At 54.5% G+C, this 67,773-nt stretch overlaps 4 protein-coding genes across 27 annotated transcripts in view; all 4 read left to right on the top strand.

The window, feature by feature from the left end:
- The first annotated feature begins 6,628 nt into the window (after positions 1-6,628).
- LOC140594974 (SLAM family member 9-like) lies at positions 6,629-18,527 on the top strand. Of its 8 annotated transcripts, XR_011996290.1 has the most exons (7): positions 6,664-6,940; positions 10,228-10,620; positions 12,149-12,445; positions 13,919-14,053; positions 14,246-14,337; positions 14,611-14,795; positions 16,825-18,527. XR_011996290.1 is itself a non-coding variant. In XM_072732621.1 (6 exons), the coding sequence occupies exons 1-6, from the start codon at positions 6,717-6,719 to the stop codon at positions 14,659-14,661; spliced, it is 1,065 nt and encodes a 354-aa protein (XP_072588722.1). In that variant the 5' UTR covers positions 6,629-6,716; the 3' UTR covers positions 14,662-14,920. The 8 variants fall into 8 exon arrangements, 7 of the variants coding, with proteins under 7 accessions (XP_072588722.1, XP_072588721.1, XP_072588719.1 ...); XM_072732621.1 differs by lacking the exon at positions 16,825-18,527 and having other exon boundaries at positions 6,629-6,816; positions 13,922-14,053; positions 14,611-14,920; XM_072732620.1 differs by lacking the exon at positions 16,825-18,527 and having other exon boundaries at positions 6,629-6,816; positions 13,922-14,053; positions 14,606-14,920.
- Positions 18,528-22,524: 3,997 nt separating this feature from the next.
- LOC112912670 (SLAM family member 8-like) lies at positions 22,525-35,403 on the top strand. 4 transcript variants are annotated; one of them, XM_072732626.1, is made up of 7 exons: positions 22,580-22,932; positions 26,340-26,732; positions 28,265-28,561; positions 30,055-30,190; positions 30,390-30,465; positions 30,713-32,735; positions 34,109-35,403. In XM_072732626.1, exons 1-5 carry the CDS (start codon positions 22,806-22,808, stop codon positions 30,406-30,408), a joined length of 972 nt encoding a protein of 323 aa, XP_072588727.1. In that variant the 5' UTR covers positions 22,580-22,805; the 3' UTR covers positions 30,409-30,465; positions 30,713-32,735; positions 34,109-35,403. The 4 variants fall into 4 exon arrangements, with proteins under 4 accessions (XP_072588729.1, XP_072588727.1, XP_072588726.1 ...); XM_072732628.1 differs by lacking the exon at positions 30,390-30,465 and having other exon boundaries at positions 22,525-23,642; positions 30,055-30,186; XM_072732625.1 differs by lacking the exon at positions 30,390-30,465 and having other exon boundaries at positions 22,740-22,932; positions 30,055-30,186.
- Positions 35,404-35,544: 141 nt separating this feature from the next.
- On the top strand, positions 35,545-54,190 carry LOC140594973 (SLAM family member 9-like). 13 transcript variants are annotated; one of them, XM_072732614.1, is made up of 7 exons: positions 35,545-35,747; positions 48,171-48,299; positions 49,865-50,257; positions 51,407-51,703; positions 53,192-53,323; positions 53,516-53,607; positions 53,875-54,190. In XM_072732614.1, the coding sequence occupies exons 2-7, from the start codon at positions 48,200-48,202 to the stop codon at positions 53,965-53,967; spliced, it is 1,107 nt and encodes a 368-aa protein (XP_072588715.1). In that variant the 5' UTR covers positions 35,545-35,747; positions 48,171-48,199; the 3' UTR covers positions 53,968-54,190. The 13 variants fall into 13 exon arrangements, 12 of the variants coding, with proteins under 12 accessions (XP_072588715.1, XP_072588706.1, XP_072588710.1 ...); XR_011996289.1 differs by lacking the exon at positions 35,545-35,747 and adding an exon at positions 47,338-47,496 and having other exon boundaries at positions 53,184-53,323; XM_072732605.1 differs by lacking the exon at positions 35,545-35,747 and adding an exon at positions 47,338-47,496.
- Positions 54,191-67,528: 13,338 nt separating this feature from the next.
- The window catches only part of LOC140594972 (SLAM family member 9-like), an 11,374-nt gene continuing 11,129 nt past the window's right edge, over positions 67,529-67,773 (top strand). The window contains exon 1 of one of the 2 annotated variants that reach the window (XM_072732603.1): positions 67,529-67,773. This exon is cut by the window's right edge and continues 35 nt beyond it. In XM_072732603.1, coding sequence (XP_072588704.1) covers positions 67,682-67,773 — 92 coding nt within the window. In that variant the 5' untranslated portion in view covers positions 67,529-67,681. The other variant, XM_072732602.1, reaches the window with a different exon arrangement.

Below are 67,773 nucleotides of genomic sequence, written 5' to 3'. Positions count from 1 at the left end.
AGACACACCCAGGAAACCACAGTGCTTAGAACACGTGTACAGTCACCTGTCAACGCCCAGAAAAGGAAAGGGAGTCTGGTCACTGTGAGGATGAGGAGCTCTGGCGGGGAGGTGGGGAGGGTCAGTCTAGGAGTCCTTCCTGGAGAAAGAGGGGCAGGAGGAGGAGGAGGAGGAAGGGGAGGAGGATGCTCAACTTTGGCCAGGAGGGGACAGTGGGCTGCAAAGGAGGAGGAGGGAATCAGGGGGTGATCATCTTTGAGGAAAGATGAGGCTTCCTGCCTGTGGCTGGGGTGCTGGGCATGATCCCCTAGCCCAACTGCAGGAGTTGGGGGGAAGGGACCATCACAGCTGTCCTGAGGGGGCCCAGAACAAGATCTCCTGGGAAACAGGACAAGAATAACCATTGTAATGCACCCTTCCAGCTCAGCTGCCTTCTCTCCCTGCGGGGGCTTTGCTTTCTGCCTGGAGGACACCCTGCGCTCCCACTGCCTCCTTCCTCCCTTCCCCGACTCTCCACCGGGCAGACTGTTGGGGAGGAGGGTTGGTCACCTCCCAGTGGGGGGGGGGGATGCCCGCTTGCCAGCTGTCTGCGCATTCCCCTTAGCCCATCAGGATCCCTTCCTCCCATCTCTTCCTCTGGGGCAAGCAGCACCATCTCTGGGCTCCCACCCACCCCAGCTCTGACCCTCTCCCCTGAGCCGACCGAGAGCCATATCCACCTGGTGTCCATGAAGTGAAGGGCTGGGGGAGGCCACCTCTCTCCCTCCTGGGCTGCTGGCCCTCGCCTGTCCCCGGGTATCTCCCAGGGTCCTCTCCAGCCTTGCACCTCCACCTCCCTGGTGTACCTCAGCCCCATCCTCTGCCCCAAACCCCTCTGCTCTGCCCTCAGGGGCAGACAGCAGCTCCCTGCCCTGACCAGGTGGCCTGTGAGTCCTGGGGGGCCAGGGCAGTTCTGCTTCTGGGATTTCCCCAGCCCACACCAGCAGGAAGTCTGCATGGACAGGGAAACCTGATTCTTAGCGTCAGGCCGGGGACTCAGCCAGACCAAAGTTCAGGCCAGGACCTGTTTCCCTGGTCAGCAGGGGACTCCCACGGACCTCTACTCTCAGGTCTGGGGGTGAGGCCTCAGAGGCCAGGGAGCAAGGTCTCCTGTGGGGCAGGAGCTAACATGAGGTGCAGGGGCTCTGGCTGGAGAGAACTCATGCTGACCCCACCCTGCTCATCCTATCCTGGCTGACCCTGCCCTCCCATCAGGCTCGGGTGCCAGGCGGGTGTGGCCAGGGCCCAGGGAGCTGATAAGGGGTGTGTGGCAGCCCCACCCTCCACCCTCCTGAGAACCCCCATGTGTCCCTAGAGCAGAGCGGGTAGGTGGGCATTCTGCATCGGGTCCCATCCTGAGACACCCCGGAATGAGGGGCAGGAAAGGAGGGTGACTGGTAGCCGGCCTGAGCTCTGCTGCCTCAGTTTCCCCTCCCTGGGCCGTTGCTGTTGGAGAGGGACAAACCCTGGGGTCGGGGTGGGGCATGGTCTCCTTTCCCAGTGGCTCTGGTGGGGGGAGGGCGGCCAGTCACCCCCTCTCCTCCCTGCTTGTGCTCTGCCCTCACCACCTCCCTGCCCAGTTCTCGCTTCCAAATGAGCCCCCGGGGACCCAGAGCAGCAAACACAAGAGGGACAGGCAGGGGCCAGCCCCAGGGAGGGAGGCAGACACGGTGACTGCACACTGCACCTGCCCAGGCGGCCCTCGGGGGCCTTCCTCCCACCTCCCTGCAGACCCTGCAAACCAGGCTGGCCGCCCTCAGGGCTCTTCCCGGGGCCCAGGCCACAGGGACACCCCGGACCCGGCAGCGAGGCTGGGACGGGCCGCGCCCATGGGCGGGGCTGCAGGCAGGGCGCGGGGTCCGGGGCTCCCAGGAGCCACAGCCCCGGGCAGGGGCCGGGCCTGCGGGGGAGGCTGTGCCGGCAGCGCCCCCTGGTGGACGGAGCAGCAGCGGCAGCCGCCCGCAGCCAGGGGTCCCAGCCCCGCCTTCCTGCACCTCAGGGAGCAGGTGTTTCCTGGACACTTGGAGGGAGGACAGCGCGGCCCGGCCCCGGGCCTGCCCGGGACAGCTCTGCTGCGGCCACAGTCAGGTCTGAGAGAGGCTGTTCAGGGGCCAGGTTCCATCCTGGGGCCCCAGGGCATATCTCACACCTGTCCCCTGGTTTTCTCACTTATCCAGCAGGGGGTGGGTTATGGGATAGAGTCTGAGGCCCTTCTGGCTCTGGCATCCTGGGATCTAGGTCAGGATGGACCTGAACTGGCTCCCTGTTACCTTTCTGACCTCAGTCTCCTACCTGCCTTTCCTGGGCTCACATGTGCATCAGCCACAGGACCCCTTGCTCCTGGAACAAGCCAGGCAGGGTACCACCTGAAGGCCATGACAGGGGTTGTCACCTGTGCCAGGAAAGTGAATACTCCAGATGCCCAGGGCTACTCCTTATCTCTTTCCAGTCCATTCTAGAAGTCTACTTCCTGATGAAGCCTGTCCTGACCTCCAGGTGTAACCTGGAAACACACTCCCAGGTCCTGACCCCCCACCCTCTCATCCAGAGCCCTGCTCACCTCACTTACTGTGGTTACTGTGCACTGCCTTTCCCCTCCTAATACAGGGGGAGTTTGCTGGGTGCATTGGTGCATGTATGTAAGCACCGGGAGCAGGGGCTGGTACATAGTAGGAGCTCATAGTAGGCCTGCATACAGTAGGGCTGGCACATAGGAGGAGCTCGTGGCCTGTTTGTGGGAGGAATGCATCTACCATCAGGGAGGGTCCGGGATAGAGGCTGAAGGGTCTACCTAAACAGCTCACACTCAATGCATGGATGTGGTTGTGCTGCTGTGACCACATAGGGATTCAGGAAAGGAGCCTGTGGCCCATGAACCACCCTGTGGGGAGAGGGAGAAGGGATCAAGGGCTCCTGGGGAGAACCCAGCCCAGGTCGGCTGCTGTCACTCACCGAGTCCACACTGGCACCTGATTTCCCTGCATCAGTGATTCTCAGTGGGATCCATGGAGCATCTGCTGTGAGAGAAGCTCCTCAATATAGGGGGTGGGAGCAAAGATCAGATAAACATGGAAATGCTACAGAAAAGATCCCTTCTGAGATATTCACAGTCCATACTCTAGGGGGACCATCACTTTAATGCTATACTCTGCTTTTCACAGCTTGTATGACCAGGGGATTCATTTTCCTTCTTTTGTTTTTCAGAGAAAGGCCCTATGGAGCTCCTGCTAACTTAGCATCTGAATCACCCCCCAATCTGGGAAATGCCCACTTAGAAGATGAAGCTGAACTCTGAGCCCAGTACCCAGGACTGGAGATCCCTTCCAGCCTGCAGTGGGTCCCAGAACTGGGCATGTTGGGCAGGAGGAAAGCTGGTGCTCACTGGATTAGGGCAGAGGTGGCAGGAGCAGGAGGCCTTCTTTGGCAGGACATCTGGGAGCTGGGCAGGGGGAGACTGGAGAGCAGAGTCCAACAGGCAGGGCTCCTGAGCCAGGCCTGGAGTCTAGAACACCTGACAGAGAAATGACTGGGCAAAGGCCCTTCATCTCTGGTGATGCCTGTGGAGGAATCCCAGGGTGTTCCGGGTGCGGTGAGGTTCCCACATCTAGCTGAGTGTCCAGAGGAGGATTGTCTCAATCCTACCCCAAAGCTTGTGGAAGCAGAATGGGCCTCACATCCAGCACACGTGTATCTGCACCCACTGCCTGGAGGCCCATGTGGAGCCTGAGGACACAGGATGGAAAGTCTGTCCTTGGGATCAGGGGCCTGGATTTCCTGGGGAGGCCCCTGATGTCACCCCCAGGCAGTCAGAGACCCACAGTCTGGGAGGAGGGAGGTCGTGGTCCTGCTGCTGGTGTGTGTGTTCATGATGCCCACGTCCCTCCGTTGTCCCCTATTTCTTCTAATGCTCTTGGGCAGCAGGTGCATTCTGATTTCTCCCCCACCCCCACCCATCCAATGGCCTCACAGGGATCATTCACTCCAGGGTTTCATGTCCTTTCTCTCTGATGGGTGAAGACCCAGGGCCCCTGTGGGGGAGGATTTTCTGATTCACCCTGATGTCTCCTCCCTGGACAAGGGCTTCAGGCTCCTGTGGGGAAAGGCAGAGGGGAGCTGGCTGAGGGAGGGAGTTTCTACCCTCGGGGCTGCCTGTCCCCAGGTCAGGCCTGTTTCTCTGAGGGGACAGTAGGAAATAGAGAGGCAGGAGGGGGCTCCTGGGAACCTGGTCTAGTAGCGATGTCAGCAGGTTCCTGAGGCGGGAGGGCTCTCCTCCAAGGGCACTGTGGGTCAAATAGGAGTCTCCCGGGCCCTGGGATGCGCTGGCCCCGCACAGGCCCCGTGACTCCCCCAGCGAGTCCTGAAGCAGCTCCACGTCCCCACTGTGTGGAGAGCTCGGGGGCTCAGGGCCGTGCAGCCATGTGTCCAGGGGACACGCAGGGAAGGGGTGGGAGGGTGAGACGCAGCCTCACTGTGTCTGGTCCTAGAGCCCGGGCTCCCCTGGGGGCGGACTGTGGCACCTGCTCCTCCAGAGAGTTTCTGGTCGTAAACCAGTGTCAGCACAAAAGCCATGCTGCCCAGTGTATGTCTTCTGGATCATGTCCCTCAGCTCTCTGCCACTAGGGAGCTGTATCCAGGCAGGTTAGGAAGCCTCTGGAAGAACCTAAGTGTGGGACGAGCAACCCCCACCCTGAGTTGGGGGAAGGTGTGACCCATGTGTGATTCAGCCAGTGCAGGGGACCCCTATGGTCAGCAAAGTGACGCCCTGGACCTCAGAGACTGCGAGATTCACCACAGGCTTGTTTCCTCTGCCTGTGGGTGTGAGAATGAGAGGCTGTCCTGGGTCTGGCCTGGCCTCCTTCCCCTCAGTGTGGCTTCTCAAGGTCTGCAGGGACGTTGGTCAGGAAAGACCAGTGGCCTAAGAGGCCTGACCTGGACCTGGCTCAGGTGTGCCAGCATCCAGAACGTGGGCTCGTCAGACCACCTCAATGGTCCTGACATCCCTCATATGTGAAAGGAGCCCCGCTGCCCCACACAGGAAACGTGCTTGTGAACCAGAGAGATCTAGACACATGGAGGCCTGGTGACATTAGCCCTCATGCTGCACAGGATGGAGGAAGAGACAGGATTAGTATCTGGAGTTGTAAGTGTCCCTGTGCTAGGCCAGCATGGACGGTAGCTGGCTGATTCTCAGGGTCCCTGGCCAGCAGGTCCTCGGGGCTCCCTCAGGGACCCCATCCCCACCCCAAGCTGTGGTTTCCATAAGCAAACAGTCCTCACCCAGGAGGGCTTGGCCAGGGCTGTGGGGACGGGGACGGGGATGGGGACGGGGGCAGAGCCACTTGCTGCCCCTCCCCCTGAAGTGACCAGGGACTGAACTGCCCAGGTCTGGACTCCATCCCAGGGGTTTGTACCCACAAGGCTCAGGAACGCTTTGGGAAGGGATCTCCCAACAGTGGGTGGGAGTGGGGACAAGCCTGAGGGCTCTCTGGTCTGATGGGGATCAGAGCGGGTCGGGGGAGCCCAGACTGGATGTGGGGACTTCAGGAAGCCACTCGGTGGGACAGGACAGGGGCTTTAAGGCTGGATTTTTCAGACTTCCTTGTTAGGAGTCCAGACCCTGACTCTGGATCCACTGTATGACCTCTGGCAGGTGGGACTAACCCTCAGGGCTCAGGGCTCACATCCGTAAAATGGGTGTTAGTCAACACGCTGACACCAAAAGTGCATGGTCCCCCAAACAGCCCTGGGATCCTCCCTTAGGATGTGAGGGTCTGAGCAGCTAAGGGGAGCCTCAGGGTGGGTTAGTGATGGAGCTGCTCCCCTGGGGTCCACGGAAGACCAGGGTCCTCAGAGGTTGCAGGGAACCCATCTGGGAAGAAGAGGCTGTGCCTGATCCTCAGTAGGCGGCTGGGGTCTGAGGATGCTGAGCCTGTGGCCAGAGGAGCCCATCCCTCTGCACCCCTGCCTGTGTCGGAGGTGGGCCCATGGTGAGCAGAGCCTCCCAGGGAAATGCTGGCTGGGGTGCTGCTCCTGGGGGACTGTGCCCTGTGCGTGGGGACAGGGGAGGCCCTAGGGTGCAGATAGGAGGGACACGCCCATAGGGGCTGCGGGTGGAGAGGGGTTGACCCTTCCCAGGAGAGCTTGGTTCTCGTGCTCACAGCTTCTTCCTTAGACACCCGAAAGTGATGCTCATAGAAACTCAGAAAGGAAATCCGACTGGTTAAATGGTGTAAAGACAGGACAGGCCCAAAGCAGGAGAGGTGCCCTGTCCTTGGCTCTAGGATGTGCCTCTGTGCCTGGCCATCGGCTGGTGCTGGCGAGCAGGGCGCGAGGCTGTTGGGGAGCCCAGGGACACAGGTCAGGGCCCCAGGGGTGCAGACTGGGGAGGTGAGACCATCAGGCTGCTTGTGAGCACAGGGTTGGGGCCTCCCATGCACCGGGGCTCCTAGAGGGGCTGTTCCTACATTTCCTCTGCAATGATCTCCTGAGCCCACTGCAGGAGCTGAGGTAACAGGAGAGACCTGAATGGGCTAATCTCGACTGGACAGAGAGGTCCCAGGGCTAACAGTTAGCCCCGCCCTAGGGGTGCGAAGAGCTTAAGTTTCTTTGAGTGAAGAAGTTTTCATCCTCTCTTCCTCTGTGTTCTAGATGCTTCCCCTGCCCAACTGTAGGCCCAGATGCATCCAGCAGGGAGGCAGCCTGCCATGGGCCCCTGCACAGGGGACCCCCACCTGGGCGGGGCCTCCTGGCTCCTGGGACTCACCAGCCTCCTCCTCAGTGAGTGGCCCCGGCTCCCGGGGAGGGAGGACCACCGGGCTGGCAGGGAGGCAGGAGCTGCGGGGCTGTCTGGTGTCTTTGCGGAGGAGCAGAGGAAGCAGCCCTGAGATATGGAGCACACGCGGTGCGTCTGGTTTCCAGCCCTGGGTGGGGGGAGAGGAATGAACACAGGAGCTCTGGTGGAGGCCAGGCTGGGAGCCCTGAACCTGGCTGCCTGGCTGCAGGATGGAACCCCCAGCAGGGGTGAGGCCAGGGGAGCCCGCAGCCTCCTGGGGAGAGGGATGGAGGAGACCAAGCAGGGGCTGCAGGGACCCAGGATGGGGACAGACAACCCCTGGTCTGCGATGCTCAGGGGACCAGGCAGCCCCTGCAGCTGCCGTGCCCAGGCGGAGCCGACCCAGAGACCAGGGCTGAGCTGGAGAAGAAAGCAGGTGTCCTCTAGCTCCTGGGGCGACATGACCCCTGACTATGGTGACATTCTGTTGGCAAAGGAAGGAAAGGCGGCCTCCAGAATTCAAGGGGTCTGTGCCCCTGCTGCATGTGAGACTGTGCCTGGAACAGGAGACTGAGGACAGCTCCGGGTGGGAGTGCACTGAGGGGTCAGGAGGGAAGCAGAGGGGGCCCCCAAAAGGGGACTGAAATAAGGTCTGTGCTAACCAGAGTGGGATTTTCCAGTTCTTACTTCATCTGATCATCTGCTTCTGTGTTACAAAGTAAGTAAGAGCAAAGGAGAAAACACTAAGCTATGGAGGATTTCTGAAATCACTGGGCCTCTGTCACAGGGCGATGACTCTTTAGAAAATGAGTTTTGCAGCACATTTAGACCCTTTTAATGAGTCAACTTCCTGTCAACAAAATGTGGAGTTTCTCTTATTTTCCATTTTATTGAACTGGACACATAAGGGAATTACATAGTTTCCTCCATCAAGGTCTGGTTTGGAGGATAAAGAAAGTTTAAAAGAAAGAAAGAGAGAGAAAGAGAAGGAAGGAAGATGGAAGAAAGGAAGGTGGAATGGGAGAAGGAGAGAAGTAGAAATGGACTAAAATTTATGCTGATTGTACAAAGTTAAATTCCATCTTACTGAAATGAACTCTGACCCTCGAGCGCACAGCCACCCGCCCCGGCCTCTGTCCTCTCTGGGATCAGCACCTGTTGCAGGTCTGAGAGCTCTGGAGCCTCCTCCCGTCCTGAGTGGGCTTCCAGCTTCCTCAAGATGAGGCTCCCCGTCCAGGTTCTGGGCAGCCCCTCCCCTGAGCCTGAGGGCTGATCTCCTCTCTCCCGGGAGACCCCAGAATTGCTCAGATCCTGCTGACCAGACAGCAGAGGTGGGAGAGAGAAGCGGCTGGGCAGGGGAGGGGAGGGTGCAGGGGAGGGGACGGGTGCAAGGCAGCTCCCTGTGGGGAAGAACAGGGCTGGGGATGGGGAATCCAGCTCCAGGTCTGCTCTGCCCTGTGTGACCTGCACAGGTTCACCCCGAGGGAGCCCCTCCTCGGGGAAATGCCCCCTGGAAGCCCCTCCAGCTCTGATGTCCCAGGACTGGGTGTCTCCTGCTGGTTGGGACTGTCCTGAACCTTCTCCGAGGCTTCTGCTCTGTGTCGTCCTCCTGTCCTGTCCTAGTCCTGGTCCTGACAGGGGCTGATACCCGGGGACGCTGTTTGGGGCCCTTCAGAACCAAGACCCAGGACTTTCTGTGATCACATGCTCAGCCCTTCAAGGAGGGAGGGGTGATGTCTCCCAGGCCCCCTGACGATCCCCTGGCCCTCTGCTGTCCCTGCCTCTGCTCCTCAGTGGGCTGTGCGGACACCTGCTGAAGGAGTCTGACTGCTCCCCATAATGGGGACCCAGAGGTACAGGGCATGCTCAAGACGGAGTCACAGGGGAGCCACGATAGGCCCCCAATGAAGATAATGCCCTGAGCAGGTCAGCCCTTGCCCAGATTCCCTAGTAAACACCAGCTTCTTACTCCATGCGCCCTTGGACTGACCCCTCTGACCAACCCTGGGGGCTCAGAGAGGGACATTCTGTACTCAGGAGTCCCTGGGAACTGCCCTGGGGCAGGTGCCAACCTGGAGACTGACCTGCTGCCCCTCAGGAGCCCACTGCTCAGGGCTCTGCAGGAGTGTGACCGAGGAAGGACATTCTAGGCCTCCTGGGGTCCGGCTGGGGACACCCTGTCCTGGTGACAGGCACAGCAGAGCTCACGCAAAGATCACTGGCAACCCCACATTCTCTGGTCCCTGGCACTTAGCTGGGTCAGGGGACGAGTGCTGGCCAAAAAGCAGGAGCAGAGACCCCGCTACTCCTGGACAGATGCAGACACCCATGGGTGACTCCACTGTCTGCCTTTCCTGCTGGATCCCCAAGGGTGCAGCTCCCAGGGGATGGAGCCTCCCCCAGGGGGACAGATTCCTCCCTCTGTGGGGTGAAACCCCTGGTCCTTAGACCCTGAGCTCCTGGAGTGTGTGTGACAGCAAGGCAGCCCAGCTCAGCCTGACTGTGGGCGTGCCCCGTGGTGGGGGCGTGGGACAGGGACCAGCTTCTTCAGAGTCTCTGCTCCATTTCTTTTTCCTGTCCCCCCTTCTGGTGGCTGTCACCGGCTAGGGTGGGACCAGCCCTCCCTTGGCCCCTTGACACAGGGCAGATGCAGGTTCCCATTTGGTGCAGGTCATAATCTAGGGGGGCTTGGCTGGTCATCAGATTCAGGGACAGAAGTTCAGGTCCAGGCTGGAGCTTCAGGGGTCAGGGTCACAGGGAGGGGTGTTTCCAGGCTCCCATGAGCATGAGCTGACTGGGTGCACTTCCTATGGTCTCTGGAGAGAGGCCTCACTCCTGCCTCCTGTTACCAGGGGCGGCCCTCACCCCTCTCCATGTGGGCCTCTCCCCAGGGCAGCCCCTAACATGGCAGAGGCCTTCGTCCCAGCGAGCAGGACACAGGGTGACAGCGAGATGGAGTCCACCTCTGTGTGATCCAATATGCCTAAGGGCTGTCCACCCCCTTAGCAGCTCACAGCTCCCCAGGGGGGCTCACTAGCTACAGCTCCCACCCCACGGGAGGGCTCCAAGGCCTGTGGGCAGGAGGGGTCTCTGCAGCCCAGTGAGCAGCTGCCTCCTGCAGAAATGCTCTCGATAGGGACGGAAAATGTGCCAGAGAAGTTGGTCCGAGTCCCCTGCACTTCATCCTCTCCCTGTTGGGGTCAGGACCCTGCAGGTGAGCGAGGTCACATGACCTGGTCAAGGGGACGCTGCCCTGGGACAGGAGTGATTCCAGCATCGCTTCACACTCATGCACTCTCCTGCCTTCCAGGAGTCATGGAGCACATGGGAGGGATTTCATGGCAAGATGGGTTCTGGGCTTTTCTCCTGCATTCCTCCTGGAAAACCACCCTCATTTCCTGTGCCCTCTGCCCAAGGCGTCTGCAGCCCTGGCACCCAGGATTCTGCAGCCCATGGATCTGGAGTTGAGGATTCGGGAAACCCTGTTTCTCTGAAGGGGATGCAAGGAGCTTCTGTGTTGTTTCAAGTGCTCAGAAACCCAGACTTGCCTGCAGGAGTCCAGCTGGAGAAGATGACCTGGGGGATGTTCTCCGGGGCAAACTACACAATCCTGCTGCAGGTCTCCCCTGGGTCACGCGATCCAGAATGGGTCAACTGCCAGGACAAGTTCCAGAAGAGGGTCCGTGTGCTCAACATTACGACCCTGAGGATGAACAACCTGTCCCTGGAGGACACTGGGCTGTACCGGGCTCGGGGCTTCTACACGAGAGGAAGACAATCTGACCAGGATTTCCACCTGACTGTGTATGGTGTGTAGGCCCCTCCCCCAGCCCCAGAGCTCACCTCCTTCCTCTGTCCCTGGAGGGTCCCCACGCCCCGCTCACAGGGCTCCCCCCAGACCCCAGCCTTCAGACTCTCTCTTCTCCCCTGGAATCAGATGCAGGGTGTTCACCACAAATGCAGGCAGAGCTGAGAGACACCCCAGGGATGGAATCACTTTGGTGCTTCGGGAGGGGAACCTCTATGCGGGGAAGTGGGGATTTTGCCTTAACTCTACTGTCCCCACAGGACTCAGGGTTCTCAGGTGTCCCTGAGCTGTCTGTGCTGCTGGGACAGGCAAGGACACCTCGGGGGCTCACCACACTCCACCTGAGGGTCCTACTGTGCTGTCAGGCACGAGTCAGACCCCAGAGCCGGTGCCTTGAGGTCCGGGTGTGGGCAGGGCTGTGCTGGTCTCTGGAGGCTCCGGGGAGAATCCATTTCTTTTCCTGTCCCCCCTCCTGGTGGCACCTGCATTCCCTGGGTCGAGGCCCTTTCCTCCACCTTCACAGCCAGCACTGCTGGGATGAGTGCCTCTGGCACTGGGTCCCTCGGACCTCCTCTCCTGCCTCCTACTTGGGAGGACCCTGTGATCACATGGGGCCCATCAAGACATCCAGACCATCTCTGGTTTAGGCTCAGCTGGTTAGCAGCCTCAGCCCACCATTGACTTGGAATCTCAGACACCTTCAGGTTCTGAGGGTCAGCACTTCAGCATAGCTGGGGTCACTCGTCACGAAGTAGGACCCAGACTCCCACGTGTGGTTCTCCACCCTTTCCGCCGATCCTCTTTCAGCCTCAGCCCCAGCAGCTCACTCACAGACTCCACTGGCCCAGCTCTAACCCTCCACAGATATAGGAGTTCACATGGAAGTCCTTGCTCAGGATCTCAGGGAGCATCCTGCTCTCTCCCTGCACCCCCCTCTGCCCAGGGAGCTGTCTGCTCCAGAGAGAGTGGCCTTGGCAGCCTCAGGTCCGACAGATTCTAAGCATCTGTGTTAGCCTGTTAGCCTGTCCCTTGTCTTCATGGGTGGAACCAACGTTCAGTGCATCTTCCAACCACACAGAGGGTGGTCTTTCCTAGGGGGCACCAAGGTGCCCCCCATAACAGTCTTTCCTGGTGGGAACATGGGGCCAATTTCAGGGCTTGGGCATCATCTGAGCATAAGCACAGGCAGGCTCTAGATCCTGATAAATCAGGCCCTAGACTTCTCTTTCTTCTAGGGGACACCTCACTTCTTTAACTAATTAGTTGTGGGTCAGTGGGCTCCAGCATTTATTTCTTCACGTGATAGTTTTAGTCTTTCTCAATCTACAGAAGTCACATAGAGCTGAACTCACTGGCTCCAACCTTATGCACCTGCTGTATAATTGGTCACTTCTGTGTCATCTATAAAATGCTTTCACCATCCTGAGGGGGAGGAGGCCAGAGCTTCAGGGAGATTCCACAGGACAAAGCCTGAGGTGTGATATTTTCCACTCACATGACCCTCTGTCCTCTTGTCCTTCCTGCCGCAGAGCCCCTGCCCCTTCCCCAGATCAGGACCACGAATCTGTCCATCACCGCAGGCTGGTGCAACGTCACTGTGCAGTGTGACACCCCGGGAACCAGGGAGGACCTGATCATGTCCTGGGAGAGCAGGGGACTCCCCTGGGAGCTGGAACAACGAGAGGCCGCAGGACCAGCCCACAGCCCCTGGACCCTGGCTCTGAGCCTGCCCCTGAGCCAGCCCAACGCCAGCCTCACCTGTGTGCTCAGGAACCAGGTGGACCAGAAAACTGCAACCTTGGACCTTGGGGACATCTGTGGCCACGGTGAGTGCATCCTCCAGAGGGGAGGGGCTCCTGATGCTCAAGCAGCCCTGGGTGAGGGTTCTCGGGTCTCTCCCCTTGTTTATGGCACCACCTGCCACCTGGGCACCCCATCCAGAGGATGGCAGGCACTTCACCTGGTATGTCCTTGGGTGTTGGTCCCGGGATCCTCTCTCCCACCATCCTCACCCCTGCTGGTCCAGGCAGCACCACCCAGCAGGGACCTCTGCCCACCCTCATCCATCATTCCCTGTGTCCAGGGTAGTTTTCAGGAGGGGAGTTGGGGGGTGTCAGGGGTCTCTGCCACTAGACGGGGTATAGGCCAGGGACTCCATCAGGATTGAGGGCCGGGGGCTCGTGGACACAGGTCACCCTACCTGCTTTCCTGAGTCCTGGATGTGCCCTGCTGTCCTCAGCCTCCAGCCTCTGGTCAGGCTCCTCCCTCTGCCCTCAGCCCTTCCAGGTCAGGATCCTCACTCCCCCTACCCCTGTCAGGGACCCCTTGGCTCCAGCTGGCTCTGGGCCCTGACACCCGAGCAGGCCCCGGGTCCAACATTGGTGGAAGGTCCAGCATGAAGAGAGTTTGACCCCGGGGTCTGGGCCTCAGGGGCTCAGGTCCCGTAGGAGCTGCTGCCGTCCTGCCCTCACACCTGCCTCCTCTCAGGAGCCCCCACGGGCCCCTACACTGAGAGTGAGGCTCTGGGCCACAATGAGCCTCCTCTGCAGCCCCAATCCCTGGATGGCAGTGGCCACGTCTGCTTCTCCTGTAAATACCTGTCCCTGCTCGGCCCGGGCTGTTTGCTCACAGTCCGTGTTTCCCTGAGTGAATGAGTGACCCGGTGCCCCGTGTGCCCCCTCGGCCCTTCCCCTTCCTCCACCAGCAGCTGGGACCCTGCTGCCTCAGTATCCCAATCCCAGGGGAGTTCATCACTCAGGGACCCAGTGGACTTTCTGGAACGAGGACCCTGCCTCCGTCTCACCCTCCTACCTGGATCCTCCCTGCTTGGTCCCCCTCCCACCTGCCCCAGTGGGTGCTGGAGCTCAAGGGCTAGCAAGGTGCCCCCCTCCCTGTTCATGGCCCTCCTTCCTGGAAGGCCGCACCCACCCTGCCTGTCTGCTCCCTGCACTCCTCCCTCAGGACGAGGTTTCCCATCACCTCCTCCAGGAGGCCCTCCGTGACCACGTGTGTACAGGCTGGGAGCTCCTGTGCCCTGGGATGGCTCTGGCTGGCTCCCTGTGGCGCCTTCTCACCCTCCTCCCACAGAGGTGTCCTCAGGGGTGGGCACCGTGTCCTGTTCCTCTCAGCAGCCGGGCCTCAAGCAGGAGCTCGGGAAGTGTTGAGTGAAAGCACCTGCCATGCTGCTCCCTCCTCAGCTTCTGAGCAGGTGCCTTCAGACATGTCCACGTACGAGCTGGGCAATGGGCGTCTGTCCTTCTCTCGGTCCTTAACCTTCTCCATCTCTCTGTGGAGGGAAGCAGATCCACAGGGACAGGCTGATGCCTCCCAACTACCCAGCATCCTGGGGACTGTTGTGGTCCTGCTGCTGATCCTGGGAGCTGGACTGTTCCTCTGGAGGACACGAGTGAAGAAGAGCCTGGAGCCTGGGAGAGGCAGGTTGCACTTCTCCTCCCCGGGCCCACACACCTCCCTCCCCTGGACCCTGGACTCCCTTCCTCCTGCCTTTACTGCTCAGGGGATGTCCCTGCAGGAGGCTGGTGGGGGCGGCCATGGCCTTGGGGTCATGGAGGGGAGGGTACAGGTTTCCAGGGCTCAGACTCCAGCTCCTTCTGTGTATGACACAGGTGTAGGGTCACTGGAGGAGCACAGGGACCCTGATTTTGGCATCCACTATGCAGAGCTTAGCCAGCAGGAGTCTGGATACACCAGGGACCAGGTGAGGCTGGAAGAGGGGGCAACTGGGTCTTCCCCTTTCTCTCCGTGCCCGGGTGTGTGCTTGTCAATCCCCGTCATCCATAGGGTCTGACAACTGTACCCCTGGAACCCTTTCCAGACAACACAGTATTATCTACGAAACTCACCTCAGGGCCCATGCAGTGCTGTGCATGACTAGGGGAGGACATGTCAGCAGCACTGGGTCTGTGGGGGTCCTGTTGGGGCTTTCTGTCTGTCTGCTGTTGCAGGACCCTCTGTCTGCATTCCAGGGTAGAGGTGCAACACGTCTGGAAGGGGACAAGCCTCTCACTACTGTCTACAGTGAGGTCCGCAGGGCAGGCGTGGCCCTGATGAGGATTTAATTGGAAGAAGCCAGAGAATCCCGCCCTCCGGGGACAGCTGTCTTGGGAGCATGATGCCTGCAGCTCTGGTCCCACCTCTTCCTCTTCGACTCCTCTGGTGAGGGACTGGCTGGTCCAAGCATCAGTTAGCGTCTATGCTAAATGGTTCTGCACATGTTTGCGATGAGACATCTGTAGGTCTTTCAAGAGGGGAAACTGAGTAAATAAATTGACAGAAACATGTGTCATGACTGCTCAGGCCCAGCCACCTGGCACCCCTTGAGAGAACCCTCCTCTTCACCCTTTATACATCAAACTGCCTTTCAGACCCTCACCCCTGGGACAACCTTTGTGACTCACAACATCCCACCTCCAGCCGAGTCTTGAACTCAGTCCGCACTCAGTTATGTGCCGAGAGCTATTCGGGGGCGCCATGAATCCGTCATGGTCAGCCCTTCCCTGGGGACGTGCCGTCTGCGCATGCCTCTCCGTGGTTCGTCCCCCTGACCTGTTGCCCCTTCCCTGCTGCCCTCACCCCGTCTCTCTGCCCCCTGCCCAACACTTGAGCCCACCGTGGGCCTCACCTCACAGGGACCCCTAGAGCACCAGCAGGTGACCCAAATGTGACCCTGGTGACAATGTTTCCTGCTCCCACTCCTGGGCCAGTAGGGTCCCTGCTGGCCACTCCCTGGACCCCTCACCCCCTGCCGACTTCCCAGACTTCTCTGGGGCCCCTCTAGCGCCCCTCCTCCCTCACCTGCTATGCTCCTGAAGGTTTGGGCAGGGCCTCTTCCTATCTCCGGTGCCCTTCTCTCTCTCTGGTGCCCCTGTCCCGGGACTCACTGTCCCGTCCCAGCGGTGATGCCCGGACCTCCGTCCCCATGCCCCATGCCCTGTGTTCAGCCCACGCCCTGGCCTGCAGCCCCTGGCCCCCCCTCAGCCCTAACAGGGTCCTGCCCAGCCCCTGACGGGCACTTGGCACCTGCCTCCTCTGCCCTGTGGGGCTTCCCTCCACACCATGGCCCCTTCCTCCAGCTCAGGACCAGTGATCCAGCGCTCCCAACCTCAGGCCCTGCGCCGAGCACCTTGTGTGCAAGGACTTTATTCTACTGTCACAATCCTCAGAGTGAAGACAGAAATACAGAAGCCTGGTGCTTCTCGCTCTTACTGAATAGGAACCAGGCCGAGTGCCCCAGGCCGGCCCCATGGTCCCAGCTGGCCTTCCTGCCCATTGGGGCTGTGGGGACAGAATCCGCCATCCTCACCCCTGCCCCGGTGCCCTCTACACCCCTCCAGGCTTCCTCTTTGACCCTTTGGTTGCTTACAAGTGTTTGCTTTGATTTCTAATTATTTGGTAGTTTTCTTTCTGTTATTCAGTTCTACTCTAATTCTGAGCAGAGAAAATACGTGATTTCACATCTTTAAAAACAGTCGAGGTTTGATTATGATCCAGGAGAGGGTATCTCTCAGGGGGGTTCCTGAGTGCAGCTGAGGAATGTGTCGTCTGCTGTTGGGGTTGAATGTTCAGCAAGTAAATGAGGTTGAGTTGGGTCCTGGTCATGATTATTGTGTGTTCTTGGTGATTTTCCATCCCCTCAGGCCACTCTGGCGGGAGGATGCTCTGCTCTCTGACTGTGACAGTGGATTCATGTGCTTCTCCTTCAGATCTGTCAGCTTTGCTTCATGTGTTCCGTGCTCCCCTGTTAGGTGCTTACACATGTGGGATTCTTCTCACTTCTCGCACAGTTGACCATGCCTTATTATGTCGTGTTCTTTTATAACCCTGGAATGTTCCTTGCTCTGAAGTCTGTTTTCTCTGATGTTAATTGGTCCATCTAGTTTTCTTTGGGTTAGTGATTGTGTAATGTGATCATTCATTGCCTATCAACATGCCTGGACCCCGGTGCCCATGGTCAAGGTCATGCTCAAGCATTATTCTGGACGTTTGTGTGAGGAGATTTTGGATGAGATACACTTACAGGGATGAACACTGAGTTCAGACTGCCCTCCACAGTGTGGGTGGGCCTCATCCAATCAGTGGAAGGCCTGAGCAGGCCAGTGGTTTTTCCCGTTGGGTGATTTTCATGAGATCCTCTCTCACCCACTTCTCTCCCTACCTTCTCCCCCACTCTCACTGACTCTCCCAGGGAGTCTCCTGCTCCCTTTGGTCACAGGGGACCGGCCAGCCTGATGGGGATCCCAGGAGACCTTCTGTCCAGTGAGACCACAGCCGGGGCATGAACATCACCCCCAGAACTGGATGCAGAGGGAGGACAGATGTGAGGGAGGAACCGGGCAGTGATGCCTGGACACACTTGTCCTTCCTGCTCCTGCTGAGGTTCTCAGGACAAGAAGAAGGTAACACATGCAGGCACCTGGGTGCTCAGTGTTGAGAATCTGCCTTTGGTTGGGGAAAGTGATTCAGGGCTCCGGGGATCAAGTCCCGCATTAGGCTCCCTACATCTCCCCTGCCTCTTTCTCCGTGTCTCTCATGAATGAATATATAAAAATTATTTTTTTTAAAAAAGGTAACAAATGATCTCAGTACTGCTCACCAGAGCAGTTTCCTTTTTTTTTTTTTTTAAGATTTGATTTATTCGTGAGAGACAAACAGAGAGGGACAGAGGCAGAGACACAGGCAGAGGGAGAAGCAGGCTCCATGCAGGGAGCCCGATGTGGGACTCGATCCCAGGTCTCCATGATCACGCCCACGGCGGAAGTTGGCCCTAAACCGCTGAGCCACCTGGGCTGCCCGAGCACTTTATTTCCATAAGTATTTTAGTAAAATGCTGTTTACAATAACAGAAGGGCCAGTTGTGAAAGCAGAGAAAGGATGACAGACAGGGACACACGTGTGCCCTGTAGCCGGGGCCCAGCCACAGCCTGGCTCTTCACTTGCCCCACACCCAGAGGCAGGGGACGGAGACTGGAGGACACGAGAGGAGCCGAGTCCCCGGGAGGGCCAGGACCCATGGTCCCCGAGAGCTGCGGCCCTGACCGTCCACCTTAGAGGGCTGCAAGAAGGGAACCTCAATGGCTCCACGATGCAGACAAACCCAGGGGATGAGACCTGAGGCTCCATAAATCTCTCAGTGGATCAGGCCTCCAAAGCGCCCCTATCCAGGTGCAGTGGGGGGACCCAGGAGCCTCGGGCACCTCCACTCCCTCTGCCAGGTCGCTCCCTTCTGAACCTCCACGTTCCAGGGCATCAGTGGGATGGACCGACGCTGGGTCCTGGTCGACTCTCCTCCAGCAGAGACTCTCTGAGCCTGTAAAGTTCCTGCTTCCTGACTTGGTTTGCAGAAGTGAACAGATGGAGCGTGTGTGAGGATGCACCTGTCCTCTGCTTGCTTCCCCGTGTCAGCTGCGCCGGTGCTGCTCACCAATGCTGCTCGCGCCCAGGGGCGGCCTTAGTCTCAGCGCTTCTCCCACAGGAGCCTGCGGGCAGCCTGAGGGCGGAGGGCGGCCCGGAGCCCCGAGCTGGGGGCGGACAGAGGCCTGCCTGGGCCCGCTGGCTCTGGGCCCGATGGCCTTTCTGTCCCTCAACACTGACACACGAGACTCTTTCCGGAACACGACTTGGTGTCAAGCAGAATATGGCAGTGCTGGCTTCATGATTAACTCTTATTTTAAAGATTTTATTTATTTGCGGGAGAGAGAGAACAGGCATGGGGCGGGGAGGAAGAGGGAGAAGCCGACTTCCCCTGAGGGGAGAGCCCAACACAGGGGGCTGCATCCCAGGACCCTGGGATCATGACCTGAGCTGTAAGCAGATGCTGAACCGACTGAGCCACCCAAGCGCCCCCATGATGAACTCACTTTTATTAAAAATCAAAGTTGACTGAACTGAGGTACTGTGGTTTATTTCAAAGGATAAATTCTAGGACTTTCAGCTGGATCAGTCTGTAGAGCACCTCACCCTTGATCTCAGGGTTGGGGTTCAAGTCCATGTTTGGTCTGGAGGCTGTCATAATTAATTAATCAATAAACCTAATCATTAGGTTAAGCAACTGACATCGTCTCCTGTCATCATCTCAGGAATCTGGAATTGAGCCCCGCTCTGGGCTCCCCACTCAGGGAGAGTCTGCTCGACCCTTCCCTCCACCCCTCCCCCTATTGTGCTCTCTCTCCCACTCCCTGAAATAAATAAATAAATAAATATTTTTAAAATATGAAAAAATGCTTTTTAAAACAATCAAAGTTTATTACATCACATCATTGTATTAAAGTGTAGGTCCTTAAGGGTCTGTGAGGAAGCAGCCCTGGACATACGTGTGCTCGTGTCCTCCAGGCAGGACCCAGGATTGCTGGCAGAAGCCTCCAGAATGCAAGCTCTCCCCCAGCCTTTCATGGGATTGGACTGGGTCCTCCTCCTGTATGTTTCATGTGTCCAGAAGTGCACGTGGAGCGTGAACACCACGAGCCTGGATCCTACAAGGACTGTGGAGCCAACACCTTCTCTCTAGTGGCTGTTCTCAGTTTTCCTGAGAGCTGGAACTCATCCCTGTTCAGAGTGAAGAGTCTCTTCTGTAGTCTGTGTGTCCTCGCCTCATAAATTACTTCATATGAGAGAGACAGACGGACCCGCAGGTGCACCTGTCACCTGCCTGCTGGGGGAGCTCCTGCCTGCGCCTTCACTACCTCTTTGGTCTCTGGAAATTCCCTCAGTCCCATCTTGTCCTGACCCCCGGCCACCTGCCTCTTCTTTGATCATGCAGTTCCCTGCTCAGCACCCAACATCGCTGTGGGGACCCTACTGTCTCCTGCATCAGGGGGTTTTGTCTGGAGGATGAAATCCTGCCTCGGTGGCACCAGGGCAAGTGCAGGTTCTGGTCTCTGCAATCTTTCATCCCTCAGCCCCGAAATCGTAAGTGCCCGAAAAATGAAATTAAAACTGAGGAAATAACCATAAATACAAAGAACAGAAACAAAATGATTTTGCTATACTTTTTACAATATGTGTCCTGCAACCTTGCTATCATCACTCATCAGATCTAGGACTCCTTCTCACACTCTTCTTCCTCCTTTCTTTTCCTCCTGATCCTTCTCCTCCTCCTTCTTCTTCCCCCCACTTTTTGTCAGTTTCTCATGGATTTTCTAAGTAGAAAACCATGTCACCTAAGCATAAAGATAGATTTAATTAATCCTCCAAATCTGTATGCTTCTAACTGAATTGTCTAGTCTTCCATATTAGCTGAGATTTCCAGTCCAACCCTGAAAAGGATGGTAATAGGGGTCATCAGGCTTCATTTCTCTTCTTTGAAGGAGAGGTTTCCATATCTCACCACTAAGTATGCTGTCAGCAGTGGTATTTCTGGGGATGATCTTATCAAGGAGATAAAGTTGATAAACAACTCCTAGTTAACTTGAGTTTATTATCACGAGTTGGTGTTGGGGCTCAGTCACTTTGGGAGTCAAGGAAACTAATTAAGAAATGAATTTTGTAGAGAACACCAATTAGGCAACTAATACTCATCTACACAGGTGCGCTGGTCCTCCTGGCATCCTAGAGCACAGAGTAGAGACCACACTCTATCCTACCCACACAGATACCATGTATACCATCCAAGCAACCAAGAACAATTTAAACCAACTAGTTTATGGCCAATGGATTCGTATCTCTTTTCTACACATATGGGAGGCAGAGCAGACCCAGTGTAGTCCACGTCTCATAGTCAGGGCAAAGGAATGGCTGCCAAAATGACAGGCCACAGAGTTTCAGGAGGAAACCACTAGGCTTCGAATATGGTGCTGCCACCTCCCGGTTCCATGGCTCTGGAGTGTGTAGCAACAAATGCTCCAGCTTCTTCACGGGTAGAATGGAGACACGTGGAAGTGATAGGAAGGGGGACTCCACAAATACTTTGGAGTCAACAGGACTCACAGACGGGCAGATGTGGGGTACTCAAGGAGGAAAGGTCTGATGTGGCCCCTCAGGATCATAAACTAAGCATAGTTTATGCTATGAGGGCATTCTGGGGATCAATAGGAGTCTCCTGAAGCCCTGGGGGTCACTGGCCCCATATTGGCCCCGTGACTCCCCAGCAAGTTCTGAGCAGTTCCACATCCCCACTGTGCTGACAGCTCGAGCTCAGGGCCATCCAGCCCTGTGTCCAGGGGACACCCAGGGATGGGTGGGGACAATGACATTCAGCCTCACTGCATCTGGTCCTAGAGCCCATGCTCCCTGGCAGCAGACTGTGGCACCTGCTCCTCCAGGGGGGTTTCCAGCCCGAAGCCAGTCAGCACGGAAGTCATGTTGCCCAGTGTGTGTCTTCGGAATCAGGGCCCTGAGTTCTCTGCACACCAGAGACCACACTCCGGGCCAGTCGCATGTTTCCGGAAGTGTCTGAGTGTGGGAGAAGCGAGCTCCACCGTGAGCTGGCCTGGAGATGCAGGCCTATGTGCGACATAGCCAGTGCAGGGGAGGCTGTGGTCTGCAGACAGCTGCTGTGGACCTCACAGGCTGCACACATGCAACCACAGGCCTTGTATCCTCAGCCTGGGGGTGTGAGAGAGACTGAGCTGGGTCAGGCCTGGCCTCCCTCCCCCTCTATGTGGCTTCTCAAGGTCTGGGAGGAACTTGGGTCTAGAAAGAGCAGTGGTCTAGGAGGCGTGAGATGTGAGCCTGGCTGTGCCCCATGCTGGGGCTGTTCAAACTGTGGGCTCTTCAGATAACGTCAATGGTCTTGACTTCCTCATCTGTAAAACAGGTAGTATTTCAGAGCACCGCCGCCCCTCACAGTAAACAGGCTTGTTAACCAGAGGGACCAAGACACATGGAGGCCAGGTGACATTAGCCCTCATGCTGCACAGGACATAGGAAGAGACAGGATTAGTATCTGGAGTCATCAGAGTCCCTGTGCTGGGCTAGCATGGAAGGTCGCTGGCTGGCCCTTGGGGTCCAAAGCCAGCGGGTCCTCGGAGCTCCCTCCTGGGCCCCCCACCCGAGCCCAAGCTGTGGTTTCCACAAGCAAATAGTCCTTATCCAGGAGGGCTTGCTCAGGGTTGTGGGGACAGGGAAGTGAGAAGAGCCACTCGCTCCCATCCCCCTGAAGAGACCAGGGGCTGAGATGCCCAGAACTGGACTCCACCCCAGGAGTTCCTTCCCACAAGGCTCAGGCATATCCTGGGAAGGGATCTCCCATCAGTGGGTGGGAGCAGGCAGGACAGTGCTGAGGGCTCTCTGGTCAAGGGGCACAGAGAGGGTGAGGAGAACCGGGAGTGGATGTGGGGACTTGCAGGAGGCCACACCATGGGACAGGACAGGGGCTATGAGGCTGGATTTTTCAGACTCCTCGTTAGGAGTCCAGACCCTGGTTCAGGATCTGTTGTGTTTGCACACAAACCCTCAGTGCTCAGGGCTCACACCCATACAATGGATTGTATAGTCAATAAGCTGACACCAAATGTGCTGGCCCCCAGCCAAGTCTGAGGATCCTGCCTTAGAAAGTGAGGGTCTGAGCAGCCAAGGAGAGCCTCTATGGGTGGGTTAGTGATGGAGCTGCTCCCCTGGGGTCCACGTGAGGGCAAGGTCCTCACAGTTTGTGGAGAACCCTTCTTCGAAAAATAGGCTGGGCCCGATACTCAGTAGGTGGCCGGGGTCTGAGGCTGCTGAACTGTAGCCAGAGGACCACATCCCTCTGCACCCCTGCCTGGGTCGGAGCAGGGGCCCATGTCGGGAAGAGCCTCCCAGGGATGTGCTGGCTGGGGTGCTGCTCCTGGGGAGCTATGCCCTGTGTATGGGGGCAGGGCGGGCCCTAGGGGCAGACAGAGACCTTGGATGCCAAGGAGGGACAGCAGGTCCAGATTCTGAGGGGGAACACGAAGACACAGGTCAGGGGCCCGAGGGGTGCAGGCTGGGGAGGTGAGACCACCAGGCTGCTTGTGAGCACAGGGTTAGGGCCTCCCCTGCACTGGGGCTCCTAGAGGGGGCTGTTCCTACATTTGCTCTGCAATGATCTCCTGATCCCACTGCAGGAGCTGAGAAAACAGGAGAGACCTGAATGAGCTAATCTACTGGACAGTGAGGTCCCAGGGCTAACAGTTAGCCCCGCCCTAAGGGTGCAGAGTAGCTTAAGGGCTCTTCTGAGACCAGCTTTTCAACTTCTCTTGCATTTGAGTGCTGATGATTCCTCTGCAACCTCATAGACCCTGGTGGAGTCAGCGGGAGGCACCTGCCATGGGCCCCTGCTCAGGGGACCCCCACCTGGGCGGGGCTTCCTGGCGCCTGGGACTCACCAGCCTCCTCCTCAGTGAGTGGCCCGGGCTACCGGGGAGGGAGGACCCCCGGGTGGGCAGGGAGGCAGGAGCTGCGGGGCTGTCTGGTGTCTCTGCAGAGGAGCAGAGGAAGCAGCCCTGTGATATGGAGCACACGCGGTGCGTCTGGTTTCCAGCCCCAGTGGGGGGAGCGGAATGAACACAGGAGTTTCTGGCGGAGGCCAGGCTGGGAGCCCCGACCTGGCTGCCTGGCTGCAGGACTGAACCTCCAGCAGGGGTGAGGCCAGGGGGGCCGACAGCCTTCTGGGGAGAGGGATGGAGGAGACCAAGCAGGGGCTGCTGGGACCCCGGGTGGGGACGGGCACCCCCTGGCTGCGATGCTCAGGGGACCAGGCAGCCCCTGCAGCTGCCATGCCCGGGCAGGGCCGACCCAGAGCCCAAGGGCTGAGCTGGAGAAGAAAGCAGGTGTCCTCTAGCTCCTGGGGCGACATGACCCCTGACTGTGGTGACATTCTGTTGGAAAAGGAAGGAAAGCGGCCTCCATATTCAAGGGGTCTGTGCCCCTGCTGCTTGTGAGGCTGTGCCTGGAACAGGAGACTGAGGACAGCTCCGGGTGGGGGTGCCCTGGGAGGTCAGGAGGGAAGCAGAGGGGGCCCCCGAAAGGGGACTGAAAGAAGGTCTGTGCTAACCAGAGTGGGATTTTCCAGTTCTTACTTCATCTGATCATCTGCTTCTGTGTTACAAAGTAAGTAAGAGCAAAGGAGAAAACACTAAGCTATGGAGGATTTCTGAAATCACTGGGCCTCTGTCACAGGGCGATGACTCTTTAGAAAATGAGTTTTGCAGCACATTTAGACCCTTTTAATGAGTCAACTTCCTGTCAACAATATGTGGAGTTTCTCTTATTTTCCATTTTATTGAACTGGACACATAAGGGAATTACACAGTTTCCTCCATCAAGGTCTGGTTTGGAGGATAAAGAAAGTTTAAAAGAAAGAAAGAAAGAGAAAGAGAAGGAAGGAAGATGGAGGAAAGGAAGGTGGAATGGGAGAAGGAGAGAAGTAGAAATGGACTAAATTTTATGCTGATTGTTCAAAGTTAAATTCCATCTTACTGAAATGAACTCTGACCCTCGAGCGCACAGCCACCCGCCCCGGCCTCTGTCCTCTCTGGGATCAGCACCTGTTGCAGGTCTGAGAGCTCTGGAGCCTCCTCCCGTCCTGAGTGGGCTTCCAGCTTCCTCAAGATGAGGCTCCCCGTCCAGGTTCTGGGCAGCCCCTCCCCTGAGCCTGAGGGCTGATCTCCTCTCTCCCGGGAGACCCCAGAATTGCTCAGATCCTGCTGACCAGACAGCAGAGGTGGGAGAGAGAAGCGGCTGGGCAGGGGAGGGGAGGGTGCAGGGGAGGGGACGGGTGCATGGCAGCTCCCTGTGGGGAAGAACAGGGCTGGGGATGGGGAATCCAGCTCCAGGTCTGCTCTGCCCTGTGTGACCTGCACAGGTTCACCCCAAGGGAGCCCCTCCTCAGGGAAAGGCCCCCTGGAAGCCCCTCCAGCTCTGATGTCTGGGGACTGGCTGTCTCCTCCTCGTTGGGACTGTCCTGGAGCTTCTCAGAGGCCTCTGCTCTGTGTCGTCCTCCTGTCCTGTCCTAGTCCTGGTCCTAACAAGGGCTGATACCCGGGGACACTGTTTGGGGCCCTTCAGAACCAAGACTCAGGACTTTCTGTGGTCACATCCTCAGCCCTCCAAAGAGGGAGGGGTGATGTCTCCCAGGCCCCCTGACGATACGCTGGCCCTCTGCTGTCCCTGCCTCTGCTCCTCAGTGGGCTGTGCCGACACCTGCTGAAGGAGTCTGACTGCTCCCCATAATGGGGATCCAGATGTACAGGGCATGCTCAAGACGGAGTCACAGGGGAGCCACGATCGGCCCCCGATGAAGATCCTGGCCAGAGCAGGTCAGGCCTTCCCTGATTTTCTAGTAAACACCAGCTTCTTTCTCCATGCGCCCTTGGACTGACCCCTCTGACCAACCCTGGGGGCTCAGAGAGGGACATTCTGTGCTCAGGAGACCCTGGGAACTGCCCTGGGGCAGGTGCCAACCTGGAGACTGACCTGCTGCCGCTCAGGAGCCCACTACTCAGGGCTCTGCAGGAGTGTGACTGAGGAAGGACATTCTAGGCCTCCTGGGGTCCGGCTAGGGACACCCTGTCCTGGTGGCAGGCACAGCAGAGCTCACGCAAAGATCATTGGCAACCCCATATTCTCTGGTCCCGGGCAGTTAGCTGGGTCAGGGGACGAATGCTGGCCAACAAGCAGGAGCAGAGACCCTGCTACTCCTAGACAGATGCAGACACCCCAGGGGTGACTCCACTGTCTGCCTTTCCTGCTGGAACGCCAAGGGTGCAGCTCCCAGGGGATGGAGCCTCCCCCAGGGGGACAGATTCCTCCCTCTGTGGGGTGAAACCCCTGGTCCTTAGACCCTGAGCTCCTGGAGTGTGTGTGACAGCAAGGCAGCCCAGCTCAGCCTGACTGTGGGAGTGCCCCGTGGTGGGGGCGTGGGACAGGGACCAGCTTCTTCAGAGTCTCTGCTCCATTTCTTTTTCCTGTCCCCCCTTCTGGTGGCTGTCACCGGCTAGGGTGGGACCAGCCCTCCCTTGGCCCCTTGACACAGGGCTGATGCAGGTTCCCATCTGGTGCAGGTCATAATCTAGGGGGGCTCGACTGGTCATCAGGTTCAGGGACAGAAGTTCAGGTCCAGACTGGAGCTTCAGGGGTCAGGGTCACCGGGAGGGGTGTTTCCAGGCTCCCATGAGCATGAGCTGACTGGGTGCACTTCCTATGGTCTCTGGAGAGAGGCCTCACTCCTGCCTCCTGTTACCAGGGGCGGCCCTCACCCCTCTCCATGTGGGCCTCTCCCCAGGGCAGCCCCTAACATGGCAGAGGCCTTCGTCCCAGCGAGCAGGACACAGGGTGACAGCGAGATGGAGTCCACCTCTGTGTGATCCAATATGCCTAAGGGCTGTCCAACCCTTAGCAGGTCCCAGCTCCCCAGGGGGGCTCACTGGCTATGGCTCCCACCCCAGGGGAGAGCTCCAAGGCCTGTGGGCAGGAGGGGTCTCTGCAGCCCCGTGAGCAACTGCCTCCTACAGAAATGCTCTCGGTAGGGACGGAAAATGTGCCAGAGCTGTTGGTCCGAGTCCCAAGCATTTCACCCTCTCCTTGTGAGGGATCAGGACCCTGCAAGTGAGCAAGTTCATGTGACCTGGTCAAGGGGACGCTGCCCTGGGACAGGAGTGACTCCAGCATCGCTTCACACTCATGCACTCTCCTGCCTTCCAGGAGTCACAGAGCACGTGGGAGGGATTTCATGGCAAGATGGGTTCTGGGCTTTTCTCCTTCATTCCTCCTGGAAAACCACCCTCATTTCCGTGCCCTCTACCCTAGGCGTATGCAGCACTGGCACCCAGGGTTCTGCAGCCCATGGTTCTGGAGGTGACGATTCTGGAAACCCTGTTTCTCTGAAGCAGATGCAAGGAGCTTCTGTGTTGTTTCAAGTGCTCAGAAACCCAGACTTGCCTGCAGGAGTTGAGCTGGAGAAGATGACCTGGGGGATCCTCTCCGGGGCAAAGTATACAGCCGTGCTGCGGGTCTCCCCTGGGGCACGCGATCCAGAATGGGTCAACTTCCAGGAAAAGTTCCAGAAGAGGGTCCGTGTGCTCAACATGACGACGCTGAGGATGAACAACCTGACCCTGGATGACACTGGGCTGTACCGGGTTTGGGGCTCCTACACCAGAGGAATAATGTATGACCAGGATTTCCACCTGACTGTGTATGGTGTGTAGGCCCTTCCCCCAGCCCCAGAGCTCACCTCCTTCCTCTGTCCCTAGAGGGTCCTCACACCCCACTCATGGGGTTCCCCCCAGACCCCAGCCTTCAGACTCTCTCTTCTTCCCTGGAATCAGATGCAGGGTGTTCACCACAAATGCAGGCAGAGCTGAGAGTCACCCCAGGGTTATTCCACTTTGGTGCTTCGGGAGGGGAACCCCTGTGGGGGGAAGTGGGGATTTTGCCTTAACACTACTGTCCCCACAGGACTGAGGGTCCTCAGGCTGTCCCTGAGCTGTCTGTGCTGCTGTGACAGGTGAGGACACCTAAGCGGCTCACCAAACCCCACCTGAGGGTCCTACTGTGCTGTTGGGCAGGAGTCAGACCCCAGAGCCTGTGCCCTGAGGTCCGGGTGTGGACAGGGCTGTGCTCCTCTCTGGAGGCTCCGGGGAGAATCCATTTCTTTTCCTGTCCCCCCTCCTGGTGGCACCTGCATTCCCTGGGTCGCGGCCCTTTCCTCCACCTTCACAGCCAGCACTGCTGGGATGAGTGCCTCTGGCACTGGGTCCCTCGGACCTCCTCTCCTGCCTCCTTCTACTTGGGAGGACCCTGTGATCACATGGGGCCCATCAAGACATCCAGACCATCTCTGGTTTAGGCTCAGCTGGTTAGCAGCCTCAGCCCACCATTGACTTGGAATCTCAGACACCTTCAGGTTCTGAGGGTCAGCACTTCAGCATAGCTGGGGTCACTCGTCACGAAGTAGGACCTAGACTCCCACGTGTCGGTCTCCACCCTTTCCCCCCATCCCCTTTCAACCTCAGCCCCAGCAGCTCACTCACAGACTCCACTGGCCCAGCTCTAACCCTCCACAGATATAGGAGTTCACATGGAAGTCCTTGCTCAGGATCTCAGGGAGCATCCTGCTCTCTCCCTGCACCCCCCTCTGCCCAGGGAGCTGTCTGCTCCAGAGAGAGTGGCCTTGGCAGCCTCAGGTCCGACAGATTCTAAGCATCTGTGTTAGCCTGTTAGCCTGTCCCTTGTCTTCATGGGTGGAACCAAAGTTCAGTGCATCTTCCAACCACACAGAGGGTGGTCTTTCCTAGGGGGCACCAAGGTGCCCCCCATAACAGTCTTTCCTGGTGGGAACATGGGGCCAATTTCAGGGCTTGGGCATCATCTGAGCATAAGCACAGGCAGGCTCTAGATCCTGATAAATCAGGCCCTAGACTTCTCTTTCTTCTAGGGGACACCTCACTTTCTTTAACTAATTAGTTGTGGGTCAGTGGGCTCCAGCATTTATTTCTTCACGTGATAGTTTTAGTCTTTCTCAATCTACAGAAGTCACATAGAGCTGAACTCACTGGCTCCAACCTTATGCACCTGCTGTATAATTGGTCACTTCTGTGTCATCTATAAAATGCTTCCACCATCCTGAGGGGGAGGAGGCCAGAGCTTCAGGGAGATTCCACAGGACAAAGCCTGAGGTGTGATATTTTCCACTCACATGACCCTCTGTCCTCTTGTCCTTCCTGCCGCAGAGCCCCTGCCCCTTCTCCAGATCAGGACCACGAATCTGTCCATCACCCCAGGCTGGTGCAACGTCACTGTGCAGTGTGACGCCCCGGAAACCAGGGAGGACCTGATCATGTCCTGGGAGAGCAGGGGACTCCCCTGGGAGCTGGAACAACGAGAGGCCGCAGGACCAGCCCACAGCCCCTGGACCCTGGCTCTGAGCCTGCCCCTGAGCCAGACCAACGCCAGCCTCACCTGTGTGCTCAGGAACCAGGTGGACCAGAAAACTGCAACCTTGGACCTTGGGGACATCTGTGGCCACGGTGAGTGCATCCTCCAGAGGGGAAGGGCTCCTGATGCTCAAGCAGCCCTGGGTGAGGGTTCTCGGGTCTGTCCCCTTGTTTATGGCACCACCTGCCACCTGGGCACCCCATCCAGAGGCTGGCAGGCACTTCACCTGGTATGTCCTTGGGTGTTGGTCCCGGGATCCTCTCTCCCACCATCCTCACCCCTGCTGGTCCAGGCAGCACCACCCAGCAGGGACCTCTGCCCACCCTCATCCATCATTCCCTGTGTCCAGGGTAGTTTTCAGGAGGGGAGTTGTGGGGTGTCAGGGGTCTGTGCCACCAGACAGGGTATGAGCCAGCGACTCCTTCAGGATTGAGGGCCGGGGACTCCTCTGCCTGATTCTGGGCCCGTGGACACAGGTCACCCCACCTGGTGGCCTGGGTCCCGGATGTGCCCTGCTCTCCTCAGCCCCCAGCCTCTGGTCAGGCTCCTCACTCTGCCCTCAGCCCTTCCAGGTCAGGATCCTCACTCCCCTTACTCCCGTCAAAGGACTCCTTGGCTCCAGCTGGCTCTGGGCCCTGACACCCCAGCAGTCCCCAGGGCCGCCGCTGGAGGCAGGTCCAGCATGAAGAGAGTTTGACCTGGGTCTGGGCCTCAGGGGCTCAGGCCCTGCAGGAGCTGCTGCCGTCCTGCCCTCACACCTGCCTCCTCTCAGGAGCCCCCAGGGGCCCCCACACTGAGAGTGAGGCTCTGGGCCAGGATGAGCCTCCTCTGCAGCCCCACGCCCTGGATGGCAGTGGCCACGTCTCCTTCTGCTGTGAATTCCTGTCCCTGCTCAGCCCCGGGCTGTTTGCTCACAGTCCGTGTTTCCCTGAGTGAATGAGTGACCCGGTGCCCTGGGTACGCCCTCGGCCTCCCGCCTCTTACATCAGCTTCTGGGGCCCTGCTGCCTCAGTATCCCTGATCCCAGGGGAGCTCATCGCTCAGGGACCCAGTGGACCTTCTGGAACGAGGCCGTGCTTCCCTCACCCTCCTACCTGGCTGGCTCCTCCCTGCTTGGTCCCCCTCCCACCTGCCCCAGTGGGTGCTGGAGCTCCAGGGCTAGCAAGGTGCCCCCCTCTCTGTTCATGGCCCTCCTTCCTGGAAGGCCGCACCCACCCTGCCTTTCTGCTCCCTGCACTCCTCCCTCAGGTCCAGGTTTTCCATCACCTCCTCCTGGAGGCGCTCCCTGACCAGGTGTGTACAGGCTGGGAGCTCCTGTGCCCTGGGATGGCTCTGGCTGACTCCTTCTGGCACCTTCTCACCCTCCTTCCACTGAGGTATCCTCAGAGGTGGGCACCAAGTCCTGTTCCTCTCAGCAGCCGGGCCTCAAGCAGGAGCTCGGGAAGTGTTGAGTGAAAGCACCTGCCATGCTGCTCCCTCCTCAGCCTCTGAGCAGGTTTCTTCAGACATGTCCACGTGCTGGGCAATGGGCTTCTGTCCTTCTCTCTGTCCTTAAACTTCTCCATCTCTCTGTGGAGGGAAGTAGATCCACAGGGACAGGCTGATTTCTCCCAACTACCCACCATCCTGCGGGTTGTTGTGGTCCTGCTGCTGATCCTGGGAGCTGGACTGTTCCTCTGGAGGACACGAGTGAAGAAGAGCCTGGAGCCTGGGAGAGGCAGGTTGCACTTCTCCTCCCCGGGCCCACACACCTCCCTCCCCTGGACCCTTGGCTACCTTCCTCCTGCAGTTACTGCTCAGGGGATGTCCTTGCAGGAGACGGGTGGGGGCGACCGTGGCCTTGGGGTCATGGAGGGGAGGGTACAGGTCCAGGGCTCAGACTCCTGCTGCTTCTGTGTATGACCCTGTGCATGGTCGCAGGAGCATCACAGGGAACTGATAGTGGCATCCACTCTGGAGAGCTAGCCAGCAGGGGTCTGGAGAAAGCAGGAACCAGGTGAGACTGGGAGAGGATGCAACCTGAGTCCTTCCAGGTCCCTCATTGCCTGGTGTGTGTTTGTCAATCCCCGTCATCCACAGGGTCTCACCTCGATGCCCCTGGAACCCTTTGCAGACAACACAGTATTAGCTACGAAATTCATCTCGGGGCCCATGCAGTGCTGGGTGATTAGGGGAGGTCATCTCAGCAACACTGGGTCTGGGGGGGGATCCCTCTGAGCCTCTCTGTCTCTCTGCTATTGCAGGAATCACTGTCTGCATTCCAGGGTAGGGGTGCAGCACATCTAGAAGGGAAGAAGCCTCTCACTACTGTCTACAGTGAGGTCCGCAGGCCAGGCGTGGCCATGATGAGGATTTAATTGGAAGAAGCAGGAGAATCCGGCCCTCTGGGGACACCTGTCTTGGGAGCATGATGCCTGAGGCTCAGGTCTCACCTCTTCCTCCTCTGACTGCTCTGGTGAGGGACTGGATGGTCCAAGCATCAGTTAGTGTCTATGCTAAGTGGTTCTGCACACGTTCACCATGAGACACACACAGTGGTAGAGCAAGCAGGAAACTGAGTCAATGTATTGGTACCAACATGTTCCAGGTCGGCTCAGCCTCAGCCCGGACACCCCTGGATGGACTCTGCCCTCCTCCTCATCTATAGGACAGCAAACTACCTTCAGACCCTCGCCCCCTGGACACACCACTGTGACTCACAGCCTCCCACCTGGACAGTCTGAACAGCAGCCCGCGGTCAGGCTGGGCCGAGAGCTATTCAGAGACGCGATGCCTCCGCGGCGGTCAGCGCCGGCCGAGTGCTGCTCTGTGGCCCGCTCTGCTCTGACCTCGTGCAGGCTGGGACCTCCCGGGCCTCGTGCACACGCCGTGACGTGGGGGTCTTGTGCGCAGGGTCGGGTCAGTAGAAGGAGGCCTTGGAGGCTGACTCTGGAGGCCGCGCAGCTGGGAGCGCTGGGCCGGGACCCAGCCCGGGGATCGGGGCTCCAGGGCACGGCTCCCCAGCCCTCGGCTGTCTGTCCCGAGTCCTGGCAAAGCTCCCTTCTGTCCTGTCCTGCTGCAAATGGCAGAGCCTCCTACTATTCAGGAAGAAGTGGAAGTTTCTGGGTCCTACCAGTTAGCTTTTAACAGGCTGTGTTGATTGACACCTGCCTCCCTCGTTCTTCTGCCTCCGGAAGGATGTCCTGGGGTCTCAGTAGGACTTTCCCCTGCACTCTAGAGGCCTTCCCTGGGGACGAGCCACCCATGCACTCTTCCTCAGAGCAGAGTAACTTTTTGCTTTTTTTAAATGCTGTTTACAATAGTAAAACAGCCAGTGGAGAAAGAGGAAACCGATGACAGACAGGGACACACGTGTGCCCTGTAGCCGGGGCCCAGCCACAGCCTGGCTCTTCACTTGCCCCACACCCAGAGGCAGGGGACGGAGGCTTGAGGACACGGGAAGGCCAGGACCCATGGTCCCCGAGAGCTGTGGCCCTGACCGTCCACCATAGAGGGCTACAGGAAGGGAACCTCAATGGCTCCACGATGCAGACAAACCCAGGGGATGAGACCTGAGGCTCCATAAATCTCTCAGTGGATCAGTCCTTCCACTGCGCCCCCATCCAGGTGCAGTGGGGGGACCCAGGAGCCTCGGGCACCTCCACTCCCTCTGCCAGGTCGCTCCCTTCTGAACCTCCACGTTCCAGGGCATCAGTGGGATGGACCGACGCTGGGTCCTGGTCGACTCTCCTCCAGCAGAGACTCTCTGAGCCTGTAAAGTTCCTGCTTCCTGACTTGGTTTGCAGAAGTGAACAGATGGAGCGTGTGTGAGGATGCACCTGTCCTCTGCTTGCTTCCCCGTGTCAGCTGGTGCTGCTCACCAATGCTGCTCGCGCCCAGGGGCGGCCTTAGTCTCAGCGCTTCTCCCACAGGAGCCTGCGGGCAGCCTGAGGGCGGAGGGCGGCCCGGAGCCCCGAGCTGGGGGCGGACAGAGGCCTGCCTGGGCCCGCTGGCTCTGGGCCCGATGGCCTTTCTGTCCCTCAACACTGACACACGAGACTCTTTCCGGAACACGACTTGGTGTCAAGCAGAATATGGCAGTGCTGGCTTCATGATTAACTCTTATTTTAAAGATTTTATTTATTTGCGGGAGAGAGAGAACAGGCATGGGGCGGGGAGGAAGAGGGAGAAGCCGACTTCCCCTGAGGGGAGAGCCCAACACAGGGGGCTGCATCCCAGGACCCTGGGATCATGACCTGAGCTGAAGGTAGATGCTGAACCGACTGAGCCACCCAAGTGCCTCCACGTTGAACTCACGTTTATTAAAAATCAAAGTTGAGGGATCCCTGGGTGGTGCAGCGGTTTGGCGTCTGCCTTTGGCCCAGGGCGTGATCCTGGAGACCCAGGATGGAATCCCGCGTTGGGCTCCCAGTGCGTGGAGCCTGCTTCTCCCTCTGCCCATGTCTCTGTCTCTCTCTCTCTCTCACTGTGTGACTATCATAAGTAAATAAAATAAAATAAAATAAAATAAAAAATACAAAAAAATAGATTTAAAAAAAAAATCAAAGTTGACTGAACTGAGGTACTGTGGTTTATTTCAAAGGATAAATTCTAGGACATTCAGCTGGCTCAGTTTGTAGATCCCCTCACCCTTGATCTTAGGGTTGGGGTTCAAGTCCATGTTTGGTCTGGAGGCTGTCATAATTAATTAATCAATAAAAGGATTCGGCGCCCAGTGGTTCATTAGGTTAAGCAACTGACATCGTCTCCTGTCATCATCTCAGGAATCTGGAATTGAGCCCCGCACTGGGCTCCCCACTCAGGGAGAATCTACTTGTCCCTTCCCTCCACCCCTCCCCCTATTGTGCTCTCTCTCCCACTCCCTGAATTAAATAAATAAATAAATAAATATTTTTAAAAATATGAAAAGATGGTTTTTAAAACAATCGAAGTTTATTACATCACATCATTGTATTAAAGTGTAGGTCCTCAAGGGTCTGTGAGGAAGCAGCCCTGGACATATGTGTGCTCCTGTCCTCCAGGCAGGACCCAAGATTGCTGGCAGAAGCCTCCAGAATGCAAGCTTTCCCCCAGCCTTTCATGGGATTGGACTGGGTCCTCCTCCTGTATGTTTCGTGTGTCCAGAAGTGCACGTGGAGCATGAACGCCAGGAGCCTGGATCCTACAAGGACTGTGGAGCCAACACCTTCCCTCTAGTGGCTGTTCTCAGTTTTCCTGAGAGCTGGAACTCATCCCTGTTCAGAGTGAAGAGTCTCTTCTGTAGTCAGTGTGTCCTCGCCTCATAAATTACTTCATATGAGAGAGACAGACAGACACAGACAGACCCGCAGGTGCACCTGTCACCTGCCTGCTGGGGGAGCTCCTGCCTGCGCCTTCACTACCTTGTTGGTCTCTGGAAATTCCCTCAGTCCCATCTTGTCCTGACCCCCGGCCACCTGCCTCTTCTTTGATCATGCAGTTCCCTGCTCAGCACCCAACATCGCTGTGGGGACCCTACCGTCTCCTGCCTCAGGGGGTTTTGTCTGGAGGATGAAATCCTGCTTCGGTGGCACCTGGGCAAGTGCAGGTTCTGGTCTCTGCAATCTTTCATCCCTCTGCCCCGAAATCGTAAGTGCCCGAAAAATGAAATTAAAACTGAGGAAATAACCATAAATACAAAAGAACAGAAACAAAATGATTTTGCTATACTTTTTACAATATATTGAAAATTCAGATAAAATGGGTAAATATCGAGGAACTGTTTTGGCGATAGGACTGCAGAGGAGAAAGAGTGTCAGGGCTGGTACGGTGCCTGCCGGGTGAACAAGCACTGCCCGCGTTTCCCCGTCACCCGCAGACCCCCCACCACACCCTGGCTGACCCTGGATGGGGTTGTTCCCCCACACTGAGCCCCTTTGTGATTTTTGGGTCCCCAGCTGGGTGTCCTAGGATCTGAGGCAGTCCTGACACTGTCTACCTTCAGCTCAGGTCAGACCCCACTGGGGAGGGTACAGGCCACCCCACCTGTGCCTCCATTCGGACTCCAGGCAGCTCTGGTCTGTGCCTCTGAGCACCTGGCTGTGCCTCAGGTTCCCATGAGCGGCCTGTCAGGCTGTTGATTTCCTGGGGCAGGTCACCCAGCAATGGGACCCCGAGTCCTTCCTAGCTTATGGGTTGGTTATACAGGGTATAAGTCACAAGCAGCCGGGGGCAGAGGGGCCGGGACAAAGCATGTGGGGAGGGGTGCGGAGCTGCCATCCCTCTAGGTGAGCCCTCCCCAACACCTGTGGGTGCTCCCACGCGAAGACCTCCTGACCCTGTCCTTCTGGGGTTTTAGAGTCCTCATTACACGAACACCCTGATAAACCCATAACCACTGGGGTCGGGGGAACTCACACTCCAGGCCTCCTCCCTCCTTGTCTGATGTGCGTGTTAAAGCTGAAATATACACTCGTGACCTGAGAGACCTTCTGCCTTTTTCTACGCTGGAACACTGTCTGTAACACAGGAATGTTATTTTCCTTGGCCAGTTGGCAGTGCTCACCCCACAATCGTGTGCCCCTCACGCCCTTAATGACGACAGATCTTTGGCCACCTCCCTGATTTCTTCCAAGTATATCCATGTTTCCTACCTCTTTTATGAGAAGCTTGATCATTTTCTAGAAGGGCATTGTTTCGCCGACATTTTGTAAATGTATTAATGTGTATTCATATGTACTATTTTCTTATAATTTGTCGTCACATTAATTTTTTAAATTTAAATTTGATTTAAAAACACCTAATAAACTATTGGTTTCAGAGGTAGAGGTCAGTGATCAGTCTTATAGAACACCCAGTGCTCATCACTCACATGCTCTCTTTAAGGTCCATCACTCAGTGACCCCATCCCCCCTCTACCCTCCCCTCCGGAAACCTACAGTTTGTTCCTTTAATTAAAGGTCTCTTATGCTATGTCTCCCTCTTTGATTTCAACTTCTTTCTTTTTTTCTCTCTTCCTCTGTGATTTTCTGTTTTGTTTCTTAACTTCCACATAAGAGTAAGATCACATGACAATTGTCTTTCTCTGATGGACTTATTTCACTGAGTAATACCCTCTAGTTCAATCCTCGTAATTGCAAATGACAAGTATTAATTTTTATGCCAGAGTAATATTCATATATATGTGTGTGTGTATATATATGTATATATCTCCACCTCTTCTTTATCCATTCATCCTCCCTTGGACATCTGGGCTCTTTCCATCATTTGACTACTGAGGACATTGCTGCTATAAACACTGGGGTGTAGATGCCCTTTCAGGTCAGTATCTTTGTTTCCTTGGAGTAAATACCTAGTAGTGCAATTTCTGGGTCATAGGGCGAGGTTGATGTGTCTGTTGCCAATTTGTATGTCTTCTTTGGAGAAATGGCTGTTCACATGTTCTGCCCTTTTCTTGATTGGATTTTTTATGCTTTGTGTGTTGAGCTTGATAAGTTCTTTATAGATGTTTGATACTAACCTTTATATCTTCTGCATATATCTGCATATATCTTCTACTTTCTGTCGGTTGTCTTTTGGTTCTGCAGACTCTTTCCTCTGCTGTTCAAAAGCAGTTTATCTTGATGAAGTCGCAATAGTTCATTTTTGCCTTTGTTTCCTTCGCATTCGAGACGCGTCTAGCAAGAAGTTGCTGCGGCCACTTCGCAGAGGTGCTGCCTGTGTTCTTCTCTAGGATTTTGATGGATTCTGTTCTGACATTTAGGTCTTTCATCCATCTGATCTATTTTTGTGTATGGTGTGAAGAAATGGTCCAGTGTCATTCTTCTGCATGTGGCTGTCCAATTCTCAGCACTGCTCTTGAGGAGACTGTCTTTTATCCATTGTGTGGTCCTTCTTGCTTTGTTGAGGATTTAGTTGATCATAGAGTTGGGAGTCCATTTCTGGGTTCTCTATTCTGTTCCGTTGATGTGCACGTCTGTTTTTGTGCCAGCGCCATACTCTCTTGGTGATTACAACTCTGTCATAGAGCTTGAAGTCTGGAATTGAGATGCCACCAGATTTGGCTTGCTTTTTCAACACTCCTTTGGCTATTCTGGACCTTTTCTGGTTCCACACAAATTTTAGGATTATTTGTTCCAAGTCTGTGAAATAAGTTGATGGTATTTTGATCGAGATTGCATTAAATGTGTAGATTGCTTTGGGTAGCATGGACATTTCAACAATGTTTGTTCTTCCGATCCATGAGCATGGAATGCTTTTCCATTTCTTTGTGGCTTCCTCAATTCTTTTCATGAGTGTTCTGTAGTTTTCTTGAGTACAGAAAAGTTTGCCTCTTTGGTTCGTTTATTCCTAGGTATCTTATGGTTTGGGGCACAACTGTAAATGGGAAAGACTCTTTCATTTCTTTTTCTCCTGTCTCATTGGTAATGTACAGAAATGTGATGCATTTCTTGCGTTGATTATATATCCTTCAAATTTGCTGAATTCTTGTATGAGTTCAGCAATGTGAGGTGGAGTCTTTTGGGTTTTCCATATAGAGTATCATGTCATCTACAAAGCTGGAGAATATGACTTCTTTGCCAATTCAAATGCCTTTTATTTCTTTGTGTTGTTTGACTGCTGAGGTTAGGACTTCTAGTACTGGTCGAACAGCAGTGATGACAGTGGACATACCACAGTGCTCAGGGCCATAGGAGGAAAGATTTCTGTTTCTTTCAGTGGAGAATGATGTTCACTATGTCCTTTTCATATATGGCTTTTATGAAATTGAGGTATGTTCCCTCTCCTCCTGCACTGTGAAAAGGTTTAATCAAAAAAGGATGCTGTACTTTGTCAAATGCTTTTTCCGCATCTATGGAGAGCATCATATGGTTCTTGTCCTTTCTTTTTTTAATGTAGTGTATCCTATTGATTGCTTCACAGCTGATGAACCACCCTTGCAGCCCAGGAATAAAACCCACTTAGCTGTGGTGAATAAATCTTTTAATGTATTGTGGGATCCTATTGAGTAATATTTTGGGGAGAACTTTGGCATCCATTTTCATCATGAATATTGGTCTGTATTTCCCGTTTTTGGTGGGGTCATTGTCTGATTTTGGGATCAGGTGAAGCTGGCCTCATGAAAGGTTTTGGAAATTTTCCTGCCATTTCTGTTCTTTGAAACAGCTTCAGAAGAATAGGTAGTAATTCTTCTTCCAACATTTGGTAGAATTCCCCTGGGAAGCCATCCGTCCCTGGACTCTTGTTTGTTGGGAGATTTTTGATGACTGCTTCAATTTCCTTGCCAGCAGTGGGTCTGTTCGGGTTCTCTCTTTCTTCCTGTTACAGTTTTGGTATTTTATACATCTCTAGGAGTGCATCCATTTCTTCCAGGTTGCCTAATGTGTTGGCACATAGTTGCTCATAATATATTCTTAAACTTGTTTCTATTGCTTTGGTTTTGGTGGTGATCTCTCCTCTTTCATTCATGATTGTATTTATGTGAGTCTTTTCCTTATTCTTTTAGAGAAGCCTGCCTAGGGGTTTACCAATCTTACTAACACTTTCAAAGAACCAGCTCCTAGTACATTGATTTGTTCTGCTGTTTGTTTGTTTCTATTTCATTGATTTCTGCTCTAATATATATACCATTTCTCTTCTCCTGCTGGTTTAGGCTTCATTTAGGGTTCTTCCTGCAGCACCTTTGGATGCAAGGTTAGGTTGTGTATTTGAGACTTTCTTGTTTTGGGAATGGTTCGTAGTACTACCCACTGCCCTCTTAGGACTGCCTTTGCTGCATCTCACAGGTTTTTTGACAGTTGTATTTTCATCTTCATTTGTAGATACGAATTTTGTAATTCTTCCCTAATTCTGTGGTGACCCATTCATTCTTTAGAAGGTTGCTCTTTAGTCTCCATATATTTGAATTCTTCCAAATGTCCTCTTGTGGTTGAGTTCCAGTTTCAAAGCATGGTGGTCTGAAAATATGCTGGGAAAGATCCCAATCTTTTGGTACTGATTGAGACCTAATTTGTCATCTATTCTGGAGAATGTTCCATGTGCATCACAGAAGAATGTGTACTCTGTTGCTTTAGGGTGAAATGTTCTGAATATGTCTTTGAAGTCCGTGTGGCCCAGTGTGTCATCAGAGCCCTTATCTCCTTGTTGATCTTCTGCTTAGATACTCTATCCATTGCAGTGAGTGGGGCTCACTTATTGTATTATTATGGATTTATTTCTTTAATTTTGGTTTTAATTGGTTGCTCCCATGTGAGGGGTAAAAATATTTATAAAGTTTAGATCCTCTTGTAGGGCATCCTTTAATTATGATATAGTCCTTCCTCATCTCTTATTACAGTCTTCAGTTTAAAATCTAATTTATCTGGTATGAGGATCTCCACCCCTGCTTTCTTCTGACATCCATTAGCATGATAAATGGTTTTCCACCCCTCACTATCAATCTGGAGGTGTCCTTGGGTCTAAAATGAGTCTCTTGCAGACAGCATATGGATGGGTCTTGCTTTTTGTTAATGCAGTCTGATACCCAGTGTCTTTTGGGGGGCGGGGGGGCATTTAATACATTTATATTCAGAAGAACTATGGAAAGACAGGAATTGAGTGCCATTGTATCACCTGTAAAGTCACTGTTTCTGTATATCATCTCTATTCCTTTCGGGTCTATGTTACTTCTGGACTCTCTTTTTGCTTAAAGGATTCATTTGCATATTCCTTGTCGGGCTGGTTTGGTGATCATAAATTCTTACAGTTTGTTTGTCCTGGAAACTCTTTGTCTCTCCTTCAATTTTGAATTACATGCTGGCTTCATAAAGAATTCTTGGCTGCATGCTTTTCTGGTTTAGCACCCAGAATATATCAGGTGGCTTTTGTTCTCTGAAAGCTTTCCAGGTCCCTTTGAGGATGAGAGTGAAAATGGTGGCCTCCCTGTCCTCAGGCCCAGAGCCTAAAGCTCAGATCCCTGCTCCTCAGTGCGTCCTCAGGGAAAAGCAGTCCATCACTCCTGTCTGCCTGGTCCCTCTCTGCACCACATGCTCCCCCAGCATTTCTAAGTCATGAATGTGACCCCATTTGGAGCCCCAAACCCTGCAGAACCCTGAGTTGGGTGCCTGTGCTGTTCTTCCAGAGGGGGGAAGGAGGCTCTCGCAGGTTTGCTACATGCTGGGCCCCTGCTCAGAGCAAGGTCATGCTGACTGTGCCCCACTTCAGGGTTCATGACCACCCCAAGCTGAGAGCCCAGTCCTGGACTCGCTGATTGCAGCCGGCTTCTTGGCTCCAATGCCTGGGAACTCTGCTGCACTCAGGCACCTCTGTCTTCCTGTGACCCTGGGGATCCTGAGACCACATGTCCTACCCAGGATTCACCCACCCGCATCCCGCTTTGCCACCTGAGCACCTTTCAGGCAGGGACATCCCTCACCTGAGCAGAAATCTAAATGTTCCAATGTTCCCTCTGCTGCTCCGTCACTCCTGAGGCCCCTGCACGAGGCTCCCTCCCTTCACGTCTAGCTTCCCATGTAGCACCTCGGATTCCCTTCCCTGAGCCTCCTACCTTGCAGAACGTGGTCACTTTTCTATTTGTAGAGTTGCAGCTATTCTCTTCTTGGATCTCCATTTGACTTTGCAAGTGTACAGAATGATTTCATGGTGATCTCGCTGGATCCCCGGGACCAGAGGAAACTAAGGTCTCCTACTTCTCCAATGTCTCAGACTTCCCCCATAATTTTTCATGTTCTTTCTTCTCTGTATTATGCCTGGCTCCACATTCCTTTTTTTTTTTAAGATATTATTTATTTAGTCAGAGCGACACAAAGAAAGAGATCAGAGCCAGGCAGAGAGAGAAGCAGGCTCCATTCAGGGGGCCTGATGTGGGACTCGATCCCAAGACTCCAGGTTCATACCCTGGGCCAAAGGCAGATGCTCAACCGCTGAGCCACCTAGGCACCCCTTGCTCCTCATTCCTAATGACAATTATGGAGAAGGTCAACTTGGTCAGATATCAGAATTTTGCATTGGATCGGTGTCTTCTTTAAACCAGCGTTTGATTTTATGAATAAATCTTCTTTCTTGTTGTCTGAGTATAGAAGTTAGGAGGAGGTCTGAGGGCAGCAAGGCTACAGCTTGGCTCTGGAGGCCGAAGCAGGGGAGTTTCTCCTCTAAAAGGAAGGCAGGCAATGGCGGTGGCTGGGCTGCACGGAGGGCTCAGCATGGTCCCGGGGCTCCCAGGCTCTCCACGTTTCTACTCCATCCTGGGCACAGGGGCTTGTCCTGTTGCTTGTTCCTCATGGTCCAAGTTGGCAGCGGCTGCAGACACCGGGTGCCTAAAACCATCACCAAAGAGAGAATGCTGAGCAGCAAACGCTTGTCTGGACACTCTGTCGTTCCAGGCCTGAGGACACTCCCTCTCGTCCAGCACAGGTCGCCAAGCTCAGAGGTTAGCACCAGGGCAGCTGGAAGGAAGACTGGACCTATCCCTGAGCTCTGTAAGTGGCCTTGTGCAAAACTGTGTGGACAGCGCCCCCTGGTGGACGGAGCAGCAGCAGCGGCAGCCGCCCGCCCCCAGGGGTCCCAGCCCCGCCTTCCTGCACCTCAGGGAGCAGGTGTTTCCTGGACACTTGGAGGGAGGACAGCACGGCCCGGCCCCGGGCCCGCCCGGAACAGCTCTGCTGCGGCCACAGTCAGGGCTGAGAGAGGCTGTTCAGGATCCTGCTTACATTCCGAGGTCTCAGGGCGTATCACACACATCTGTCCCCTGATTTCTCTCACCTGTCCAGCAAGTTATGAGACAGGCTGAGGCCCTTCTGGCTCTGGCAACCTGGGATCTAGGTCAGGATGGACCTGAACTGGCTCCCTCTTACCTCTCTGACCTCAGTCTCCTACCTGTATCTCCTGGGCTCCCATGTGCATCAGCCACAGGACCTCTTGCTCCTGGACAGGCCAGACAGGGTCCCACCTGAGGGCCATGACAGGAGCCGTCACCTGTGCCAGTTAAGCCATTACCCCAAATGCCCGGGGCTACTCCTCATCTCCTTTGGGTAATTTTTCAGGAGTCAGCTTCCTGATGAAGCCTGTCCTGACTTCCCGTTGTAACCTGGGAACCACACTCCCAGGTGGACTCCTGCGCCCCCCAACCTGCTCTCTCATCCAGAGCCCTACTCACCTCACTTCCTGCAGTTACCGAGCACTGCCTTTCCCCTCCTAATACCGTGGGGAAGGCAGAGTTTGCTGGGTGCATTGGGGCATGTATGTAAGCACCAGGAACAGGGGCTAGTACACAGTAGGAGCTCAAAGTAGGGCTGACACACAGTAGGAGCTTAAGAATTGTTTGTGGGTTGGTTGACTCTACCATAGGGAAGGGTCTAGGTTGGAGGCTGATAGGTTCACAGCTCACACTCAGTGAGCAGGGAATAGTGAATAGTGGTTGTGCTACTGTGACCAGGTAGGTTTTTAGGAAAGGAGCCCATGGCCCATGAGCTGCCTTGTGGGGAGAGGGAGAAGGGGTCAAGAGCTTATTGGGAGCACAGCTCATCTCTGCACATACTTAGTTCCCATTTGAGGTTTTTCTTTGGTGAAGTGTCCGTGAATGCCTTTGGCTTTTTTTTTTTTTTAAGATTTTATTTATTCATGAGAGACACACACAGAGAGAGGCAGAGACACAGGCAGAGGGAGAGGCAGGCTGGGCTCAATCCCGGGTCTCCAGGATCACACCCTGGGCTGAGCCATCTGGGCTGACCCCCTTTGGCCTACTTTTTAATTGGGTTTTTCTTTTCTTCTTCTTGAGTCTTCAGAGTTCTTTGTGTATGGTAAATAACAGTTCTTTATTATTATTTTATTATTTTTTTTATAACAGTTCTTTAACAGATAACTCTTTTGCAGATATTTTCTCCCAGTCTGTGGCTGGTCTTTTCTTCTTGTGATATTGTCTTTTATAAAGCACGTATTTCATCTTACTGAAGTCCAGCTCATCTTATCTTTCATCAGTTGTGCCTCTGGTGCCTTTTCTGAAATATCATCACTGAACGCAAGGAAACCTGGATTTCTGCGCTGTGTCTTGTGAGAGTTTCATAATTCTTCATTTTATATGGAGGGTATTGATTCACTGACTTAATTTTTGTGAAGGGTGTAAGGTCTGTGTCTTGGTTCTTTTTTCTTTTTTTTTTCCCACATAGATGTCAGGTTATTCCATCACCATTTGTTGGAGAGATGGTCTTTCTTCCATGGTGTTGCCTTTGCTCCTTTGTCAAAGATCAGTTGACTGTCTCCATGTGGGTCTATGTCTGGACTCCCATTCTGTCCATCCCTCTATTGGCTCTTCTTTCACTGAGACCATACTGTCTGGATTACTGTAGGTTTTTAACAGGTCTTGCCATTCAGTGGTGTCAGTTGCCCACCTTCGTTCTTCTGCAATATGGTGTGAGCCACGCTGGGCCTTTTTCTCACCATACAAACTTTAGAATCACTTTCTCCATATCTACAAAATAATTTGCTGGGATTCAGATGGTGATTGCCCTGAATCTCTGGATCAAGTTGAGAAGAATTGATATCTGGACAATATTGAGTCTTGTTATCCATGAACGTGGACTATCTCTGCATATATTTAGTTCTTCTCTAGTTATGTAGTTTTCCTCATGAAGTCTTCTGGGTGTTTTGATAGGTTTCTACTTACATAGTTCATTTTTGGGGTGTCAGTGTAAACGGTACTGTGTATTCAGATTCCAATTCCTTTTCTTCATTGCTACTGTGTGAGCAGATGAATTTGTGCAGTGACCTCATGTGTCCTGCAAACTTGCTATCATCACTCATCAGATCTAAGACTCCTTCTCCCCTTATCCTCCTTCTTCTCTTCCCCATCCTTCTCCGCCTTACTCTTCTTCCTCTTTTTTGTCTGTTTTTCTTGGATTTTCTAAATAGAAAATCATGTCATCTGAGCATAAAGATTGTTTTAATTCCTCCTTCCAGTCCGTATGCTTCTTATTTAATTGTCTAGTCTTACATATTAGCAGAGACTTCTATTCCAACACTGAAAAGGGTGGTGATGGGGGTCATCCTGCCTTGTTCCTATTGTCCGAAGGAGCACTTCCCATCTCTCATCACTAAGTAGGCTGTTAAGAGTGGTGTTTCTGGGGATGATCTTTATCAAGGTGATAAAATTGGTTAAACTATTAATAGTTCACCGTGCGTTTATTATCACGAGTTGGTGTTGGGGCTCAGTCACTTTTGGAGTCAAAGAAAATAATGAAGAAAATGAATTTTGTAGAGGAACACCATTTGGGCAGCTAACACTCATCCGCACAGTTGGGCCTGGTCTTCCCCTGCTTCTTAGGACACAGAGTAAAGACCAGATTCTATTCCACCTACACAAATACCATATATGCCTTCCAAGAACAATTTGGAACGACCTAGTTTACAGACAATGGATTCATATCTCTTTTCTACACATATGGGAGGCAGAGCAGCTCCAGTGCAGACCATGTCTCACAATCAGGGCAAAGGCATAGCTTCAGAAAGGACAAGCCAAGGAGCTTCAGGAGGAAAAATGATTGTCCTGAAATGAGTGCTTGACTTGTCCAAGAACACTGGCTACTTGTCTGGAGCCCAGTGTGAGCTAATGCTGAGCCTCGGGCATCTCTGTGAGGATTAGACAGCTGTGTTCTCCTTCCCCACCAGGCTGTCATTGTTCATACTGCTGTTTCCAATTGTCACCAAGCCCTGGAGGTGCAGGTGCTCTAGTTTCCTGTCAGGACCCCGATCTCTTATAGCACCCCCAGCCCCAGACCCAATCCCCAGTAGCAGATGTGTCTCCAGGCTCGGGGAGAACTTCCTTAATGAGCTCAAGCACCTGGTGCCTACGCCCACCTCTGTACCTTGGCTCCCACTGTTCCCTGTTCTGGAAAACAGTTCCCTTTTCCGAGGAAAGGAAACTTAAGTGTCCACTTAGCGGACACTTAAGTGATATACTTGCCACCAAGATGATGTCAGATGCTGCACATCTGAAGAAACTTTTGTGTCTTTTTATTTTCATTCTCACTGTGTACTTTATGAAAAGAAGTAAAACGATGTCCTGCCCTTTCTGTCATCCAAACTCCTCTGCAACTCAATTACTTCTAGCTCTTAACTATTTCTCACGGCATTTATATCCGTGTTCCTAAAAAACGTTCCTTTTTAAAAATACTGTTCTTATATTACTATTTTCAGATCAAATTTCAGACACCACGTATTTTCCAGTGTGAGAGATGAGGATCGTCCCCCTCCCACGACTCTCCTACACTTTCCTCCCTCCAACTAATATAAAAATGGCAGGTTTTTGGATAAATCAACAGTATTTATAATCTATAATTTATAAATAGCTCAACCATTTAGCATTTCTTATAGGCTAGATACCATTCTAGGAAGTGAAGATATAACCACTAGTTCATCCTATAATACTATAGTTATCTCATTTTATAGATGAAAAAGTAGAGTACTTCTTGCTGAGATCTGCAAGATCCCGAAGCCGGTAAGGGGCAGAGCTGGGACTTGAGGCCAGATAGGTGGTCTCCCTCTGGAATCCCGGCTTTCCCCTCTGGCGATCCCACCTCCACAGCCTGTTTGTGGAGTGCTCACTATGGTACTCAGTGCTGGGCCCACAGGTGAACAAAATTAATTCCCAGCCCCAGGCACTTGTATTTAGGGGGAGACACTGGAAATAAACTAGGAACCAAGTAGATGTATAAGGTCAGGTGGTGGCCAGTGGGTAACCAAAGAGAAGGAGTGTCAGGCAGGGGAGCTGCTGTTCTAGATCGGCCTCCCTGGGCAGGGGGTTGGTGGCAGAGGCTGAACAGGTGTGAGCGGGAATCGTGTAGGTCCAGGAATGATGCTGCAGGCAGAGGTGACAGGAGCCACGGTGTGGAGCTGGGAGCCTGGCTGCTGGATGAGCGGCCACAGGCTGGGCTGGAGGGGGTGATGGGGGAGCCGGGAGAGGGGTGGGGGAGGGCCCGAGCCCCGAGAGTGCTGTGTCCTATCTTGGTGGGATGGGGGTGAGCAGAGCATCTGAGGGGCGCAGGGGCGGGGCGTGAGCCCGGCAGGGAGGCCACGGGGCTGTGTGTGGAGGACACCCTGCAGGGCCGCGCGGCCAGGGTGGGCCTAGGAGAGGACCCGGCACAGGGCTGCGGGGGGCTTGGCCTAGACTTAGAAGCGGGGGTTCTGGAGCCGAACCACTGGGCTTGGATATGGCTCTGGCACCCCTTGGCTTCAGGGCCCTGGACAGTTAGCAAGAGGTGCTCCAGGTGCTCTGGGTAGAATGGAGACCCGCTGGAGGTGCTGGAACTCCTCGTCCTTCGTGAGCTACATTGGAGCCCACGGGACTTGCTGATGGGTCAAGGTGGGGTTTGGAGAGAGGAGAGGTCCGAGGTGTCCTCAGGACCTGGGCCTGGGCTCCGTGGAGGGTGCTGGTGCACTACTGAGAGGGGGAGCCCCGGGGGAGGAGCAGGGCGGGATCAGGGCTGAGGGCAGGCTGGAGACCCCTGGGCCTCCACGTGGGCCTATTGAGCAGGCAATTGCAGGGTTGAGTCTGGGGTTCAAGGGAAGGTGAGTGTAGACAGGAAGGGGCCCAGGAGCCAGGCCCAGGAATGGAGAGAGTCAGGATGGGAATCCTGAGGAGGAGCAGCCAGAGGGCAAGAGGGTCAGGAATGCTAGAAGCCTGGGAGCCCCTGACCGGGGTCCCTTGAAGTGTGCCACAGGCTGTGGAGGGTGCAGTCAGTGGGGACAAGGGGCAGCCGCTCTGTGACCTCCCAGGGCCCCCAGTCTGCAGGCCTCTGCCCACCAGCCCCATCTTACCCGATGGCCTCACAGGGATCATTCACTCCAGGGTTTCATGTCCTTTCTCTCCGGTGGGTGAAGACCTAGGGCCCCTGTGAGGGAGGATGTTCTGATTCACCCTGATGTCTCTTCCCTGGATGAGGGCTTCAGGCTCCTGTGGGGAAGGGCAGAGGGGAGCTGGCTGAGGGAGGGAGTTTCTACCCTCGGGGCTGCCTGTCCCCAGGTCAGGCCTGTTTCTCTGAGGGGACAGTAGGAAATGGAGAGGCAGGAGGGGGCTCCTGGGAACCTGGTCTAGTAGCGATGTCAGCAGGTTCCTGAGGCGGGAGGGCTCTCCTCCAAGGGCACTGTGGGTCAAATAGGAGTCTCCCGGGCCCTGGGATGCGCTGGCCCCACACAGGCCCTATGACTCCCCCAGCGAGTCCTGAAGCAGCTCCACGTCCCCACTGTGTGGAGAGCTCGGGGGCTCAGGGCCGTGCAGCCATGTGTCCAGGGGACACGCAGGGAAGGGGTAGGAGGGTGAGATGCAGCCTCACTATGTCTGGTCTTAGAACCCGGGCTCCCCTGGGGGCAGACTGTGGCACCTGCTCCTCCAGGAAGGTTTCTAGTCTGAAGCCACTGTCAGCACAGAAGTCATGCTGCCCTGCCTTTGTCCTCAGGCTCAGGGTCCTGAGCTCTCTGCCCACCAGGGAGCTGTTTCTGGGTGGGTTAGGAAGTATTCAGATTGTTCAAGAGTGAGACAAGCAAGCCCTGCCTGCCTGGGGCTGGAGACATTGGGCTGTGGGTGATTCAGCCAGTGTGGCGGGTAGCTGTGATCTGCAAAGGGCTGGACGTCAGAAGCTTCCAGATTGCAACCACAGGCTTGTACCTCTACTTGCGGGTGTGAGAATGAGAGAGGCTGCCCTGGGTCAGGCCTGGCCTCCCTCCCCCTTAGTGTGGCAACTCAAGGTCTGCCAGGGACTTGGGTCAGGAAAGACCAGTGGCCTAGAGCTGTAAAAAGTCCCTGGTGCTGGGCCAGCATGGAGGGTGTGCTGGCTGACATTCAGGGTCCTTGCTCAGCAAGTCCTCGGGGCCCCCTCAGGGGCCACAACCCCACCCCAAGCTGTGGGTTCCACAAGCAAGCAGTCCTCACCCAGGAGGGCTTGGCCAGGGCTGTGGGGACGGGGATTGGGACGGGCATGGGGACTGGGACGGGGATGTGGACGGGGGCAGAGCCACTGGCTGCCCCTCCCCTTGAAGTGACCAGGGACTGAACTGCCTAGGTCTGGACCCCATCCCCGGGGTTTGTACCCACAAGGCTCAGGGACGCCCTGGGAAGGGATCTCCCAAAAGTGGGTGGGAGCAGGGACAGGGCTGACGGCTCTCTGGTCTGAAGGTTCAGAGCGGGTCGGGGTAGCCCAGACGGGATGTGGGGACTTGCAGGAGGACACATGGTGGGACAGGACAGGCTACAGAGCCTGTGGCAGGAGGAGCCCATCCTTCTGCACCCCTGCCTGTGTCGGAGTGCAGGCCCATGGCCGGCAGAGCCGCGCAGGGAAGTGCTGGTTGGGGTGCTGCTCCTGGGGGGCTGTGCCCTGTGTGTGGGGGCAGGGCGGGCCCTAGGGTGCAGACAGAGCCCTGGGGCGCCAGCAGGAGGGAGAGCAGAGCCCGAGGCTGAGGGGAAACCCAGGGACACAGGTCAGGAGCCCTAGGGGTACAGACTGGGGAGGTGAGACCGTCAGGCTGCTTGTGAGCTCAGGGTTGGGGCCTCCCCTGCACCCCAGGGGCTGTTCCTACATTTGCTCTGCAATGATCTCCTGATCCCACTGCAGGTGCGGAGACAACAGGAGAGACCTGAATGGGCTAATCTCGACTGGGCAGTGAGGTCCCAGGGCTAACAGTTAGCCCTGCCCTTGGGGTGCGGAAGAGCCCAAGGTCTGAGTGACGTCTTTCATCCTCTCTTCCTCTATGTTCTAGATGCTTCCCCTGCCTCACTGTAGGCCCAGATGGATCCAGCAGGGAGGCAGCCTGCCATGGGCCCCTGCTCAGGGGATCCCCACCTGGGCAGGACCTCCTGGCTCCTGGGACTCACCAGCCTCCTCCTCAGTGAGTGGCCCGGGCTACCGGGGAGGGAGGACCACCGGGCGGGCAGGGAGGCAGGAGGTGCGGGGCTGTCTGGTGTCTTTGCAGAGGAGCAGAGGAAGCAGCCCTGCGATATGGAGCACACACGGTGCGTCTGGTTTCCAGCCCCGGGTGGGGGGAGCGGAATGAACACAGGAGCTTCTGGCGGAGGCCAGGCTGGGAGCCCTGACCCTGGCTGCCTGGCTGCAGGATGGAACCCCCAGCAGGGGTGAGGCCAGGGGAGCCCGCAGCCCCCTGGGGAGAGGGATGGAGGAGACCAAGCAGGGGCTGCTGGGACCCAGGGTGGGGACGGGCACCCCCTGGCCTACGATGCTCAGGGGACCGCGCAGCCCCTGCAGCTGCTGTGCCCGGCGGGGCCGACCCAGAGCCCAGGGCTGAGCTGGAGAAGAAAGCAGGTGTCCTCTGGCTCTTGGGGCGACATGAGGCCTGACTATGGTGACATTCCGTTGGCAAAGGAAGGAAAGGCGGCCTCCAGAATTCAAGGGGTCTGTGCCCCTGCTGCATGTGAGACTGTGCCTGGAACAGGAGACTGAGGACAGCTCAGGGTGGGGGTACCCTGGGGGGTCAGGAGGGAAGCAGAGGGAGCCCCGAAAGGGGACTGAAAGAAGGTCTGTGTTCACCAGAGTGGGATTTTCCAGTTCTTACTTCATCAGATCACCTGCTTCCTTTTTTTTTTTTTTTAAGATTTTGTTTATTTATTCATAGAGACACACACAGAGAGAGAGAGAGAGAGAGGCAGAGACACAGGCAGAGGGAGAAGCAGGCTCCATGCAGGAAGGCCGATGTGGGACTGGATCCCGGGTCTCCAGGATCACACCCCAGGCTGCAGGCCCCGCTAAACCGCCCTGCCAGGAGGGCTGCCCAGACCACCTGCTTCTTTGTAACAAAGTAAATAAGAACCAAGGAGAAAACAGTAAGATTCAGAGAATTGTATCCAGGGCAGATGCTTTCAGGACAGCATGTCAGGCCTAGACCTCCTCCTGCACGGGGTGTCAGAGGGGAGTGAGTGTGTAGGAGGGGACAGACGAGGAGCCCTTGAGGCTGAGGAGGAATCAGGTGTCAGTGTCCTGGCTGGCCGGAGGCAGGGACAGCATGGATACCTGTCCTGGGGACCGGTGGGCAGGTGAGTAAGGGGTGCTGGGCCCCATGTGGGGTCCCCAGGTCTGGAGAGAATCCATAGGGACTGGGTCAAGGCCAGGAAGGGATCTCCAACAGGTGAGCAGCTCCTTTCTGCAGAAATGCTCTCGGTATGGATGGTAAATGTGCCAGAGCTGTTGGTCCGAGTCCCCTGCACTTCATCCTCTCCCTGTTGGGGGACAGGACCCTGCAGGTGAGCGAGGTCACATGACCTGGTCAAGGGGACGCTGCCCTGGGACAGCAGTGACTCTAGCATCGCTTCACACTCATGCACTCTTCTGCCTTCCAGGAGTCATGGAGCACACGGGAGGGATTTCATGGCAAGATTTCTGGGCTTTTCTCCTTCCTTCCTCCTGGAAAACCACCCTCATTTCCTGTGCCCTCTGCCCTAGGCGTCTGCAGCACTGGCACCCAGGGTTCTGCAGCCCATGGTTCTGGAGTTGAGGATTCGGGAAACCCTGTTTCTCTGAAGCGGATGCAAGGAGCTTCTGTGTTGTTTCAAGTGCTCAGAAACCCAGACTTGCCTGCAGGAGTCCAGCTGGAGAAGATGACCTGGGGGATCCTCTCCGGGGCAAAGTATACAGCGGTGCTGCGGGTCTCCGCTGGGGCACGCACTCCAGAATGGGTCAACTTCCAGGACAAGTTCCAGAAGAGGGTCCATGTGCTCAACATGACGACCCTGAGGATGAACAACCTGACCCTGGAGGACACTGGGCTGTACCGGGCTCAGGGCTCCTACACCAGAGGAATAATGTATGACCGGGATTTCCACCTGACTGTGTATGGTGTGTAGGCCCCTCCCCCAGCCCCAGAGCTCACCTCCTTCCTCTGTCCCTGGAGGGTCCCCGCGCCTGGCTCGCAGGGCTCCCCCCAGACCCCAGCCTTCAGACTCTCTCTTCTCCCCTGGAATCAGATGCAGGGTGTTCACCACAAATGCAGGCAGAGCTGACAGTCACCCCAGGGATGGAATCATTTTGGTGCTTCGGGAGGGGAACCCCTGTCGGGGGAAGTGGGGATTTTGCCTTAACACTACTGTCCCCATAGGACTCAGGGTCCTCAGGCTGTCCCTGAGCTGTCTGTGCTGCTGGAACAGGCAAGGACACCTCAGGGGCTCTCCACACCCCACCTGAGGGTCCTACTGTGCTGTTGGGCAGGAGTCAGACCCCAGAGCCTGTGCCCTGAGGTCCGGGTGTGGGCAGGGCTGTGCTGGTCTCTGGAGGCTCCGGGGAGAATCCATTTCTTTTCCTGTCCCCCCTTCTGGTGGCACCTGTATCCGCTGAGTCCTGGCCCTTTCCTCCACCTGCACAGCCAGCACTGCTGGGATGAGTCCTGCTGCAGAGGGAGCATTGCAGCCTCAGGCCGAGAGATTTGCAAGACCGATTATGAGTCTGTCCCTTGTTTTTCGGGGAGACCTCGAGTTCAGTGCATGTTCCTACCACACAGGGTGTCTATTCCTAGGGACCACACTGTGTCCCCCCCTGCAGCTCCTCTGCTGAGAACCTGGGCTAATCTCTAAGGCCCTGATCAGGCCAGTGACTTCTGTACCAGGGGAATGGGGTCCTGACACCATCCCAGCAGGAGAAGATGGGCAGGGTCTACCAAGTTAAAATCTTCTGTTCCAACTTCTCCTTCTTCTATGGGACACCCCGCTTTCGTACAGTTAATGGAGTTTGGGTAGGTGGTTGCTGGACCAAATTTCTCCATTGAGATTTTTAAGAATTGCTCAGTCTAGTGAAATTCCATAGAGCTGTCTCAGTGGCAACATCCTTATGGCACCTGCTGTAGTTTTGGTCACTTCTGTTCTATTCGTAATATGCTTTCACCATCCTGAGGGGAAGGAAACCAGAGCTTCGGGGAGATTCCAGAGGACGAAGACTGAGCTGTGATGTTTTCTGCACATGTGACGCTCTGTCCTCTTGTTCCACCTGCCCCAGAGCCCCTGTCCCTTCCCCAGATCTGGGCCAAGGATCGGTTCATCACCCCAGGCTGGTGCAACGTCACCGTGAAGTGTGACACCTCGGGAACCAGGGAGGACATGACCCTGTCCTGGGAGAGCAGGGGACTCCCTAGGGACCTGGAACAACGAGGGACCCCAGGACCAGCTCCCAACCCCTGGACCCTGGCTCTGAGCCTGCCCCTGAGCCAGCCCAGCATCAGCCTTAACTGTGTGCTCAGCAACCAAGAACACCGGAAAACTGTCACCTTGGACCTTGGGGACATCTGTGGCCACGGTGAGTGCATCCTGCAGAGGGGAGGGGCTCTTGGGGCTCAGGCAGCCCTGGGTGAAGGTTCTCCTGTCTCTCCCCATGTTTATGGCACCACCCTTCACCTGGTCACCCCATCCAGAGTCTGGCAGGCACGTCCACCTGCTTCTGCCCTTGGGTGCTGCTCCCGGTCTCCTCTACCCCCACCCTCACCCCTGCTGGTCCAGGCAGCTCCCAGCAGGGACCTCTGCCCACCCTCACCCATCATTCCCTGTGTCCAGGGTGGTTTTCATGGGGAGTTGGGGGATGTCATCCGTCTGTGCCACCAGACGGGGTATGAGCCAGCGACTCCTTCAGGATTGAGGACCGGGTGCTCCTCTGCCCAATTGTGAGCTCACGGACACAGGTCACCCCACCTGCTGGCCTGGGTCCTGGATGTGTCCTGCTGTCCTCAGCCTCCAGCTTCTGGTCAGGCTCCTCCCGCTGCCATCAGCCCTTCCAGGTCAGGATCCTCACTCTCCCTACTCCTATCCAGGGACCCCTTGGCTCCAGCTGGCTCTGGGCCCTGACACCCGAGCAGTCCCCGGGGCCGCCACTGGGGGCAGGTCCAACATGAAGAGTTTGACCCCGGGGTCTGGGCCTCAGGGGCTCAGGCTCCACAGGAACTGCTGCGGTCCGGCCCTCACACCTGCCTCATCTCAGAAGCCCCCAGGGGCCCCCACACTGAGAGTGAGTCTCTGGACCAGGATGAGCCTCCTCTGCAGCCCCAAGCCCTGGATGGCAGCGGCCACGGCTGCTTCTCCTGTGAATTCCTGTCCCTGCTCGGCCCCGGGCTGTTTGCTCACAGTCCGTGTTTCCCTGAGTAAATGAGTGACCCGGTGCCCCGTGTGCCCCCTCGGCCCTCCCGCCTCCTCACCAGCTGCTAGGGCCCTGCTGCCTCAGTATCCCCGATTCCAGAGGAGCTTATCACTCAGACACTCACTGTGCCCTCTGGAAAGAGGCTCCTGCCCCCTCTCACCCTCCTACCTGGCTCCTCCCTCTTGGTCCCCTCCCACCTGCCCCAGTGGGTGCTGGAGCTCCAGGGCTGGCGAGGTGCCCCCCTCCCTGTTCATGGCCCTCCTTCCTGGAAGGCCGCACCCACCCTGCCTGTCCGCTCCCTGCACTCCTCCCTCAGGACGATGTTTCTCATAACCTCCTCCAGGAGGGCCTCTCTGAACACGTGTCTACAGGCTGGGAGCTCCTGTGCCCTGGGATGGCTCTGGCTGGCTCCCTGTGGCACCTTCTCACCCTCCTCCCACAGAGGTGTCCTCAGGGGTGGGCACCGTGTCCTGTTCCTCTCAGCACCCGGGCCTCAAGCAGGAGCTCGGGAAGTGTTGAGTGAAAGCACCTGCCATGCTGCTCCCTCCTCAGCTTCTGAGCAGGTGCCTTCAGACATGTCCACGTACGTGCTGGGCAATGGGCGTCTGTCCTTCTCTCTGTCCTTAACCTTCTCCATCTCTCTGTGGAGGGAAGCAGATCCACAGGGACAGGCTGATGCCTCCCAACTACCCAGCATCCTGGGGACTGTTGTGGTCCTGCTGCTGATCCTGGGAGCTGGACTGTTCCTCTGGAGGACACGAGTGAAGAAGAGCCTGGAGCCTGGGAGAGGCAGGTTGCACTTCTCCTCCCCGGGCCCACACACCTCCCTCCCCTGGACCCTGGGCTCCCTTCCTCCTGCATTGACTGCTCAGGGGATGTCCCTGCAGGAGGCTGGTGGGGGCGGCCATGGCCTTGGGGTCATGGAGGGGAGGGTACAGGTTTCCAGGGCTCAGACTTCAGCTCCCTCTGTGTATGACCCAGGTGCACGGTCGCAGGAGGAGCACAGGGACCCCAATGGTGGCATTCACTATGCAGAGCTGAACCAGCAGGGGTCTGGAGACAGCAGGGACAAGGTGAGGCTGGGAGAGGGGGCAGCCTGGGTCCTCCCACATCCCTGTGTGCCTGGGTGTGTGCTTGTCAATCCCCGTCATCCACAGGGTCTGACCACTGTACCCCTGGAATCCTTTCAGGACAACACAGTATTAGCTATGAAATTCACCTCGGGGCCCATGCAGTGCTGAGTGATTAGGGGAGGACATGTCAGCAGCACTGGGTCTGTGGGGGTCCTGTTGGGGCTTTCTGTCTGTCTGCTGTTGCAGGACCCTCTGTCTGCATTCCAGGGTAGAGGTGCAGCACGTCTGGAAGGGGACAAGCCTCTCACTACTGTCTACAGTGAGGTCCGCAGGGCAGGCGTGGCCCTGATGAGGATTTAATTGGAAGAAGCCAGAGAATCCCGCCCTCCTGGGACAGCTGTCTTGGGAGCATGATGCCTGCAGCTCTGGTCCCACCTCTTCCTCCTCTGACTCATCTGGTGAGGGACTGGCTGGTCCAAGCATCAGTTAGCGTCTATGCTAAATGGTTCTGCACACGTTTGCGATGAGACATCTGTAGGCCTTTCAAGAAGGGAAACTGAGTAAATAAATTGACAGAAACATGTGTCATGACTGCTCAGGCCCAGCCACCTGGCACCCCTTGAGAGAACTCTCCTCCTCACCCTTTATACATCAAACTGCCTTTCAGACCCTCACCCCTGGGACAACCTTTGTGACTCACAACATCCCACCTCCAGCCGAGTCTTGAACTCAGTCCGCACTCAGTTATGTGCGGAGAGCTATTCGGGGGCGCCATGAATCCGTCATGGTCAGCCCTTCTCTGGGGACGTGCCGTCTGCGCATGCCTCTCCGTGGTTCGTCCCCTGACCTGTTGCCCCTTCCCTGCAGCCCTCACCCCGTCTCTCTGCCCCCTGCCCAACACTTGAGCCCACCGTGGGCCTCACCTCACAGGGACCCCTAGAGCACCATCAGGTGACCCGAATGTGACCCTGGTGACAATGTTTCCTGCTCCCACTCCTACTGGACCCTACTGGCCACTCCCTGGACCCCTCACCCCCTGCCGACTTCCCAGACTTCTCTGGGGCCCCTCTAGCGCCCCTCCTCCCTCATCTGCTCTGCTCCTGAGGGTTTGGGCAGGGCCTCTTCCTATCACCAGTGCCCTTCTCTCTCTCTGGTGCCCCTGTCCCGGGGTTCACTGGCCTGTTCCAGCGGTGATGCCCGGACCTCCATCCCCCTGCCCCATGCCCTTAGGTCAGCCCACACCCCCTCCCCCCCCACAAGGGGGTCCTGCATAGCCCCCGACCTGCACTTTGCACCTACTCCCTCTGCCCTGTGGGGCTTCCCCCTGTGGAGAAATGCCCCCGTCCCCTCCCCCGCATGGTGTCTTCCTCCAGCTCAGGACCAGTGATCCAGCGCTCCCTGTGCCGAGCACCTTGTGTGCAAGGACTTTATTCTATTGTCACGATCCTCAGAGTGAGGACAGAAATACAGAAGCCCAGAAGTGCACGTGGAACATGAATACCAGGAGCCTGATCCCACAAGGACTGTGTCCCCACCTTCCCTCTAGTGGCTGTTCTCGGTTTTCCTGAGAGCTGGAACTCATCCCTGTTCAGAGTGAAGAGTCTCTTCTGCAGTCTGTGTGTCCTCGCCTCATAAATTACTTCATATGAGAGAGACAGGCAGACACAGACAGACCCACAGGTGCACCTGTCACCTGCCTGCTGGGGGAGCTCCTGCCTGTGCCTTCACTACCTTGTTGGTCTCTGGAAATTCCCTCAGTCCCACCTTGTCCTGACCCTCGGCCACCTGCCTCTTCTTTGATCATGCAGTTCCCTGCTCAGCACCCAACATCGCTGTGGGGACCCTACTGTCTCCTGCATCAGGGGGTTTTGTCTGGAGGATGAAATCCTGCCTCGGTGGCACCTGGGCAAGTGCAGGTTCTGGTCTCTGCAATCTTTCATCCCTCCGCCCCGAAATCCTAAGTGCCCAAAAGATGAAATGAAAAATCAGGAAATAACCACAAATTCAAAGTAAGTGAAACAAAAAATTTTGCTTCACTTTATACAAATACATTGAAAATGTAGATGAAATGGTTAATTTTCAAGAAAGTATGATGTAGTGATAGGAGAAAGGAGAAAGCCTCAGGGCAGGTACGGTGCCTGATGGGTGAACAAGCTCTGCCGCGTTTCCCCGTGGCCCGCAGACCCCCCACCACACCTCGGCTGACCCTGGAGGGAGTTCTTCCCCCACACTGAGCCCCTTGGTGATTTTCGGGTCCCCAGCGGGGCGTCCTAGGATCTGAGGCAGTCCTGACACTGTCGACCTGCAGCTCAGGTCAGACCCCATGGGGGAGGGTTCAGGCCACCGCACCTGTGCCTCCACTCGGATGCCAGGCAGTTCTGGTCTGTGCCTCTGAGCACCTGGCTGTGCCCCGCGGGTTCCTATGAGCGGCCTGTCAGGCTGCTGATTTCCTGGGGCAGCTCACCCGGCAATGGGGACCCCGAGTCCTTCCTAGCTTACGGGTCGGTTATACAGGGTATAAGTCATGAGCAGCCGGGGGCAGAGGGGCCGGGGACAAGACATGTGGGGAGGGGTGTGGAGCTGCCATCCCTCTAGGTGAGCCCCCATCCTGGATTTTTCTTTTCCTCTGCCCGTGAGTCTGAGCCTCCTGCAAGCCTGGTTTCCACATCCACCCTTCTCTAGGGGCACTGACCCTCTCTCACTGCACCTGTTCCAGGACCTACGTCCTGAGCTCCCTCATCCCTCTCCTGTCCTCTAATTCATCTTTCACACAATGTCTGTCTGAAGTAATCCTTAAAAGTGGGAATCACATGAAATCATTGTCCTGAAAACCATCTAGTGGTTTCCTTTTGCAGGTGGATTACTCCCAGCTTCCTACCCAACCTGCAGAGCCTTCCTTCCCCCATCCTCCTGTCTTCAGACCTCGTCTTGGCTCATTCTATTCCAGCCTCACCTCCCCATAAGTGTCCATGATGGCCACGATCATTGCTGCATTGGGACCTTAGCATATGCTTTTCCTCTCCCCGGTGTAATTAATTCTAATTGTCACCACTCTTGGGGACCTTTCTTCACAAGACACCCACGCCCCACACCCCCAGCAAACCACCAGCATAGTGTCACATTATTGCAAGTGTCACTCGGGTTCCTGGTTCCTGGCAACAGAGATGAATTGGTTGAATGTATATATTAGAGGAGTGCAAGTGGCCCTGGACGGTGAGGCCTCTGACGACCAGGACCTGCCCCTCCAGGAACCACACCAGGAGTGACACCTTGGTGAGCTGGTCAGTCACAGGGGGTCTGTGACTCCTGGCAGGGACGTCACAACTCCTACCCCAGCACCACTGATCTGGACACCTGCTAGGCCCAGGACTGCTGCCACCTCCCTAAATGATGGCCACCCTTAGAGGTACAGGCCGTGTCCCATGGCACTAGCTCCAGGTAGAAAGTCTAGGGTGGGACATCTGACCCCAGAGCCCAGGTCCTGTGTCATCTCAGCTGCAAAGATGCAGGGCAGTGGGTACCTGGCATTTCCAGCTTCTCTGGGGGGATGTTGGCTCTGGTTCATGAGGAGACAATTCCCCAAATGTGGGAAGTAAGTTCAGAGGCCGAGCAACAGGTAAGGAATCTGTGCCAGCCCCTTTCTGTGTTCTTTATGGAACTTATAATGATATGAAATCATGTGGTGTTGAGGCTTCCCTGCCCTGGATCCCTGACTAGGATGGGAGCTCCGTGAGAGCAGGTACCGGTCCCCACTGTGTCCTCGGTCACCACTGTGACCCTCAGCCATGCCAAGCTGGTCCAGCATTGATTGCCCAAGGTGGACTAAGGCCCCAACGGAGTACAGATCTGTACCAGACAAGTAGAGTCAGGAAAAATACAATGGTAACATGTCACCTGGCATGAGAAGGTCTGTGACCAGCACTGATAGTGACCACTATGTTGCCTAATGGTAGAGGGTCATGAATGAACTACTCAGAAGCAGTGTCAGAGGAGTGGTGGGCCTGAGGCCTTGCTGCCACTTGCTGAGGAACACAGGGCAGTAGCAGACAAGCTGAAATAGTTTTCTTGTGTCATAGACAGCCAAAGGGAAACTCGGGTCATAATTTATCAGCTTCCATATTGTCCAGTGTTTCCCCAGATTGGAGCAAAGAGCACGTTGGGTTTCAGGTGCGGGGAAAGAGTGTGTCCGAGCTGGGAGGATGACACACATGTGCCTGACCCAACGCTGTGTGCCATAGGCAAGGCCCATGCTGAGCAAGCACCTCTGTAGCTTTGCTTCCTGGGCTCTGAAACAGGAGAGGCTCCTCCTCTTTAAGCATGCCAGTGATGTGATGGGACAGCAGGTGCTACAGCAGCGTCACTCCTGTCCGCTTCTTTCTTCCCCATCCTAGCTATTCCCTCACCAAGCTTCCAGGCTATGGCGGACCCCAGCTCCTCCCACAGCCCTGAAGGGACCATTTTCACCTGACCTCCTCCTTGTCCCCTAATGTCCAAGAGGTTGAGTGGACTTGGCATTCTGAACCTGAGTAACAACATTTGCTGGTGTCCTAGAGGCCTGATGCCTCTGGTCCTGACTGTATGAGCTTGAAGGAAAATATAAGAGCTACTTCTCCCTGACAGAGATGGCAGTTTGAGCATCAGGAATTTCACTACGGAAAGGAGTGGGTGTTATACAGCAGGTATCCTTTTCTCACAGGAAAATCCCCAAAGGAAGTCTTTAGATTCTGTGTAAATGTTAAGGTGAGCCCCAGTCAGGAATTCCAACACCTTTATCAAAGCATGTTGAACTACATAAGTTTAATAATGTCAACTCTTCTTTAGGAATAGTTGCAACTTTTTTGATGCCCTAACAATAAAAGCTTAATTTTAAAGATCTCATCTTAGAAAAACTTAGTGAAGATGTCTTAAAAAGCATAAAAACAAATGAAAGCCATCCAATTTCTTCCTTCCTTCCTTCCTTCCTTCCTTCCTTCCTTCCTTCCTTTCTTTCTTTCTTTTTTTAAAGTTTTATTTGTCCATTCATGAGAGACACAGAGAAAGAGAGAGAGGGGCACAGAGACACAGGCAGAGGGAGAAGCAGGCTCCATGCAGGGAGCCCGATGTGGGACTTGATCCCAGGTCTCCAGAACCAGGCCCTGGGCTGAAAGTGGCACTAAACCGCTGAGCAACCAAGGCCGCCTGCCATCCAATTTTCAATTGCAAATTGTTGCTGAGTTGGTTATTAGAAATACAAAATTCCATCAGAAACATTCTTAATCAGTTAGTTCGAAAACTAATTAAAAATTCCTATCATCCTCAATAGGGAAAAACTCAGAGCTTTTCCCCTAAGTTCAGGAACACAACTAGGCTGCTCACTCTCACCACTGCTGTTCAACACAGCACTGGAAGTCCTAGCCTCAGCACCAGACGATAAAAAGAAATAAAGGGCATTCAAATCAGCAAAGAAGTCAAAATCTCAGTCTTTCCAGATGACGTGATAGTCTACATGAAAACCCCAAAATGACTCCACGCAAAAATTACTAGAACTGATACAAGAATTCAGCAATGTGTGATATCAAATTAACGCACAGAGGGCAGTTGCATTTCTACACAGTAACAACGAGGCAGAAGAGAGAAATCAAGGAAGGACCCAATTACAATTGAATCAAAACCATAAGATGCCTCGTAATAAACCTAACAAAAGTGATATAAAGGATCTGTACTCAGGAAACTATAGAGCACCTATAAGAAGGATTTTAAGGAAGACATAGAAATGCAAAAATATTCCATGGTCATGGATTGGAAGAAGGAATATCGTTAACATGCCTATGCAACCCAAAGCAAACTATACATTCAGTGCAATCCCCATCAAAATACCAAGAGATTTTTCATAGAGTTGGAACAAATCATTCCAAAATTTGTATAGAACCAGAAAAGTCCCTGAAGAGCCAAAGGAATGTTGAAGAAGAGAACCAAAGCTGGTTGCATCACAGTTTTGGACTTCAAGCTCTCTTACAAACCTCTAATCATCAAGACAGTGTGGTACTGGCTCAAAACAGAAACAAAGATCAATGGAACAGAAGAGAGACTCAATGGTCAACTAATCTTCAACAAAGCAGGAAAGAATATCCAATGGAAGAAAGTCTCTTCAACAAATGGTGTTGGGGAAATTGAACAGCCACACGCAGAAGAATGAAACTGGACCACTTTCTTACACCATGTACAAAAATAAACTCAAATTTGAAAGACCTACATGGGAGACATGATTCCATCAAAATCCTAGAGAAGAAGGCAGGCAGCAATCACTGTCACCTTGGCCACAGTGATCTCTTTCCAAAGGAAAGAGAAAGAAAAGCAAAAATGAACCACTTGGACTTCACCAAGATAAAAGGCTTTTGCACAGCCACAGAAAGAGTCATCACATCTAAAAGGTAATTCACAGAATGGCAGAAGATACTTGCAAATGTCTTATCTTATAGGACTAGTATCCAAAACCTATAAGAACTTATCAAACTCAATGCATAAAGCAAAAAATCCAGTCAAGAAATGGAGAAAAGACATGAACAGACATCTCTCCAAAGAAAAGAAATGGTCAAGAGACACATGAAATATTGCTCAACATCACTCGGCATCAGGGAAATGCAAACCAAAGCCACAATGAGATACCACCTCATGCCAGTTGGAATGGCTAAAGTTAAGAAGTCAGGGAAGGACAGATGTTGGGGAGGATGCAGAGAAATGGGAGCCCTCTTACACCGCTGGTGCGAATGCAAGCTGGTGTAGCCACTCTGGAACAGTATAGAGGTTCCTCAAAAAGTTAAAAATTGAGTTACCCTATAACCCAATAATGGCATTCCTAGGTATTTATGCAAACATAAATGCATAGTGATTCGAAGGGGCACGTGCAACCCAATATATATGGCAGCGATGGCCACAATAGCCAAGTAATGGAAAGAGCCCAGATGTCCATCTAGGATAAATGAATAGAGAAGAAGTGGTATATCAAAGGATACAATGGATTATTACTCAGCCAACAAAAAGAATGAAATCCTGCCATTTGCTAGGACATAGATGGAACCAGAGGGTATTATACTAAGCAAAATAAGTCAGGCAGAGAAAGACAACATATGATCTCACTCACATGTGGAACTTAAGGAATAAACAGATGAACATAGGGGAAGGGAAGGAAAGCTAAAAGAAGATGAAACTTGAGAGGGAGGCAAAGTATAAGACTCTATGGAACAACTGAGGATTGCAAGAGGAGAGGTGGATGGGGTAAGGGATAACTGTGTGATGGGCATTAAGGAAGGCCCTTGAGGTGATGAGCGCCGGGTGTTGTATGCACCTGATGAGCCACTAAATTCTACCTCTGAAACTAATAAAGCTCAATAAGTAAAAACCAATTTTAAAACACAGACACATCTCTACATTTGTATGTTGCATTTGGCCACTCGTCCCTACAGGGGCCAAGTCTTGTGATCAGGACACCATGGCCCGATAGCTTAAATATGTATGGTTTGACTCTTTACAGTAAGCTTGCCTCCCCCTCCCTGGATGGTGCTGCTAGCACAGTGGATGCCTGTAACTCTGTAGGTCATCCTGGAGATTAAGGAAGTTAATGGAAAACCCTTGGAGCCATACCTGGGAATATACACCTGCTCCATGACTGCTATTTTTTCCATTTCATCTGCAAATGGAGCAAATTCCACTAATAAATGTTCTCTTTATACTGTCATTATATTCCTTTAATAAATCCAAAGTGATCATGTATGTGGTGTGATTTCATTTGCTAGTATTTTATTTAAGAATTTTAAGTTTCCTGTGTATGACTGACTGTAACCCATGGATTAGCAGATGTGCTTGTCCTGCTTTAGTTTGGGGATTCTCCTTGTCTGATGTGAGTGTTAAGGCTGAAATACACTTTCATGACCTAAGAAAACTTCTCCTTTTTCTAAGCTGAAACACTATCTGTAACATAGGAATGTTATTTTCCTTGGCCATTTGGCAGTACTCACCCCCACAACTGTGTGCCCCTCACGCCCTTAATGAAGACATATCTTGGCGACCTTCCTGATTTCTTCTGTTGCTGGGTACATCCCGGTTGTCTACCTCTTCTTAATAGAATTTTGATCACTTTCCCAAAAAAGACATTATTTCACTTACATTTTTAAGTTTTATTAATGTGTAGTTGTATCCATGTTTCCTCATGGCCACCAAGCAGCGGTAGCTCCGACAAACGTGAGCAAAAGACCAACAACCCAATGGATACGTCTGGGGAGACCAGGAAGCGGCAGAGAAGAGACACCTGTGGCCACATCACCCGTCAGAGAATTTTTCAATTTGCTAATAAGGAAGGCAGGGAAATGAGGACCACTAATGAGTGTCACATAGACCGGTCAAGGTTACATAGTCAATCATAGGGAGGGTTGTGAAGGGTCAGGGGCGGGCGCTCTCTCACACTGCTGAGGAGCTTCAGGTCATTCAAGTTGGGGAAAACGGGACAGTACCCCTGAAAATTCGTCATGGACATACCCTGTGACCCGCAATTCATCCTTCTGGAAAACTCCAAGCAAACAGTCATACACACACACCGAAGTTCGGTGCAGCATGTTTTGAGGTGAGAAACAGTCCAAGTGACCAATTGGCAGGAACTGGTTAAAGAAGGAAGGGAGATCAGTGTTAAGAGCGATGAGGAAACCTGGATGTGTCCCCAGATGAGCACGTGTGACATCCGCTGATCTGGGGGAGAACCTGCAAACCTACGTGCTCTCTGAGCTCAGTTTTGCAAAACCATTAGATGGACAGGCGTGTTCACAGGGGCAATCTAGACTCTACTATGGAGGAACCAGGGTTTGCTGTGTGCAGAGTTGATCAGGGTGTGCTTTCGTCACTGTCCACAATGTCCCCTTCTCTGCTGCATACATCTGTCCCAGTGCTCAGTGCCTCCCTTTAAGGAGCAGACTTTACTTTCTAGGAGCAGTTGTGGCTTCTCAGCAGCACCAGCAGAAGGCACAGGATCTCCCACACGCCCTGTGCCCGCACGTACACGCAGCCTTCCCCCTTCTGAACATCCACCAGCAGAGGGGGGCATTTGTCCCAGCTAATGACCCTCCATCCACGTCACCACACTCAGAGCCCATAGTTTACCGTGGGCATCACTCATGGGGTGTTGCATCTATGAGCTTGGACAAACATACAAGGACATGCATCTACCATGCTAGAACCATACAGAATATTTTCTCGGCCCTCACATCCTGCGGTCCACCTGTTCGGGATCCCTCCCCCAAGCCCTGGCAAACACGGAGGATTTTACTATCTCCATAATGTTACCTTTTCCAGAAGGTCGTGTTAGTTCGCATCATACTGTGTGTATTCGTTTCAGATCAGCTTCTTTCATGTAGTAATATGCATTTCGGTTTCCTGCTTTCTTTTCGTGGCTTGATAGCTGGTTTCCTTTTAGTGCTGAGTGATAGTCCACTGTCTGGATGGACCCATTTATTGATTTATTCATCTCGTGCAGGACATCTTGGTTACTTCCAGACTTTGGCCATTTTGGATGAACTTGCTAAAAACATCTGCATGTAGGTTTTAGAAAAACGAAGTGTCGTCCTTTGCTTTATTACCAAGGAGTGAGGTTGCTGGATCGAATGGCAGCAATATATTTAATTTTGCAAGAAATCATGAAACTCTTCCTAAGTGAGCACTCCTTTTTGCATTCCCAGCAGCTGGGACAGAGAACTTCTGTTGTAGCATTTCCTTGCCAGTGTCGGGTGTTGTCAGTGGTCCAGATTTTGGTCAGTCTAACAGTTGTGCGATGCTTTCTCATTGCTTTAATTCGCTTTTCTCTGAAGACATGTTTGAGAGCATCTCTGTAGATACTTAGGCCCCATCTGAGTTTCCTCTTTGGTGAAGTGTCCGTGAATACCTTTGGCCTATTTTTTAATTGGGTTTTTCTTTTCTTCTTCTTGAGTCTTCAGAGTTCTTTGTGTATGATAAATAACAGTTCTTCAGCAGATATTTCTTTTGCAGATATTTTCTCTCAGAATGTGGCATGTCTTTTCTTCTTGTGATGTTGTCCTTTGTACAGCATGTGTTTCATTTTACTGAAGTCCAGATCATCTCATCTTTCTCTCAGGAATTGTGCCGTTGGCGCCTTTTCTGAAATATCATCACCGAACCCAAGGAAACCTGGATTTCTCCTCTGTTGTCTTGTGGAGTTTCATAATTCTTCATTTTATATGGAGAATATTGATTCACTGACTTAATTTTTGTGAAGGGTGTAAGGTCTCTGTCTAGGTTCTTTTTCTTTTTTTTTCCACATAGATGTCAAGTTGTTCCATCACCATTTGGTGAAGAGATGGTCTTTCTTCCATGGTGTTGCCTTGGCTCCTTTGTCAAAGATCAGTTGACTGTCTCCATGTGGGTCTATGTCTGGACTCCCATTCTGTCCATCCCTCTATTGGCTCTTCTTTCACTGAGACCATACTGTCTGGATTACTGTAGGTTTTTAATAGGTCTTGCCCTCAGTGGTATCAGTGGTCCACCTTCTTTCTTCTGCAGTATGGTGTGGGCCATGCTGGGCCTTTTTCTCATTATACAAATTTTAGAATCACTTTCTCCATATCTACCAAATAATTTACTGGGATTCAGATGGCAATTGCCCTGAATCTGTGGATCAAGTTGAGAAGAACTTATAGCTGGACAATATTGAGTCTCATTTCCATGAACAAGGATTATCTCTGCATATATTTAGTTCTCCTCTGGTTATATAGTTTCCTCATAAAGTCCTGTGCATATTTTGATTGATTTCTACCGATTTAGGTCATTTTGGGGGTGTCAGTACAAATAGTACTGTGTGTTAAGATTTGAATTCCTTTTCTTCATGGCTGGTGTATGAACAGATGAGTTTGTGCTGTGACCTCATGTGTCCTGCAACCTTGCTATCATCACTCATCAGATCTAGGACTCCTTCTCACACTCCTCTTCCTCCTCTTTCTTTTCCTCCTGATCCTTCTCCTCCTTCTTCTGCTTCCTCCCTCTTTTTGTCAGTTTCTCATGGATTTTCTAAGTAGAAAACCATGTCACCTGAGCATAAAGATAGATTTAATTAATCCTCCAAATCTGTATGCTTCTAACTGAATTGTCTAGTCTTCCATATTAGCTGAGATTTCCAGTCCAACCCTGAAAAGGATGGTGATAGGGGTCATTGGGCTTCATTTCTCTTCTTTGAAGGAGAGGTTTCCATATCTCACCACTAAGTATGCTGTCAGCAGTGGTATTTCTGGGGATGATCTTTATCAAGGAGATAAAGTTGATAAACAACTAGTTTAACTTGAGTTTATTATCACGAGTTGGTGTTGGGGCTCAGTCACTTTTGGAGTCAAGGAAACCAATGAAGAAATGAATTTTGTAGAGAACACCAATTAGGCAACTAATACTCATCTACACAGGTGCGCTGGTCCTCCTGGCGTCCTAGACCACAGAGTAGAGACCACATTCTATCCTACCCACACATACCATGTATACCATCCAAGCAACCAAGAACAATTTAAACCAACTAGTTTATGGCCAATGGATTCGTATCTCTTTTCTACACATATGGGAGGCAGAGCAGATCCAGTGTAGTCCACGTCTCATAGTCAGGGCAAAGGAATGGCTCCCAAAATGACAGGCCACAGAGTTTCAGGAGGAAACCACTAGGCTTCGAATATGGTGCTGCCACCTCCCGGTTCCATGGCTCTGGAGTGTGTAGCAACAAATGCTCCAGCTTCTTCACGGGTAGAATGGAGACACGTGGAAGTGATAGGAAGGGGGACTCCACAAATACTTTGGAGTAAACAGGACTCACAGACGGGCAGATGTGGGGTACTCAAGGAGGAAAGGTCTGATGTGGCCCCTCAGGATCATAAACTAAGCATAGTTTATGCTATGAGGGCATTCTGGGGATCAATAGGAGTCTCCTGAAGCCCTGGGGGTCACTGGCCCCATATTGGCCCCGTGACTCCCCAGCAAGTTCTGAGCAGTTCCACATCCCCACTGTGCTGACAGCTCGAGCTCAGGGCCATCCAGCCCTGTGTCCAGGGGACACCCAGGGATGGGTGGGAACAATGACATTCAGCCTCACTGCATCTGGTCCTAGAGCCCACGCTCCCTGGCAGCAGACTGTGGCACCTGCTCCTCCAGGGGGGTTTCCAGCCCGAAGCCAGTCAGCACGGAAGTCATGTTGCCCAGTGTGTGTCTTCGGAATCAGGGCCCTGAGTTCTCTGCACACCAGAGACCACACTCCGGGCCAGTCGCATGTTTCCGGAAGTGTCTGAGTGTGGGAGAAGCGAGCTCCACCATGAGCTGGCCTGGAGATGCAGGCCTATGTGCGACATAGCCAGTGCAGGGGAGGCTGTGGTCTGCAGACAGCTGCTGTGGACCTCACAGGCTGCACACATGCAACCACAGGCCTTGTATCCTCAGCCTGGGGGTGTGAGAGAGACTGAGCTGGGTCAGGCCTGGCCTCCCTCCCCCTCTATGTGGCTTCTCAAGGTCTGGGAGGAACTTGGGTCTAGAAAGAGCAAGTGGTCTAGGAGGCCTGAGATGTGAGACTGGTTGTGCCCCATGCTGGGGCAGTTCAAACTGTGGGCTCTTCAGATAACGTCAATGGTCTTGACTTCCTCATCTGTAAAACAGGTAGTATTTCAGAGCACCGCCGCCCCTCACAGTAAACAGGCTTGTTAACCAGAGGGACCAAGACACATGGAGGCCAGGTGACATTAGCCCTCATGCTGCACAGGACATAGGAAGAGACAGGATTAGTATCTGGAGTCATCAGAGTCCCTGTGCTGGGCTAGCATGGAAGGTCGCTGGCTGGCCCTTGGGGTCCAAAGCCAGCGGGTCCTCGGAGCTCCCTCCTGGGCCCCCCACCCGAGCCCAAGCCGTGGTTTCCACAAGCAAATAGTCCTTATCCAGGAGGGCTTGCCCAGGGTTGTGGGGACGGGGAAGTGAGCAGAGCCACTTGCTCCCATCCCCCTGAAGAGACCAGGGGCTGAGATGCCCAGAACTGGACTCCACCCCAGGAGTTCCTTCCCACAAGGCTCAGGCATGTCCTGGGAAGGGATCTCCCATCAGTGGGTGGGAGCAGGCACGACAGTGCTGAGGGCTCTCTGGTCAAGGGGCATAGAGAGGGTGAGGAGAACCGGGGGTGGATGTGGGGACTTGCAGGAGGCCACACCATGGGACAGGACAGGGGCTATGAGGCTGGATTTTTCAGACTCCTCGTTAGGAGTCCAGACCCTGGTTCAGGATCTGTTGTGTTTGCACACAAACCCTCAGGGCTCAGGGCTCACACCCATACAATGGATTGAATAGCCAATAAGCTGACACCAAATGTGCATGGCCCCCAGCCAGGCCTGAGGATCCTGCCTTAGGATGTGAGGGTCTGAGCAGCCAAGGGGAGCCTCCATGGGTGGGTTAGTGATGGAGCTGCTCCCCTGGGGTCCACTTGAGGGCAAGGTCCTCACAGGTTGTGGAGAACCCCTCTTCGAAGAATAGGCTGGGCCTGATACTCAGTAGGCGGCTAGGGCCTGAGGCTGCTGAACTGTGGCCAGAGGACACCATCCCTCTGCACCCCTGCCTGGGTCGGAGCCGGGGCCCATGTCGGGAAGAGCCTCCCAGGGAGGTGCTGGCTGGGGTGCTGCTCCTGGGGAGCTATGCCCTGTGTATGGGGGCAGGGCGGGCCCTAGGGGGCAGACAGAGCCCTTGGGGCCGGCAGGAGGGACAGCAAGTCCAGAGCCTGAGGGGGAACACGAAGACACAGGTCAGGGGCCCTAGGGGTGCAGACTGGGGAGGTGAGACCACCAGGCTGCTTGTGAGCACAGGGTTGGGTCTCCCCTGCACTGGGGCTCCTAGATGGGGCTGTTCCTACATTTGCTCTGCAATGATCTCCTGAGCCCACTGCAGGAGCTGAGATAACAGGAGAGACCTGAATGGGCTAATCTACTGGACAGTGAGGTCCCAGGGCTAACAGTTAGCCCCGCCCTAGGGGTGCAGAGTAGCTTAAGGGCTCTTCTGAGACCAGCTTTTCAACTTCTCTTGCATTTGAGTGCTGATGATTCCTCTGCAACCTCATAGACCTGGTGGAGTCAGCAGGAGGCAGCCTGCCATGGGCCCCTGCTCAGAGGACCCCCACTTGGGCAGGGC

Source organism: Vulpes vulpes, chromosome 13 (assembly GCF_048418805.1).
Source record: "Vulpes vulpes isolate BD-2025 chromosome 13, VulVul3, whole genome shotgun sequence".
Taxonomy (NCBI): Eukaryota; Metazoa; Chordata; class Mammalia; order Carnivora; family Canidae; genus Vulpes; species Vulpes vulpes.
Note: the sequence above shows the minus strand (reverse complement) of the source record. Positions and strands in the feature narration are given on the sequence as shown.

What these genes read in the sequence shown, in the direction of transcription:
- LOC140594974 (XM_072732617.1), top strand. Translation starts at nt 6,688, where the DNA reads ATGCTTCCCCTGCCCAACTGTAGGCCCAGATGCATCCAGCAGGGAGGC. An exon ending in TGAGATATGGAGCACACGCG is followed by an intron (nt 6,941 to 10,227) that starts GTGCGTCTGGTT and finishes CCTCTGCCCAAG; the next exon opens with GCGTCTGCAGCCCTGGCACC. An exon ending in GAGCCTGGAGCCTGGGAGAG is followed by an intron (nt 14,054 to 14,245) that starts GCAGGTTGCACT and finishes TGTATGACACAG; the next exon opens with GTGTAGGGTCACTGGAGGAG.
- LOC112912670 (XM_072732625.1), top strand. Translation starts at nt 22,806, where the DNA reads ATGATTCCTCTGCAACCTCATAGACCCTGGTGGAGTCAGCGGGAGGCA. An exon ending in ACTCACCAGCCTCCTCCTCA is followed by an intron (nt 22,933 to 26,339) that starts GTGAGTGGCCCG and finishes CCTCTACCCTAG; the next exon opens with GCGTATGCAGCACTGGCACC. An exon ending in TGGGGACATCTGTGGCCACG is followed by an intron (nt 28,562 to 30,054) that starts GTGAGTGCATCC and finishes GGAGGGAAGTAG; the next exon opens with ATCCACAGGGACAGGCTGAT.
- LOC140594973 (XM_072732609.1), top strand. Translation starts at nt 48,200, where the DNA reads ATGGATCCAGCAGGGAGGCAGCCTGCCATGGGCCCCTGCTCAGGGGAT. An exon ending in GAGCCTGGAGCCTGGGAGAG is followed by an intron (nt 53,324 to 53,515) that starts GCAGGTTGCACT and finishes TGTATGACCCAG; the next exon opens with GTGCACGGTCGCAGGAGGAG. An exon ending in CTGGAGACAGCAGGGACAAG is followed by an intron (nt 53,608 to 53,874) that starts GTGAGGCTGGGA and finishes TCTGCATTCCAG; the next exon opens with GGTAGAGGTGCAGCACGTCT.